General features: G+C 43.9%; 1 long non-coding RNA gene across 1 annotated transcript; it reads right to left on the bottom strand.

The window, feature by feature from the left end:
• Window positions 1-4168: 4168 nt before the first annotated feature.
• Window positions 4169-32839, bottom strand: LOC141277416 (uncharacterized). The gene is made up of 5 exons (XR_012328794.1): window positions 32712-32839; window positions 30102-30438; window positions 17877-17944; window positions 9506-9720; window positions 4169-5911 (listed from the first exon to the last, which is right to left on the bottom strand). It is a non-coding gene; the product is annotated as an uncharacterized lncRNA (long non-coding RNA).
• Between the last annotated feature and the right edge of the window lie 39250 nt (window positions 32840-72089).

The following is a 72089-nucleotide window of genomic DNA, read 5'->3' on the forward strand; positions in this document are numbered from 1 at the left end:
ACCTTCTGGCAACACCGGAGTGCAAAGGAGCCTGACAGGTCCTTGGCTTTCCAACCTGTTCTTTCAACTGTATTGCTCATCAGAATGACGGCCAGGTTGCAAGCTCGAGGAGAGCTCCGCATCTCCCTCTAGATACCATGTTAAGAGCCTGAACAGCAGCTGTCTGTTCAAATTTGGTGATTTTATAGATGGGAACCCAGGGCGAATGCCTGCAGTACCCCTGTTCACACGGTCCTGTGGGGCTCTCGCCCCGCCCCCGTGGAAACTCCAGGTGGCTTCTTAGATTCCTTGCCGGCTTCAAAGGCTGGAGACCATGACCACTGCCCTGGGACACCGATGGCTTGTGAGAATTTCGAACACTTACTCTTTAGATGGGGTCTTTCTGTGGGCTCATCTGAAAACTGGTTTCTGCATATGAGCCCATATTGCTTTTTGTTTACTAAGGACGCATTAGGGGGAGGCTGCCTTCTCTGCCCCCTCTGCCCCCTCTGCCCTCTGCAAACCTGGGTCAGCTCCTGCTTATGGGACCTTTCTAGGCTGTGAATTCGACACAGAGATGAACAACTGAGGCATTTGGAACTCTTCCGCTGGGACAGAAAAGCATCGATTGGATTTCCACGTAGAAATGGCGCCGTTCAGTCGGAGAGCAGTGAGATGAGCCCTTGTGTTCCTTTCCTTCCTTGGAGCTGGACAGAGTGTCAGGATACTCCTCTAAACTCCTCCACACCTTTTCTCCTGCCCTCCCTGAGAGGGTATAGACAGAGTCTTATATTCTTATGAAAATGATCGAAGATGTCTTACTTTGTTCTTGGGACCGTTGAACACAAGGAACGTGAAGGGACACAGCATTTAATAAACATATGAGCTCCAATTAAGAGGACTGGTTCCAGGAAGGTGGTCCATGTACTACAGGGATTTCCCCATTTTGTTCTCTCTTTGGCCATTGGTTGGATCCTCTGCCCATTAGAAGTTGGGGCTTTTGTGCTTTTGATGAAATAAAGCCCTTTTGGAGTTTATGTGAGGAATAGCCCGTCATAGATACTCAGGAAGGATTTCCTTCTTATCTACCTTCCTACGATAATGATGGTTCCTCTTGAAGCCAGAAGGAGAAATCTCAGCGGAATGGAAGGTGAATTCCAACGGGCTTGGTCAGTCTCCTTGGTTAATTCTCAATAGTGAAACCACTTTTGCTGACAGTTGGATAAGATTTCTGTTCACTCTCCCTCCATGGGGTTATGGAGAATTGAGTTTTCGAAACATCGGGAAACTGGATTCAGGGACTCCTAGGTCAGGAAAGGTCCTAAGTGGCTCAAAACCAACCCCTTTATTATACAGATGAAAACACTAAGCCCTGGAGAAGCTGGGTGACTTGAGCGAAGAGGGAGTTGGAAGTAAAACCCTGGGTGACTGCCTAATGCCTCCCCAGTGTTTCCAGACCCTTCTCCCTCCACCCACTTCCTTAAATTAAGGGTCTTTATGTGACTTTACTCTTAGGCCCTTGATGTCTAACTCGATCTTGGAGAGGGCAAAGAGGTTAGAAATGATAAAGAATTGAGTTATAATGACACAACGATCTCTACTAAAAAAAAAAAATTGGGAGTCCCCACATGCTTGATTCTTTCAACGATGATTGCAAATTAAACCCGGTACAGTGTTTGGTTTTTAACTTCCAGCAAAAGGATGGCCAAAGGAATCACTTGTTTTTCTCTCAAGATCGTTCCCAGATGCCAACAAGAAGTTCCCACCCGTGCAAGAAGCCGTTTACTACCTTTGCTCATTATTATACTGTCCCCAGCTTCCTGTGGGCAGAATACATCCGCAGTTAGAAAGAGGCTTGGGTGTGAATATGTCCCTGTGAAACCTGGACACTACTGTTATTGTATAATTGCTTGGAGTCCACTGTTTGCAAATACTTGCTGTGAATCTGGTCTTGCTGGTGGTTTTTAGCAAAAAGAAGAAGAATACCCGAATGCTTCCTTGCTCACTTCTCTGTCTTGGGAGATCATCACCTAAGGATTATAGACCTGTGCCCTCTTGATGGTTGGACTCTGACTGTGTTCAGCCAGTGGGAGGTGCCCGAGGGATCAGAGGGCAGGAGGAGAGAGAGGTCTTGTCTTCCTTCCCAGCTCATCGCTGCCCTGGCTCTATTTCTGACAAGTGTCCTCCCATGGCCATGACTCCTGCAGGGCTGTCCCTCCTCCTGGGCTCCAGTAACACCTTCGGGCTTGGGTAGGGCTGCAGATAAAACGCAGGACACCCAGCTAAACCTAAATCTCAGGTAAGTAACCAATCATTTTAAGTATTAAGTACGTGTAATATTTGAGACACGCTTATAACTTAAAAAACTATTCAGTGTTTTCTGAAATCCAAATTTAACTGCACATCCCACCTTTTTATCTGAATCTGGTGACCCTAGGTCTGTTGCTAGTCTCTGGGTACCTCGCCACCCCCCCTTGGTTCCCTGAAACGTGTCCACACCCCCAGGAGCATTCCCGCCATGAAGGCAATTACAGCCTGGGCTAGATTCTCTTTCCTGCTGGGACCCTGACTGACACACTGTCCTGCATAACAGGCCTGGCTTAGCTCTGGGCAAGAGGTTCCTTCCGGGTCCCCAGACAAACAGAAACTTCCAGGTGGCCTCTGAGTAAGCATGTGTACCTTTTGCAATCAGGATGAGGCTGGAGGAGGGAAGGACTGGGTGGAGGGAAAACACAGAGGGCTGCCCACACGCAGGGACTGAATCCCTTCACTTTGTCAGTGTTTCAGCTTTACAGTCCTTTTCTATTATAAAGTAGCCATGGGAGCTAAAGTTTGTATTCTCTTCATTCATTCAACAAATATGTGTTTGTTGAATAGAGGTTCTGGCCACGATGCTATTCTCTTCAGCCTTCTAATCTGTTCCTGTTTGTCACTTTCCATAGATTTTCAGAGACAGTCCCAGAATGTTTAGTGTTGAGACAGTTTCTCCTGGCCCAGTCTGGGGAGTTACGGCATGATTTCAATGTCACGACTCCTCTCTCACTGCATCAGTGGTTTCAAAGCTACTGGATTCCGACAGCTTGTGACAAGTCCTGTTTTATTGCTCAAACATCTAGAGGGAATTCCACTCTGCCAGCAAGTCCCTGGGGGTTCTTGCTTGGTGAGGGTATAGAAATGATCCCTGTTTAAAATGATGCTCGAAAGTGAGGGCTTTTTCCCAAAAGCAGGGAATTGTGCAGGTCAGCAAACCAGACAGGAGAGGGACAAGCATGACCCATGTCAGAGATACTCCGTGGTCCTGAATTCCGCCAACGCCAGATCCCAGCGTGTAGAGTTGAAAGTAAATACATCCTTTAGCCACTAAATTCACCAAACTAGGAGCCTTTCCAAGGCAGGGAGTATATTTCCCCAATTTTTGCAAACCAGGACCCAACACAGTGGCTGGCCCTATAGATGTATCTCTCTCTGTTTTTTTTTTTCTTTCAAGGTTTACTATTTTATTAAATATGGCTTCAAACTTATCATAGGAGTTACTTCCCAAAAATGTTAATCACAGTTGGATTGAAAGAATATTTGGGAAATGTGGCAATGTTTTTCATATAAGTATACCACATTATAAGTCTACTGGAAATACAAAGGGATTTGCCTTTGTGGAATTGGAAACAAAAGAAAAAGCAGCAAAAGCTATTGAGGTCGGTCAAGAACACTTTGGAAGAAAGTTTTTCTTAACCTTCCTGGATTATAGTTTCCAAAGAGTCCATTTCTCCTCTTGAAGGTTCCATAGATGTATCTGGAATTAATGTAAGTAGCCTGTATCAGCAGGGAAGCTGGCATTGCATTTATCAGTGAATTCCCAGATGGTAGACTCTTGCCCCGTAAGTGCCAAGTTTTAACTTGAACCTTGTTTTTACTTTAGAAATCAGTTTCACTGATGAATGTGTATATAGCTGAATCACTTTGCTGTACAGCAGAAATTAACACATCATACATCAGCTACAGTTCAATAAAACATACTGATAAGAAAAAGACATCAATTTCACTGAGGTGCAATTTACTTACAATAAGATGCATCCCTTTGAGTATAGGGTTCGATGAACTGACAAACGCATACATCCATGTGACACCCCCCCATTCTAATCATGATATAGATCAGCTCCATCACCTCAACGACACCCCCCCCCCCGCCCCGTGCCCCTTTGCAGTCAGCTCTCCCTACATGATCATTTTTGATGGGAAATTGTCTGAGGCACACCCCTTCCACTTCATTGGACCAGGATACTGAATGTCAAGTGTATTTGCTATTTACCACCCAGAGGCTTCCTCATGAGTATCAGTTATTGTGGAATCTTTAGAAGTGGGTCAAGGGATTAGAATAGTTCGCCTCTTCCCCCAATGAGCCTGCACTGCTTTGTGTTGGAGGTTCTTGTTCGCTTTTTTAAAAAAATAAATTTATTTATTTTATCTATTTATTTTTGGCTGCATTGGGTCTTCGTTGCTGCGCGCCGGCTTTCTCTAGTTGTGGCGAGTGGAGGCTACTCTTCATTGCGGTGCACAGGCTTCTCATGGTGGTGGCTTCTCTTGTGGCAGAGCACGGGCTCTAGGCGTGTGGGCTTCAGTAGTTGCAGCACGCCGGCTCAGTAGTTGTGGCTCGTGGGCTCTAGAGCGCAGGCTCAGTAGTTGTGGCGCACGGGCTTAGTTGCTCCGCGGCATGTGAGATCTTCCCAGACCAGGGCTCAAACCCGTGTCCCCTGCGTCGGCAGGTGGATTCTTAACCACTGCGCCACCAGGGAAGCCCCTTGTTCACTTTTGAAAAACGTTTTAATCTCTCCTCTCACCAACACCTGTTACTTTTATCACGTGTGTCATTTTTTATTTTTAATTCAGTGTTGCTGCTTCTAACAGCATCCCTGCCTCGATTAATCTGCTATGGGTTGGAAAACTAGATAATCAGTCTTATTAGAATTGCTTAAAATAGAAGTGATAGGGCGCTCCTAGGAATGAATTGGTCTAGATTTAGTGCGTGGACTTGGTGGCGTTTTTCTGTTCAAGGGTGTCTTCCTGCCTCTCAGGTTTGGATAACTGAAGACTGACCACCCTGCATTCTCAGCTTCTCTTTGGCTCAGGAGACGAAGCAAAACTCCGCCTCGTCCGTCATCTCTGTGGAACCAGAGGGCTGGGCTGGGCAGATCTTTTCCACTTTCCAAGAGGCCGACTGATGGACGTTTTACTCAGGCCGTGGTGAGAGCTTTCAACTGCAGAATGTGGACCCTTTCAGTTAAATTCGAGCAGTGTTTTCTTTAAGAATTTTGAAACGTGTTGTACAGAAGCTGGTTAAGCTCAACCACTGGGGCTCTTTATTATACGACCATTTTTAGGGTCTCCTCTGGTGTCTCATTAAGGGAACCTCCAATAGACAGGTTTCTCTCCTTGGTTTCTGATCCTTCTTTTCTTTGTGTTTCTCTGAAGCACCGCTGAGAGCTGTCGTGTGTGCTGTGAGTTGTGTCAGGGTGTGGTTCTTGGCCACATTGGATGAGCCATGAAGGGGCCTCCTGGGACACCCTGGATCACACTGGGAAACGTCTGAGAACCCGAAAAGAAGAAGAAAGTCAATTGGACCATTTCCAAAGGAGCGGAGCAAACGTGGCTGTGGATGGTGTTCCGTGGTGAGTCAGATGCTCTGCTTCAACAGGGAAACCTTCAGCCGCGGTACCCAGGCTGCCAGGGGCAGGCGAATTTCAGAGACTCTTATTCTGCACAGTGAAAAGGGATTCTTCTGAGCCCCAGCCTCTGAAGCCCGAGCTTCAGGTGAAGAATGACTTGTGACCCACTTGACACACGGCTCTGCATTGTGGGATGGGTGGCCAGAGTCACCGTGGTGACTTGCTGCTCTGTGCGCGAGGGGCACTTGCAGGCTGGGTTGCAAAGTAGAAGCCTGGAGGGTGAGGGGGGGAAGAGGGGAAAAACAAACATTAGGAGAGATGCCAATATACAACCTGAATTTAGTGGAAAAAAACACATTTTAAAAGTTATTTTTAACAGATAAATCAGCCTAGTTATAGATAATTTCAGAAGTAATGGGGTTTTACTCTGAAATGCAAGATAAACATGAATTTCTTTCCAACAGTTGGTGTGATTTTCCTAAAACAAGTGAAGACAGTACAGTATCTCCTCTGTACCGGATGGTTTCCGGATGGCTTCTCAGGTTGGTGGCCACCCCTCCACCCGTGCCCACCAGGACCAATTTACACTCTACTTATTTGCTAATGAATTAGTAGAACGTAGGGCCATCCTGTTCTTTCATGCATTCTTGGTGCCTAGGAAGTGGCTGGCATGTAAGAAACGCTCAACAGGTATTTGTTCAACAATCCAGGGACCATTATGACAGTTCCTCTTTATTCTCTAAAAAAATTTCTAGCACGAAAAATCTGGTTACAGAAGTAATACATTCTCCTGGGAGGTGTTTAGAAAAGACAGAAACTAAAAGAACAATGAAGATCAGTCCAGATTCACCATGTGGACATAACAACATATGCGTTTTGACATCTGTCCTTCCAGGAGTTTTCAAAGCCTCCATTGACTTAGGCAGCAGGACTTGGGGGCATTGCGATGACCTACTTATCAAAAGATGCCTCCAGTCCCCCTTGGCCTGAGTAGAAGCAGACAGTGTCCTTGAAGATGCTGTGACCCCTCTCAATACCCAGTGACCCCATGTGGTTGAGCAAGTTGGTCCCAAGGCCCAGCCTGGGAATCTCGGGACAGGGAACCAGGTAGTTGAGGGCCGTGGCCAAGGGCAGGATGCTTCCTTGGGGCAGAACAAGGCTTAAGGGACCAGGTTCAGTGGCAGCAATGAGAACAATGGCAAACCCAGCCTGGGTCCTCTTAGGGGACTGGTCACACTTCCCATTTCTCTCTCTGCCTGGGGATTTGGACAATACATGAGGGTGTGTGTGTGTGTGGGGGGAAGGAGACCTCAAGGAGGTGACCCTGGACTTCCTGATAATGTGAGCAGTTGGGTCTCCATCAATTAATTGAGAAAAAAAACCTTGGTTATCAATTTGTCTCCTAAGATGATTGAATGGGTCACCTTCATATAATCAGATGCTTTAAAAAAAATAACTTTTACTTCTGTTATTTTTATTTATTTTTATAACATTTCCAAAGATTGCGCATTTGGTAGTCGTGGGAAGGAATGAGATTGTTGCTTAAATGTCCTAAAGTTTTAGTGTATTGATATAACTCTGATAATAACACTTGTTCTGCATTTCAGATAGTCCCTTGAGTGTTAGGAAAAAAACATCTAATTTATATTCTCTGTACTAATTACTTTAGACGTTGATGTAACATTAGGCTGAGCTGGGTGTTACATTACTTTGGTATGGACAGTTTCAAAACCAGATCGTTCCCTTATATATGCCCCACAAAAATACAGGAATTGAAATAAAACAAGTCCAAGGATTTTTGCCAATTGATTGGGGTCTACTTCACTGACTTACAAAACATTTGAAATAGTTCTTTGCCACCTTGATCCTGGGGGGATCCTGATTCTGCCTGGCAACATCTCCAAACGTGTTCCTGCAACAAATACTCAAATATGTTCTAAGTCTGCAACTGTCAAAAGGAACTCTTCCATTCAAGTGCTAAATATTTGGCCTGTTTCTCGGTAGCAAAACTGTCCACACTTCCATTTCCCTTGGAATCATCAATGCAAGGGTATTGCAACAGCATAGAAATGCTGACAACAAAAGTCTAACAGTTTTTTTCTGCTTCGTTCCTCAATTTTTTCAGTGGGAATACTTAGACTGTCAAAAATCATTACTATTATGTTAGTCTTCTGAAGCAGGAAGTCTGACAAATACCATTTTTCTCATTTAAATGCCATTAATTTCTGAAGTGTTCGGATAAGAAAGGAATGCCCGTTCATTCTGTTCTCGACAACGTCTCTGCTTCCTTCTCCACCAAATCTGACTCCAAGTTCACCTTCCGGGCAGCCTCTCCTGAGTAGTTCTGCCCCATTTTCATCTCTCCTCAACTTTCAACAATCTTCTCTTAATACTTACATTGTGCATTTGTGTTATACCAAGGGGAAACCATTAAAGATTTTGAGATGGGAAGATGCATGGTAAGATGTATACTTTAGAAAGATTATCCTTGCCATCGGACAGAGGATACATTGAAGGGGGATGAGACCTGTCAGTGAACTTGGGCGTTGGCAGCGGAGGTGACAAGGACACGGAAGAGAGATGCTTTAGAAATAGTAACGACGGACAAGGATTTAGTCTAAGATGCTGACAAGGTGTTGAGCCTGTGACACTGGGACGATGTGGTACCACCAACTGAGATGGGCTATAAAAGAGGAAGAGACTCCTGTAGGGAATGTCTGCATAGGGAGAAGTCACCTGCTGACTCCTGTTTTGAGATGCCTGTCCCGAGCGGGACATCTACGTAGGATGTCCTGTAGGTAGTTGGAAATTTCAGCGTAGAGCTTGGGAGGGGAGCTGGAACTGGATCCACAAGTGTGACAAATGTGTGTGTGTGGGGGTGGGGTAGACAAATCTGTGGGAGTCCATGAGATGACAAGAAAATTTAGAAAGAATGCTCTGCAGCATTGGAGGTGTCCATGTCAGAGGCGGGCCATGTCGGCCACAGGGAGAACTGTCTAGAGGTCATGGAAGAAATCCTGGAAGGATAAGATGAGGGTGGATGCAGGTGGGAGCAAGGTGAGTCAGGAGGAGAGGGGCTGATGCCACTTACGGGAAGATGGAGCTAAGAGAACCTGGGGACCACCTTGGTGAGAAGACGAGATGGGGGTAAGGATGACTCATATTTCTTGCCAGATTGATGGTGCACATGGGGATGCCCTCACCGGGGAAGCAGGGCCAGGAGGGAGGCTTTGACGTTTTGATGGCAAGATGATCCCGTTTCTGTTTGTTTTTTTCTTTTGACGTTTCCCCCCTTTGGTTGAGATGACTTTGGAATCTGAAAATGGAGACTGTCGTGGTGAGATAGATGGATGGTTTTGGAGCTAGAAGAGGCTGGAGATGCAGACTTAGGGTTGGCAGTGCAGGGGTGACTTCGTATGTGTGGTTGAGGTTTTCTTGGACAGAGCGTGCAGCCAGGAGACAGAGGGAGGGGGAGAGGATTGGATGGGGGAGGGCCCAGGAGGACATGGGGGAGGCACCCTCAGGGGTGCTGGGGAGAAGAGCGTCTGTTCTGAGCACTTGCTTTGGAGTCCCTCTTACCCGAGGAGGAGTTTGCCACGAACAAGTTCTGTGGTTTGGGGCAAACTCTTTTGACCATTGTTTCCTTAACTGTAAAACAGGGATAATAATAGTAACGGTCTCATGGCTTGTTTTGCTGATTACCTGAGGGAGAGCTTATGCAAAGCTTTTCCGGTACCTGCCGCATAGGATGCACTGGCAGGAATTCTATGTCCTGCTAAAGGTATCTTTTTCATTCAAATGGCAGAATTCAAAACAAAGACAACTATCAGCTGAGGTCAGTGAGGGCTGGCTCTTCCTGTCCTCACCGTTTATAGTGGCAAAGAGCATGGCCTGGGCTTCCCTGGTGGCGCAGTGGTTGAGAGTCCGCCTGCCGATGCAGGGGACACATGTTCATGCCCTGGTCCGGGAAGATCCCACATGCCGCGGAGCGGCTGGGCCCGTGAGCCATGGCCGCTGAGCCTGCGCGTCCGGAGCCTGTGCTCCGCAACGGGAGAGTCCACAGCAGTGAGAGGCCCGCGTACTGCAAAAAAAACAAACAAAAACAAACAAACAAACAAAAAAGAGCATGGCCTTAGGAAGCAGTCCAATGAATATGGCCAAGGTCCAGCTTTGTGACCTTGAACCTGTTTTCTCCTCTGTAAAAGGACAATCATAACATAGGGATGTTGTGATATGCCAATAAGGACGTACGTAAAATCCTCTGCAGAGTTCCAGGGGCATGAGAAACAGGTCATGTTCTCAAAGGAGCAAAACCCAGAGGGAGGGGTGTCCCAGAGCCCAGGGAAGAGAGAACAGTGTCCAGCTCTGGAACTTATGCACCTAGAATGAGGTCAGAGAGCATTTCCGGAATTGGCAACAAGAAGAGATGCTTGACCTGGGAAGATGCAGCTTGGGAGGAGGGGCAGGGTGGCGTCTGACTGCAGGTGGGCTGCAGGTACAAGAATGAGGTGGGAAGAAAGAAGCCAGCATGACTTTCAAGGATAAAGGGAAGGAGAGAGTGCGATAAGTAGAGGGTCTGTAGGGTCATGAAGTTTTCTTTGCTGGGCTGGTTGGTTTTGGTTTCCTTTTAACACAGAGATAGGACCATGTCCTGATCTCTGTGTGCGCTTCCAAGATATCCTTTTAACTCCAATCTCATCAAGAATCATAGAAAGTACAGATCATCTATTCCTGAGGAAGAAGGCCTACTCTTCATGCAGGTTTCAATAAGACAGGCTTGTTTGGACTAAAGACTGTCTTTTTAATCAAGATAAATGATTTGAAACTGTTAGAAAGACTTGGTTTTCTTTTTTCCCTCGAAATCACGGTCTGTTTAAGATCAACTTAATTAGACAGGACAGGGAAATTGCACTGTTATTTGGAAACGTGGACGGAAAGATAAAGAGAGCCTGTGTGTGTTTTCTTCTCTCAGAGGTCTTTTACCTTTGCTCTGGGTGCAAATCTTTTCTGCCTAGCAAATGCATTGATAGTTAAAACACATAAATACATCTGCACAAACACATGTATCATGACAACCCTAGAGCTCTACAGGCTACACCTAATTTCTCCAACATCATGCGTTAGTCGCTAACAGATGGGACCCCGTGCTTTAAGTCTCTTGTGTCCCAGTTCAGGTAAGTGGCATTCATCCCTGGTTCTTACCAGCTCTGTGAACCCAGATGTCAGTTTTTCCTTCTCTTCTCCATCTGACCATAGCAGGTTTTTCATAGGTCTGTTATTAGAATATATTTACTCTATATTATTAGGTTGTTATTTCTCTCGTTACAATCGGAAAGGCAAAGACTGCCTTTTAATTGTGTCACTGTTATTTTTAAATATGGATATCTCTGGTGCTCTGCACGGTACCTGGGAGAGTCTATGGAACACGTGAATAAAAGGATGGGTAAACAGTCTGGTTCCTATCGATTTTTCCTTACATAGAACCATGGCATGACATACAGGCTTTAATATCTGGCAACTTTGTGTGCACACGTGATCCAAATCGTGAAGTCTACTCCAGAGCCCTTCCCCACGAGAAGTATTTCTATCCCAGCAGCCCTGGGCCTCTCATGACAGTGTCGTGGGGGTACATGTACTTCTAATACAGATGAGCCGTTTCTCTAGGAACTGCGATTATTTTCATGGTTCTCAAAGGATCTGGGATACCTCTACAGTATATTTTGCCTTGAGTATAATTTGTGGTTTTACTTTATTTTTGCCAGAAGTTCTGATTTCAAAAGACCACTTCAAATTAGGGTGAGAGCATCTCAATTCAGCTCCTAATTCGGCACAGAAATCACAGAGAATCCACACTCTCTACAGCTCATCAACCCTACCACCCTTCTGAGCAGATTTCTGGGTGCCTTTTGTATCTACAGTGAATATCGTCTCGGACTGGCCATTCCAGAAGGGAAGGTGGTGATGACTTCAAGAGCACGAGGATTTGCCTTCTTAGACTCTGTTCATTGTTCAGATTACAGGAAGTTGGGCCTTTTTCCAAATGGGCAGAAAAAAATTTTATTGCTTTTTTTTTTTGGCTGCACGACTTGCAGGATCTTACTCTCCCAACCAGGCATTGAAACCGCACCCTCGGCAGTGAAAGCACAGAGTCCTAACCACTGGACCGCCAGGGAATTCCCAGAAAAAATGTTTAAGTATTCATTACCTTTCTGGCTGTTGACTTCCTTCCTTCCCTTTGTACACAAACATCACTGATCCCTTCTTTATTCTCAATTCTTTGTCACCCCCCCCCCCAAATCCTTCAGTGAAAACAATGGTTCAGAATTTGAGTGTAACTAAACATATTATAGTCACGAAGCCCACTGGGCTCTGGCAGGTTCCCAGAGAGCAGAGACAGCACCACAGCCGTGGACAAACATCCCCTTGGTGTCAAGGTACAGGTCTTACTAGTAATGCATGTCAGGAGTTTGCAGTTAAGACTTCTGTGCTCATGGAGTGTATCAGTCAGGATAGGATAAGTTATGCTGTGGTAACAAGCAGTCCTGAAGTTTCATCAGCATAATACAACTCCAGGTTATTTCTCACCCCCTGTATGACCATCATGAGGACAGGCTGATGGGGATTATTTCCCTCGTTACAGAGGCAGAAAAGGGTGAGGCAAATTCACACACTGGATCTTAACATGAGCCATTGCTTCTTCACTCCTTTCATTTGTCAAAGCCAGACCTGTAGTTGCATCTAACCCCAAGTGTGCAGGGTAGTACAGTCCTAGTGTGAGCCCAGAAGATGGAGTTGGCACAGAGCACTAACAACCACCACGGAAGTTGATAGAAAATTCTAATTTTTTTTTTTTTCTCTTAGACTTTGGAAGAAGGAACCAGGCTTATTTGATGTTTGAACTGAATAAGCCTCCAGAATCTTGAACAATTCAGTTAGAGGAGGGTCTAAAGGACATACTAAACCTTCTGGTTTATAGGGGAAACCCCCAGCAATTAAATGGGCTATTTCATGTAAGGTACAAAGTACTTAGAAAGAGAGGTGGCAGTTTTGGTATGGAAAATTAAGGTAAAATAAATCAAATCAGGTACATGCTGAATGAATGAATGAGACTTCATTCAAGTGGAATTAGACCTCTCTCCTATAAGCCTCCTTGGGTATTTTTCCACGGAGATCCTTTCCCTTTCATTCAGTTGCATTATTACTGCAGGTTAGAATAAGAACTTACCCTTCTCGCTTGATAAGAAGACACCGTAATCAGGTTTATCCCTCTCCCAGTAAGTTTTATAGGTGGAATTGCAAGATTTGTTCTTTTAGTAAATGGGAACCAAATGCTGAATGGGGGCCATTGAAGCACGAGATGCAAGAAAGTTAAAAAACTTAGGTTTTATCCCAGAGCACAAAAATTTACAGATTGCAAAACTCTTTTGTCCCAGTTTTGTTGAATTGTTCTTTAAAGACCCCCAAAGCAAAGGATTCTTTCTTGCAGCTTGAAAACAAAACAGAGATGTACAAGGAAAAGCTGAAAAATCTTTCTTCTACCTTGTCCAACCCCCTGAGGTAACCGATATGAATGATGATATGATGAAAGGTGTGACCCCTTCCTTTTTCTGCCTGAATACACATACCCATTACTACAGAGTCTATACTCATATACACGACGCAGCTTCCTCTCTCCCTCCCTCCCTCCTTCCCCCTTCCTTCCTTCTTTCCTTCCTCCCTCCCTCCCTCCCTCCCTTCCTTCCTTTCCTTTTTTTCTTCCATAAATGAGATTTCAGTACACACATTACTCAGAAACTTGTTACTCTAATTTACTATTTTATGAACATCTCTCTAGATCAGTGTTTTTCAAACTGTGGGCTTAAGCATTTGTGTATCATAAAATTAAGTTACTGGGTCCTGACCAGCGATTTTTAAGTAAAGTAACATAGGACAGAATAGTAATTATCAGAGAACTCAATGTGGTAAGGATAAGTATTGTTTTATGAGAATTGTGTATCGTCTTCTCATCTATACCGTGGGGATAGTAATAGAGCCAACCTCATGGGCCGCTGATAGAATCAAATGAGCTATTATATGTAAAGTGCTCAGAACAGCGGCTGGACCCTTGTAAGCACAGTAAGCTATGTCATCACCGTCCTCCTCCTTCTTCACCTCGCTAGCGTTCATTTTTTTTCTAATAAAAAAAGGTGGAGAAAGGCATCCTATTTGCCCTTTAATTTGTGTCCGCCTGTGCTGCTAGTGAGTCTGATTCTCTTTTCATCTGTTTATCGGCCCTTTGCATTTTCCCTTGAGTATATTTCCTGTTTATTATTCCACGCCCATTTGTCTGTTGGTTATTTGATTGTAAAAAATTATTTTCTCTTTCTTTGTACAACAGGAATATTAACTCTTGACTCTCAGCTCATATTTTTTCCAATCTATAGGCCCCTTGACTTTTTTTAATGGTGTCTTTTGCCATTTACACATTGTTGATTTTTTTTTTCACGGACAAGCATTTTATCTTAAACATAGCAGTGTGTACGTGTCAATCCTAAACTCCCAATCTATCCCTCCCTAGACATTGTTGATTTTTGGAATACAATGTACTTAGCCTTTTAATGGCTTGTGAGTTTCTTTTTTGCTTAGTAAGAACTTTCTCACTCAATGGCAAGATAATCTTCTCCTGAATTTTCTCCCAGTAATCACCATTCCTCTTCTTTTTTTTGTCATTAGATCTTTAATCCATGTGAAGTTTATTTTTGTCTATGGCCCGAAGTAAGGAACTAAAATTGTTTTACTCCAGATGAACAGCCAATTATTCCAGTCTCATTTATAAAATAAATGATTTTTTCATGCCTGAATTAAATACCACTTTCATCATATATTAAGTTCCTATATATACTTGGATTTCTTTCTGGACTCTTTTCCACTGCTGCCTCTGACCAGTCCCGTGCCAGTCCCAAACTATACTGATTGCACCAGTTCACATATACTCTGTGCCTCCTCTTATTTTTCTACATTTTCTTAGCAATTCTTACCCATGAATTTTTAACGTAAAATTGAAAATCATGTTGCCCGTCTCCGTTAAAGAGCCCTTATGATTTTTATGGGAAGTTAATTTAATTTGTATTGAGAAGGATTGACTTTGTTGTGATGTTGCTTTTCTATCCATTGATTTAGACCTTACGTTTTTCATCGTAGTCTTCACATAGACCTTTTTCTATTCTTCACGTAGATCCCTTAGCAAGTTAAAGTTTCTCATGTGATCATTAATGGAATTTAAAAACTCTCTTTTCATTCTAAATGACTCCTGGTAGTATAAAGGCAATTTTTGCATTTTTGTGTATTTATTAATCTTTTTTTTTTAAAAAAAATCCAACTTTGCCCTTTAATGCTAATCATTTCTAAAAAAAAAAGACTATATTTTCTTGAGTGTTCTAGGCATATGGTTATATAATCTATAAATAAAGATAGTTTACTCTTTTCATTTCCAAATTTATACCACTCATTTTCTTTTCTTTTATTATTGCATTAGCTAGAACCTCCAAAACAATGTTGCATACAAATGATGCTTGAAGGCATCTCTTTTTTTCTTTCTGGCTTTAATGAGATTGCTTACTATTTTACATTTAATATTATGTTTGATCTTAGGTGTTGATAATAGTCATTATCATGCTTGAGGCATTTCTGTTTATTTCAGCAATAGTTGTGGTTCCTGAAATTTATCAAATGCCTTTTCACTGCCTCCATATTTAATTTGTTGTTGTAATGAATTTTATAGATAAATGTTTTAACATTGCTCCATCTTGCATTCCTGGAACACATGACTACTTTGAAGGCAAAGAGGGAAAAAATAGTAAAAGAAAAGGAAGACAAAAGCTCTGTGTGAATGTGTGGGGAGAGAAAGAAAACAGACTTCAAAAAGCAAACAGCAAGTGTGGTATTATTTCTGATGTTTGGATTTATCAGGAGAAGAAAGAAAAGAAACCTCCAAGAATGCTAAACAAACAAACAAAAACAAAACTTTGTTTCCACATAGGCCTAATTACCTTTTGGGCAAGATGCCAAGGGGCATTATGCGTTCTGATTCCTGAGTAGATGAGTATTTTCCATCTGGTGGACACAAGTTTTGGCGTAATATTTCTGGAAAACTATTGGGGTGGGATGTTGGCTGTGGTCTTCCCAGTATGTGAAAAGGGCTGCAAATATTATTTCTATACTTACTACTAAATAAGTGAATTGCTTGTCTCCTCCAGCGTCCACATTTAATTGGTCATTAAGAAGAGTTATTTCTAGATCCCAAATATCTCTCAAAGCTGACCTTGTCTCTTTCCCCAGAGCCACTGCGTTAGGTCAGGCCTCCTAATTTCCCACCCGCATGCAGGGAGAGAATACCAAACTTGAAGGGCTAAGATCTAAGGGACGGAACCCGACACACGGTCACCATGGAGGTTGACATGACAAAGTAAAACTGGGACAGGAAGTAAGTGTAGAGACTGTCAATCACAGAGTCATGCATGTCAGAATCACAGAGACAGCCCAGACCCTCACCCAGATACTCTCACTATATTGGTCCAGGGTCGGGGCCAGGCATCGTACCTTTAAAAGCACCTCAGCCCTGTGCAATTTTAAAGACAAGCCTGGGTTGACACCTATTGGAGCAGTGGTTCTTGAAGAGTGGTCCCTGGACCGCCAACACCAGCATCACCTGGAAGCTTGTTCGACATGTAAATTCCAGGTCCCGCCTACATCTACTGAGTCAAAAGCTCTGGGTTTGGGGCCCAGCAATCTGCCTTTCATAGGCCCCCAGGGAATTCTGATACTGAGTGAGAAGCACTACAGCAGGGTATCTCAGTGGTTAGAGAACCACACCGCTAAGGGATCACCGAGGCAAGGGAAGACTGTTCTGAGACAACACTTCTGATTGTCACAGAATGACCAGGAGTGATGGGGACCTGAGGAAAGACGTTGAGTTCAGTTGCTGAGGGGAGCAGAGGTCCCCCAGAGCAGTTTCGGTGGAGAGGTGAGGATGTGAGTCATGATTCTCAGGGTTAAGGCTGAAGAGCTAGTAAGGAAGTGGTGGGAGTGTGTATGGCCTGTTTGTTGCAGACCCTTAGCTGTGAAAAGAGGCAGAAAACTGGAGTTGAGGCTGGAGGTGGCATTTAAGTTCACGCAAAGAGGATTTTTGTTTGTTTTCCTTTTAGGGGAAAAACAAAAACCAGAAAACAAAAAAACAAATTTGGAAACAGAGGGAGAAGTTCCTGCGCAGAGAGAAGGGTTGGTTTTGGAAATTTAAAAAAAAAAAAAAAGGTGATTACTCATTTTCTGGGTCAGGAAGAGATGTCCTTTCAACTAAAGGTTAATTTGGGTAAACCAGTAGTCTCTTTCCTCTGGTTTATACGTTGATCTTTTGCAGCAAAAGGATAAAGTTTAGAGAAAAAAGTGGTTTTCTTCCCTCCGTCTAAGTGTGGGGAAACGTTTCAGCGCGCTCTGTGTTCCCAGGTTTTAAGGCACTTTCCTGGGTGCCCGGATGGGGCCTTTGAGTTGCCGCTGAGAGGGGGCGCTTCATTCCTCCGGGGCCGCAGCTTCTCCCAGCGGCAGCATCTGCTCAAACCTTTGTCCTTGCGGGTCCAACGCCTGCCTGGAGATGCAGCACGCATGCGCATCTGCCCCTCCACCAGCCCACCACCGCCCACCTCGACTGACTGACCTCGTTTCTGATCAGCAACTGTGCAGTCTTTATTTTCTTTGCTGTTTAAAATTAGTTATGGGCTTGACTTTTTTTTAACGCATAAGTTTCCAGAAAGGATGTTTTTTTGCCGTGTGTTGCCTTCTTGCCCCGCCCCCTCGCCGCCAACACGGCCTCCCTCCCCCACCCCCAGCCCGGGACAACCCTCCCCGCTCCGCTCTCTGATTCACGAGGTTCACAATCTTAGACCTTCTGTTACTGCTTGTTCACCTCTGGTTCCAGCATATTTGCTTTCTTCCCAGATTAACCTCCCAGCTATCTCTGTCGTCACCCCCTGGGGCACACCTGAGGGGGCGTGCTATTTTTAGGACTTCTACTGTCAGTCTCTAACACAAGCTGCTTCCTGCTCTGGAAATCTCACAACAAAGAGGTCTCCTAATTAGCATAATTGCTATCATTCCCGCGGGCATAATCCCCCGGCCCCAGAACATCAATTCCCACCCCCGCTCAGGCTCTGCAGGACAATAAGACCCAGGGCCAAATGGGACCAGGGGTTGGGGTTTCTTTACCAGCGGCCTGTCCTGGTCTCTCCTGTAGTGTTCACGTCCGTCTCAGGGCAATCGAGTTAGGGCGAAGCCTGGAGGGTTCGGATAGGGGGAGGGTAGAAAGGCTGTGAGACCAGTTAGTCAACAATTCAGAACAAGAGCTGGATTACTAGCAAAACTAGACCTTGGCTTACAAGAGAGAGATTTGCGTCTCAGTGATTCATTGTGTTACTCTTTTGTTTTCACTTTCTGCTAAACAGAGCCTTGGTACCCCAGTCAGGGATCCCATATAATGTCGAGGTAAGAGTCTTTTTGTAACAACAGTGAAGTCTAGGGTCTCATATTTCTGGGAGGGCATTACCGTCTCAGGGTTCTTTCCAGGAGGTCATCTCTCTTTAGAAGCATTATGTTCTATTCAGGAATTGTGATCTTTGCTGTACTTTACAAGCGTGAAGGGATCATGCTGCCTCACATATCAGGTTGCAGGATGTCCTTTACCAAAACAAAGGAGCACTTCTAGGGTACAGGAAATGAAGTTTCACTGATGCAGACTGGTTGCTTGTACTGGTTGATTGCTATTTATAATATTTTTGTTCTTTTTAAAAATGGTCCTTTGATTCTAGCATAACTTAGATAATGTTGAAAACACCAAACTCACACACATGAGTTGTACATGTAACAGCTGTAATCCACACACGGATGAGCTGTACACTGGTATCGATCCATACGATATTGATTCCTAACACTGCAATGTATTCTGCAATGTATTCTGTATTTAGAATTTCTAAAGTTCTAGTCTGAAATATTTGTATTTCTTTACTGTGTTTGTTAAGTTTTCTTCTGTTGCAAGTAATGGGAAGATCAAATTCGCAGAAGCTGAGAGAGAGGAGAGAGAGAGAGAGAGAATTTACTGGCATACATCTCTTAGCCAGAGGTAGTTTTAGCTTGATGCATGGTTTGATCTACAGGTTCAAATGAAATGATCAGGACTTGATTTCTCTTTCTTGTTTGTTGGCATTGGCTTGGTTGATTTTTTTTCCCAGGCAGGCTCTCTCCTCCTAGTGACAAAATAGCTGCAGCAGCTCCGGCCTATGAAGCAGTGCAGAGAGGCAGCCCTGTGGGCAGGAGCATGGGTTCTGTGGTAGGGTCGACTGGATTCTAATCTTACTGATTGGCTGACTTTTACCAAGTTACCATTCATCTGCAAGCCTCAGTCTCCTGATCTGTGAAAAGGGCTCCTCATAAAATCTCTGTCTTCTGATGACTGTGAGAATTAAATCAGATAATGTATGTAAAGCACTTAAAGTTTCCTGGCACCTAGTACCTAGAGAAAGGCCAGACGAGAATTCCCTCAGCATCTTCATTTACACCCTTTTCCTCCTTAACTCCTTTTACATTGGAGGAATATTCCTCCTCTTGGCAAAGGCCAGCTTCCCTCTTCCCTCTTGTTCTCCAGTCCCTTTCTCTCTCTCATTTGCAAGGATTTTGTTCCTTTGGTTTGGCCTCCATATCCTGCACTGTGAATCCTTTGCTCTGAACTAGATGTTTTAAAAATGCAAACATTTAAGAGCAGGGCTGTGCTGGAACCAGATGTCACTGGCTTGTAAAAACCAATTCCAAGCATCTCTTTCCAACTTTATATCCAGCGATATCACATCGGTAGCTGGAAATCAACCCCTGTGAGAGTATTTACACTGCAGAGATTGGCTGATGCTATAAATCAGGGCTTTCCCCCCAGAGAGCCAGTGGTTAAACATTTACCAACACACCACTGATAAAAACAAACAGTAAGTATAACTCATTAAAAATAAACAAACCCCAAACTTTCCTTGAGTCCAAATCCTCTCTCTTCCCGTAGCAGCCAAGCATCCCCCAAAGGGTTGTCTCACACAGGCTGTCTCTATGCTATCACCCCCTACCCCACCATATTTATCCTTCAACTCTCCACATTAGAGATTTTGCCCCTAACATACATCTGAAACACCTTGCCAAGTGCCCCAGGGACCTCACGCTTCCTGAACCAGTGGATATCACTTTGTCCTTATCAAACAAATCAAATCAAAAAATGTTCTTAGATGCATTTGGCATTGATGATGGCTACATCCTTCTTGGAACATTTATATTCTTGGCTGCTGTGATTCAAAGATCTTCTCTGAGCTGGTTCTTTTTTTTTTTTTTTTTTAAGTCCCTTATGCTCGTTTCTCCTTCTTTATCAGACTTCTAAGTGTTGAGGTTCCTTGAGGCTTAGAGGTTGAACTTAGGTGAGCATCTCAATTCTTCCCTATTTAAGTACCATCTTCATATTGGTTGTTCTCAAATCTTCCTCTAAAGCCCAGGCCTTTCTTCTGAGTCCAAATCTGCTTCTACTTCCTGACTCATTCATTAGGGTGTCACAGAGAACACCTGAACTTAGCATGGTGAAAGCAATATTCCTGATTTTCCTCCTCCCGGAAAAAACCCTCCCCCTCCCAACACAACACACAGCCACGCGGCTTTCCCAAATCAATATATGTTACCGCTCAAGGATTCAATTTGAAAACATAGGAGTCATTTTTGATTTCTCTTCTTCTCTCTCAACTGATGCCCGGACTAATCTATCATCAAATCCCTTCCATTTTCTCTCCAATTCCCCTCTTGTCTTCAAATCCATTGCTGCTTGCTACCTTAGTTCTAGGCTGCCATGGTCCCACCTAGGTTTCCAGAATCCCCTTCTGCCTTCTCTTCTGGTCACACGGCCTTTTTTTTAGTCCTTACCATTTGGCATGCTTCCTCCTACCTCTGAGCCTTTGCACATGCTGTTCCTTCTTCCTGGCATGTCCAACCCTCTGCTCTTCACCTGGTTAATCTTACTCATCTTTCAGACCACTCGGCTGAATTCCTGATACCGCTGACTGAGGCAGGCCCTTCTTTTAGACCGAATTCCAGCACCAAGTTCTTTATTTCGGGGACTTTGATCACAGTTGCGTCTTTACATTTTTATGAATTAACAAATGTCTATCTTCCCCACTGATCCCAAGAGTCAGGAGGTCAGGAGCGGTTCCTTGTTTTACCTCCAATGCCTTGTAAGCACGGTAAGCCATTCAATACATAGCTGATGAGTGAATGAATAGAAAGGGTTTTAATAACACGAGGGTCGAGTTCACAGGAAGACGAGACCCTCTGTGCCAGCACGGTCAGGGGAACTGGGGAACCCACAAATTCCAAGACCTTCCTGCTCAGGGCCTCCTTTCGCAGAGGAGAGAGCTTGGTAGCAAGTGATCGTTAAGGCGTGCTCTGCCCTCCAAATCCTAGCCTCCAAGAACAGAGGGGTGTCTGCAGAGGGTTCCCCCATAAGCTCTGCATCTGGGGGTGCTATCGGCTTCCACCAGTGCATGTCGGACCTTGGTCACTTGGACAAAAAGAAAGAACACATTAGCTTCCCATCATTCTTAACAGATGGCTATCAAGCATATCTGCTCTGAGTGTAAATCTTATTTGAGACCCAGTTGTCATAGTCTTGGGCTGTTTTCCCTTTAAATTGTATTCAGGTTTGAATTGACCTTATTACACTACAGTTTCTCCCACCTCAACTGTACCCTAAATGGCATCTTATAAATGCATATAAATCGATCGTCTTCCCACCTCTTCCTGAATATCCCCAACTCCATCGCACCAGATTTCACAGAAATGGACTCCAAGGCTCCCCTCAGCGCCTCTCCTTTAAGGTTCTTCTCTTTAAATTCTATGCGGTAGCCTTACATGAATCATATTTCCACCTCCTAACCTCCTGACTGAGTTAGCGCTTTCGCTCAAAAGCACCTCCAATTTGAAACCAGTTGAGATGATTTCTGTAATACTCTCACTTCCCAGGCTCTTCTGAATTGCACTTTTTTTTCTCTTAAGATTCAGTTTTCTTATCAGAAGCAACTGATAAGAAGACACAAGAAGAAGAAGAAAATCTATCTCCCATAGGAGGAATGGTACAATGGGATTGCTAGGGGCTTGTATTAGGATTACAGGAAATCCCGGTAAGGATCGACTAAAAAGGAAAGTTTTCCATGAGACCAGAGAACGTTAAGGCCACCCTAGTGAAGCCATTGCCAGAAGTATTGGAAATAACAGTGACCTGATGCGGGTCGCCCACAGCTCCCTCTCATTTATCTGCAAATATTTAACATGCTGCTAAACAGTATTTCTTTGCCCCCACTTTTTTAATTGAACCGTTTTTTTCATGCAATTAAGTGACATTTTTTTCGGCACCAGAGTAGCCATTCATTGGTTGCGTTAGCAGAAATGAGTTACCATCGCTGAAAAGGTTGCATCACCAGTGTTTTATCCCGGTGTTTGGTACCATCTAGTCTCGCCTTGTGCTGCATTTTCATGGCCTCGTACAATCTCCACTGGTCCATTTGGGTCCCTCCCACTGGAATTCTCGGCTCTCCTGTCTGCACATCCACAATGAGGCTTCTGGGGACAGGGTCATGCCTCAGCCCTTTCTGACTTTCCGGCTGTGATGACCGGGCTCCACGGAAGTTTTTGTGTTTATCTTCTGTCTCTTCCCAAAGGGGCACTTGGGGGGTCATTTTCTAGGTCTGAATTAGAAAATAGCAACCGTTCCCAGTACGCTGAAGAAATTCATCCTCTATCTGCTGCACACATTCAAGGTGTGTTTGGAAGCAGATTGGTGTAACAGGCACGGGATTTTGATACGCACGCTGGTCACTGACTTAGTTTTTACACATAATAGACTTGTATTTACATCTGGTCCTTAAAGTTGAGGCACCCATAGATAATCTGCATTGGAACTACCTTAACAAACGGTGGTGAGTTCATTTCTTTTGTTCTGTTTGATATGAAAGTCTTTGAGAAAAAAATAAATAGGGAAAATCAATGGTATCATTTTCACAAAACGTCTTTGCCAAGCATAACACTGGAGGAAGAACGGCAGTCCGAGCTTTTCCTCCCAGGACCTCCTAGATGCTGGGTTTTGCTCTCTGCTTTGAGCACGGAAGCTGGATCGGCTAAACAGGGGACAAAGGGCAATTCTAGATCTTCCCATTTAGGGTTCCTGAGCAGCGCTGGAAGGAGCCTTAAGGATGGTCTGATCCCACGTTCTCTTCTCTTTGCATAAGGGTCTTCGGTGGAAAACAGGGGTCAAGGGACTTTCCTGAGGTCTCACGCCTCTGAATTTCAGGAGTCTTTCAGTCAAGGTTTATTACGATGAGAAATCAAGTCGTCCGCTCATAGGGGGATCACTGAGCACTTGATGAGATGCTGAACCGTTTCACACTCAGCAAACACAGGTTTTCTCTCCGCACTGGAATCTTTGGGGAGATTTTAAGCTAAACTATACACCTCCTCAAAATGATGATAGCTTTTCTGAGTAATACTACGAAAAAGACCCTGACTTGGGTGCCTATAAGTCCGTCTGCCCCCGGCAGGTGGGCCCCAGCCTCTCTTCCCTTCCTCTTCTTGCTGTTCCCTGTCATCTTCTGGTCCTTCTCCTGGGTGATTGGCTTTACCTGGAGCTTATCCTTCCTTTCTCCCTCCCTGTCCCTCTTCATGTCTCCCTGTATGAGCTGACTCTCCATCCCTTCCCTCCAGAAAGCCATGCTCCGTTCACTCCCCTTGCCCAGTTACCCCGGGGTCTTCTGTGTCCAGCCCACTTGCAGTGGCACGTGGAGCCATTGTCTTGGTGCCAGGACTGGTCCGGGCATCGGTGATGCAGCGGTGAGGGGACCCAGGTCCTGCCCTCCTGGAGCTTATGTTCTGGTGGAGAACGCGACCACCAGGGGGCACCTGCTTTCACGATGCTTTGCAATCACTCTCTTTTTGGAGTCTGTGCTTTCTCTTATCAGACGGGACTGTCTGCACGTGCGTGCTGTCTACCATTTAACACGCAGTGACCGCTTAGCACGCGATGGCCTCTGACTTCACAGTCTGCGTGGAAATGTGAGGCCCCCTCCTTGTCTTTGATGTGGTAGCAGGCATGTCCTTATTTCAGAGGTGGCTCCCCCTCTGCGTTGCCCTAATTCCTGCCCAGTGGGGTGACCACTTTGAGTCATCCAGGCTTGACATTTCAGGGTTTCCTCACATCCTTTGCTTCCTCCTTATACTGTTAATCAGGACTCTTACTATATTCTAAATTGTCACCAAATGGAGATGCTCGCTCCCTTCATGTGTTTTGGATTTTTTTCCCTTCCTGATTGCAATTCACCCCTTAAAATGTATTTATTTTTTATTGGAGGCTAATTGATTTACAGTGTTGTGTTAGTTTCACGTGTACAGCAAAATGATTCATATAGACATTTTTTTTCAGATTCTTTTCCCATCCAGGTTATTACAAAATATTCAGTATCGTTCCCTATGGTACACAATAGGTCCTTGTTGTTTATCTATTTTATATATAGTAGTGTGTGTGTGTGTTACTCCCAAATTCCTAATTTATCCCTCCCCTCCTTCCCCTTTGGTAACCGTAAATTTGTTTTCTACGTCTGTGAGTCTGTTTCTGTTTTGTGAATGAGCTCATTTGTATCTTTTCTGTAGACTCCACATATAAGTGATATCATATGGTATTTGTCTTTCTCTGTCTGACTTACTTCACTTAGTATGATCATCTCTAGGCCCAAAGCAGGATCAGTAGGTCCTAACAAACATTTGTGAACTCAGTGTACTTTTCCCATGTGCACAAAACTGGGGGTTACCTGCGGCTGACCTCATTCCCTAAGGAGCAAGGGAGGCCTTGCTGCTCTCTTTTTACGTAAATCAAGACCTCTTTTCTGCTTGAGAGATACACCTGGGTTGAGCCCCACTCTTTGGATTCTAGGAACCTCCTTGTCATTTGTCACCTGAAGACTGGGGCTCTCTCAACGAGACAGAGAGGGCTGGGCCATTTTTCTTCTGTTTTCCCATGGATGAATCTGGTGCTCCAAGGGTTTTAGTAACTTGCATAAATTCACAAAGGACAGAACTTCACACGGTAACATAGAGGCCAGCCGAGCATGCAGGGACGGTGGAGCAAAGTCTATAACTCTCTTCCGCTTGTTAGAAGAGTTGACTTGCCTTTGGAATTTTACAGTCAACTTCGGTGGAAAGAATGGGACATTTCCTTTATTTTCCAGTCGCATTCATTGCACCATGTGGGTGGCGGCTGCTGGCTGGCTCCGTGGGTCTCAACTGGGTTAGACTCTCCCTTGCGTGAGATGCAGACCTTCTCACTCTGCTTGCCTCTGACCGCCCAGGGTTCCTTTTGGGAGATGCCGGGGCCGGGGCACTTCTGCCTTCACTTGGGGGAGGTGCTGCAGAGCAGAGATGATTAAGTTTGCACCAGTCTTCCGAGCCCAGTGGGGAATCAGGTCATGCCAAGCTGGAGTGCCAAGCTTTCCCCCGGGGCCAGTGTCTCATTCCAGCCCCGGTGCCCTTCCAGTCTCCTCCAATGAGACTGGCTTTTGGTTTCCCCATTTAGTTATGTTGCACTCAACGAATGGATGAACAGGAAATTGGTCCAGATATTTGGTGGCTCCGAGGACATTTATGGGGAGGAGGGTTATAAGCAGTTGGAGGATTATAGAACCCCAGGTGCTCAGGAATTCTTTGCCAAAATGGATGAAAGAATTTTCCTTCCCAGTTGAGGTCGGTGTACACAGTGGGCCCCGTCTTCACATCACTGAATAGGTCAGAAAGTCCGACGACTATTCCCGTTTCTTTGAGGCAACATTTATTAAGCACCTACTGCATCAGAAGCAGCAGGGTTACAGGAATGCACAGATGGATGGCCCTGGCAGCCGCTTGAGCTGGAGGAAATCACAGTACCATCCCCCGCTGAAGCCTCTCTTTGCATTGCAGAAAATGAACGGAGGCCCCCTGTCTCCTGTTTTGTGGTCTAAGCGTTTGACAAGGATCTGCTTCTGCTTCCGAGAGGCCCCTGTCCAGCCTCAATGCTCCTTCCCCCCGACCCAGCCCAGCCAAATCCACTGCCGAGGGAGAGAAGGGCAGATACCAAGGCTTCAAGTCCAACATCCCGCTGAGGGCTGCCAGGCTTGCTCTGCTTTTGTTTGCTTCAAAAGCATTTCTTTAAAGGAGACACGTGTTCTCTGAATACAATTCAAACTGTCTACGTGTCCCAGAGGATGTATGTGGTCGGCTCCGGAGAGGTCATTCTTGTCTCCAAAGCCGACGTCCGTGGACTGTTTATTTTCCTCACTGTGCTATTACCAATGTGTATTTATTGAATTTATTTCTTTGTTTATATGTTTACGAATTAGGCTTTCCCCCTAGAAGGTAAGCTCCCTGAGAGCAGGTGCCCCTGCATTCTCTCCCAGCACGTGGCAAGGGGCTTTGGAAAGATCTAGGAACGAATTGGAACAAAAATGCACAGAGTAAAAGGTGCATTTATTCCTCTTTTCACACCACTCTCTCCCAGCGCCACTCCCCAGTGTTCACTGCTGGTCATAGTTTGATTTATATCCTACCCTTCCAGATGTTCCCCTCTGCATCGACAAGACCACCTCCATATACCACTCTCTTCAGCCCAGTGGGGAGCACACAGTTTTGACACTGGATGAGAACCCAGCATTAAAACCCTAAAATGCAAGCAGAGATCTACTGGGACCAGGGCTAAGAGATTCCATTCTGAGCTGTGGGCGGGCATATTTGGAACCTCAAACTGTAAATGTTGGGTTAAAAAAAATCAAGGGTTAAAAAGAAAAGCGAGAGCCCTTATCTGAGAAGAAATTTGAAATCTAGACTTGGTAGGAGAAAGAATTCTTTTATGTGACCCAAGTAATCTCAAAATACAGCGTAGCAGTGCTCTTTGTAGGCAACACTGTTTTCATAATTACCGGTTGGCTTTTTCCCATTTATGTGGATCGAGATTCTAATGCAATCCAACAATCAGAGCTAGAAACGCACACTTAAAAAAATCAGTGATAACCTGTAAGTGAAGGGATATAGCTTCTGGAATGTTAGTGGGAGTGGGGGCCGGGGGGTGGGATGGTGGGAACTGCCCAAGCAATGCGGTCCCTGTGCCACCTTTATTGAAATAACGGTGATAGGGAACTTGTAGAGATTTGGAGGAAATCATCATCTGACGATTATATTTGTGAAATAGATTTGTGAAACCTCTGTCACCAACATGGTACCTATATTTTTTTCATCTGGAAAAACTGATCAATCCAAGGACTACTGGATAAATGAAATGGCCAGGCAGCACAACCATACTTCAAGAGACAGATCTAGTAGGTAATAGTAAACACATGTGCCCTGAGATAGCAAGGGTGTGGAGACCGGAGCACTGACGAGTGATAAATGCATTTGCCTTTGTCTGAAGCGGAGATTTCTCAGTCGTAGTCAAATATCATCTCAGCATGACTAACTCTGTGGGTTACTGATTGCCCGTGAGCTTAGTTTATCGATGGGACATGCTTCCCTCTTTGTTAGAAGGATCAGTGGCACTCAGTTAATTACTGAAGGACCACATTCGTCTTTTTCATCCAATACAAAATTATGTTTTCAACTCAATGTGATGCGTGGTACAAAGAAGTCAAGATAGGTGAATCCAGGAACCTGTGGGCACACAGGTGAAGGAGTATTAATTTTAAAACCGGCAAGAGTATACATTAGCATGACAGAGTTCCTACCGATCGCTAACTTTCAGCATTCACTTTCACGACCACAGACATAATAAAAGATGAATCTTGTATTCTCAAGGCTTCAGAACCTAGACACAGCCCCGTGGGTCGATGGTGAATTATGACTTTGTCTCAGGAGTTGCACTGTAAATCATTCCTGAGGCTTAAAACTCACAAAAATATATCTCCATGTGTTTCTAACCAGACCTTCTGGTGTTCTCAATGTCATCTCCAAAATAAAGCAATCACTGTTGAGATTTTTCTAGTGTTGTGTGACGCCTGCCCAGTAACTTTCTGGGGAGAATGATTTAATATTTGCAGCGAAAGGCAGATACTCGGCTCTCATCCACAGAGACCAGGGATGCTCAACAAGTCCACTAATAGATGCCATTTCTCATCCTGATTTGTTGCTGGGGGACCTGTCACTAAACACACCTAGCAAGTGGTTGAAGACTATGTTGTGACACATTGTCCTTGAACATCCACTTGGACCCATCTGCCCTTCTGTTATCTTTCATTCAGAAAGGAAATGTCCAAATACGACTTGCGTTTTCAAAAGTATAAAATGGCTATCTGTTAAAAAACGGTCCATGAGTGATGGTAATTCCTTTCCTTCACTTATACTAACCTCTGTTGGAAAGTCCTGCCTGTATTGACATGGAGGCTGTAGGCAAACATAGCCACCTTTTTTTTTTTGTTGTTGTTGTTGTTGTTGTACGCGGGCCTCTCCCTGTTGTGGCCTCTCCCGTTGCGGAGCACAGGCTCCGGACGCGCAGGCTCAGCGGCCATGGCGCACGGGCCCAGCCGCTCTGCGGCATGTGGGATCTTCCCGGACCGGGGCACGAACCCGCGTCCCCTGCATCGGCAGGCGGACTCTCAACCACTGCGCCACCAGGGAAGCCCACAGCCATCTTTTATAACCTCGTTCTCATCCCCATCACGGCATCAGTTGCTCTTGGTGCACCTGTTCTAACCAACCATCCATTCCTAGGGTGATTGCTGCACCTGGACACTCCCCCAAAGCCTTCTCAAAGGAACGGACTTTTTTTTCAGTGTCTAAGAAATTCTTTTAAAAAGCTCTGGCCCCCTGGCAAGGGATGTTGGTGATATTTGATTCCTACAAGTTCATTGTCGATTTGAGGTCAGGTTTGATCTGGCTGGAGACAGGAATAGCAAAATAATTGAGGTGTGAATGTTTTATTTTTCTAAGCCAGTATTACTAGGGAAAGAATCACAAATCATTCCCAGGTGGAAGGAGGAGGTTGAATGAGGATTTTATTTTGTTTTGTTTTGTATTTTATTTTTTCCTTTTTTTATTTATTGAAGTATAGTTGACTGACGAGGATTTTTAAAAAGAATTTTTTTCTGATTACACTAGTAATAAATGTTTATTGCAGAACATTTGGATAATAATAATAATACTCCATAGTATGACAACCCAGAGATACACATGGTTAACATTGTAGCATTTGGCCTTTCTTTCCCTTTGTAAATGCGTTTCATCTTTCCTTTATCTATACACAATGTGTCTTGCTCTATATAAGCTGAGCTGTTACATAAGTTATCCTTGGCATTTTCCCACTCCTTAAAAATTCATAAAAATTCTTCAGATATGTTTTTTTAATGCCTGTACATACTCAATTGTGTTTAACCAAGCTTCTGAGGAACATGTAGATTCTTTCTTATTTTTTGTATCATAAATTATACCAAGAACCATACACATCTTGGTGTGCAGCTCTGGTGATTTCTTCACTACAAAAATACAAAATTATTATTACTGGGTTGAAGCATATAAACATTTTTCAGGCTTTCAAAGCACACTTTGCCAAACTAAACATCAGAAAAATCACGTTACTGACCGTTGTACAGGCAGCCTACGAGCAAAAGAATTCTCTCTTCCTCTCATCAAGGAATCATGTGAACACAACAACAAGAGCAAAAGACAAAAAATCTTTGCCATGTGAAAATTAGAAAAAGGAAATTTGTTTTACAATTTTGCATTCCTTCTTTACTCTCGGGGTTTTCTTTTTTTTTTTTTCTTTTTCTGGCATCTGTTTAGCGGTCTTTTCTAATTCTTATGTAATTTTGTTTACATCCATGGCCTATATTTATACTAGAATAAATGTCTTTTTAGTGTCCTATAAGGTGTATTTATATATTGTGACTCAATCTCTTAACTAAAAGCACCTTTTCATTTCTTGAGGCAGAAACGTTTACATTTTAATGTAATCAGGTATATTGATTTTTAAATGACTTTTTGTGAACGCACCTCTTTTTCCTCAACAGATTTTACATACATTTAAGCTTCACAATTTATGTATTTTAAAATTTATTTTTTGATATATTTATTTTTTTAATTGAAGTATAGTTGATTTACAATGTTGTGTTAGTTTCCAGTGTACAGCAGTGATTCAGTTGTGTGAGTGTGTACATATACATATAATATAAATATTTTTTTCAGACTCTTTTCCCTTATAGGTTATTGCAAAATATTGAGTGTAATTCCCTGTGCTATATAGTAGGTCTTTGTTGGTTATCTATTTTATATATAGTAGTGTGCATATGTTACTCCCAAACTCCTAATTTATCCCTCCCTGCCACCCTGCTTTCCCCTTCGGTAACCGAAAGTTTAGCAACTTACGTTTTTCAATGCCCATCTCTCTTGCTCAGAGATGATTTTCTTCTCAGAACTGCTTAATGGGATTAATAAACGCAATACCCCCTTGAAATTTAAGTCCATGGATCACCCGTTTTCTAAAAACTTGTTATTTCTTGTGGCAAATGCATTTCATAGAGAGGTGTTTTCTCTAGTTTTTCAGAAGGGGTGCTTTCTTTGCATAGCAGTATCATTTTAGATGCTGGGACTTATTTCTCCTTTAGGCCAATTCTTTTAGAGGAAGTTCTGTGCTTGTTTAAACCATAAAAATGATAATATTCTGTCCAAAATAGATGGGGGTTCCTGGTCAAATTCTGCAGTTCTGTATGAGGGGAGAACAGAAAATGGACATGAGTATGCATTTTTATTAGGAAGTCAGTAGCTTGGGGGTGTGAGTGGTTGTTGAGAGATGGGGTTTAGGGAGTCACAGCTGGGAAACTCGCCCTCGTGCAAAAGGACATCTCGCTGTCTGTGCTGGCTGAAACTAATGCGCGTGCCCGGGGTGAGTTAGGCTGCGTGGGGTTGGGGGACCGGCCTGCACCCTGCGTGTTGAGGTCCCACTGTCTGCCCTTCCCCCTCCAAGGAAGGAAGGGTTAGCAAAGTTTGTCAGGGTCTTCTCCACTTCCAAGGCCACTCTAGTTTTTGATGGGAAGTGGGGATGGTGACTCAATGAAATGTGCTTCCTTAAACCAGACCCACTCTACACTAAATCTGACAGTAACTTCTCTTAGTTTTATCCATTTTTCAATGAAGGTGTTTGCATGTGTCATTTCCAATATCCAGGTCAGCTGGGAGGCTAGATTTATTGATTAGTGCTTTGTCCCCATTTTGCAGAGATGTACCGAGACCTCTATTTCTGATTTTTAAAGACTGTCCTCTCTCATACAACCTGGCAAACTAGTTTGCAGGAGTATTTATGGGAGGTTGGAGCCTTGAGCCAGGTGAAGATACAAATCCCTCAGGCAGGTAACCCCTCTCAGCATGGAATTCCCAGACTGGGAAAGAGAAGCGACAGCCTTGACAGTGGTTTGATTTGTGCTGGGTGGACCTGACTACAACTAAAATTGCAAAATGGTTTGTAGGATCATGACAGTTTTGTACACAATCTTAGAGTCGGTTGAGGTATTTAAACAGTCATGAAACTCAAGGAGGCTTGCTGGAAGCTTGGGATCGATCACCACTGGAGTGAATTCCCTTGATCACAAGACTTGCCATCCTTGAACTTCAATTTCTTCATTTGCAAAGAGAAGGGGTGGAATCTTCCAATTCCTAAATCTTATACACACACACACACATTCCACAAAACCCAAACAAACAGACAAAAACCTAATATCTATCTATCTATCTATCTCTATCTTTCATCTATCTATATTTTATAGATGTCTGTATAGATAGCTCTATCTCTCTAGAAATATCAGGAATCCATACAGAATTATAAAGACATATCTAATAAAGAAAGAACAAGCCTTTTCTTAATTCTCTTTATCAAAAGGGCTTTAAGATGAATGACATAAAAAACAACTACACGGTATTACAGATTCCCAATCTTTCCCAGTTTCATTCTTCTTCGCTATCTGTCTTTTCTCCAAATACCTTGGTGATTCTGAGAAAACAGGAATGAACAGACTATTACAGGATAAAATATGTAGTTACTACCGAAACCCTTTTACTACGTGATTTCACCCTGGGCTAATATATTAGACGAAGCCCAGATTCCTCAGCCCGGGGTCTGTGCGGGGATCCAAGGTGGCTCTTTCGCTGTAACAGTTTGTAGGTGCTGGTAGACGATAGTGCGTGTCACCTCTCTAACCCCCAATCCAAATCTCAATTGAAAAGGAGCTTTGTTCGCTTGGTTTTCCTGGTGTGGATTTAAAATATTTCCATTTTCCACGGATAGATTAACACTTGACCATCCGTGCGATGCGCCAGTTCCTACCTTTTCCTTCGAAGTTTGAAACCACAGCCACCCTTAGAATTCCCCTCACAAAGCACAAGGAAATCCCTCCTAAGGCACAGCGAACCAGCTATAGACTCCATAATTAGCTTCTGTAATAAAGTACTTAACGTGAATAGAAGCCCTTACTAATTACAGCAGGAAGTTGTAAGGGCAGGGGCAGGCGGCTTACCCACAGCTGGGGTGAGGCTCTGCAGAGGTGTCTGGGAACGCACACCCACAAGGGTCCCAGTCCGCACAAGAGCCCCAGGCCTTAATTAGCCCCAGCAATTAAAAATGAAAACAATCCTCCATTTTCTCATTAAAGGATGGAAGCCCCTCCCCCACTGCATTCTTTGAAATGATAATTTTGCTTGTGCAAAAACCCTGCTGATGGCGGAAGACAATGGTTAGTTCCTGCCCCGCAAGACGTCGGCACCCCTTGGCTTGCTAAATTCCAGACACCTCTGCGTAATGGGAGATTGATTAGGGTTAATAGACATTGTCACAGGTCAGGACACAAAACACTTGGGGTTATGGGTGCCCTTGCACATAAGATCACAAGCTATAAATCAAAGTGCTTAAAAGAAGGGCAGAGCTTTCCACCCTCAACGGTTGGTAACAATCGACTTCTGTTTCACCCCAGCTACTGTCTCCGTTACCTTCCTCTGCATCTTGTTAATGCAGCCACGATGTCAGCCAGACAGATGTGGGGAGGGCTTGCGATTCCTTTACCCCTCAAATTTTCAGAAGCTTAGAGGTGAGGGGTGTCCGCATGGCTGCTTGGAATTCCTATGTTTGTTTTCTCTCCATTGCTAAGGTAACCGGTGCCCAGCAGCAGCTGTAACAACGGTCAGCAGCTGTCAATCTCACTTTGACTTGATGGCTAAAAGGAATACAGATGGATGAAGAGATTGAAAAAATTAAAAATGAAAGAAAACTTACCCCCAGAGGAGAATTTGAGTATTTAGTCTATGGGATACAGGGACACAGGGCAGACCGGGGAGGGGCGGGGCGGGGGGGGGGGTCAGTGATGTCTTTTGGGATGCAGCTGCCAGGGGCATAGCATCCCGGGAAACAAAGCCACAGGCAGCGGGACCCTCATGGAGACAGTTTCTTAAAGTTACTGTATAAGAATAACTAAAAGAAAACTGCCTCAACAGGAGGAAACATCAAAAAAATTGAGAAAGCATTAAGAAAAAGGACCTGGCTGTGAAAGTTAAGAATATTTGGAGCCCTTGCACCTAACCATTAGTGCTTTCTGCTTCTTTCCTCTTAATAAGGGCTGACCTTAGGTTTAATGTATTTTTTTTTCCTTCTAATCAAAAGAAAATAAAGCTGATTTGGAGATGTACATTGGTTTCCTCGTCATTTTCACCGGATCGCTTCCAAAGATGACGTTTTCTTAATTTCTGAAATGTTTTGGGCACATGTAGCTGAGGACACACCAAAATTATGTTTGACAAGATCAACATATTTCCCTGAAGCACTGTTATTTCTCATCCTCTTTTTGCTGGAATTTGTTTTCACTCAGAGCTACATGACACAGGCACGTGGGGTCGGTAAGTGGCAAGTATTTTTTTTTCTCAAAATGTTTTAAATTGATAGCAATGAAAACTCTGTGTGTGTGAGAGAGAGGAGAGAGAGAGACAGATAGACAGACAGACCAGTGGATCAGAATTACAGAATTGAGGGGTGAGAATCAACTGATACAGGACAGAGACAGGCAGAAGGGAATTTCTGCAAATATGTGTGGAAAGGACAGACCATTCACTAAAGGATGCCGCGCTGATGGACTTGGCTGGTGGGAAAAAGTAAAGCTAGATTCTACCTGGCAAAGTCTGGGTTAGGAAGGGGTAGGATTTGGGGCTGGGGTGTAGGGTTTTCAAGTATATTTGCCATATTGTATTTCTTTCAAATAGTATCCAAAATTACAGAAATAAATAGGACAAAATGGTAATGTTGGTTAAATCTAAGTCATCGTACACTGGTGTCTGTTTTGTATTTTCTTTGTGCTTAGCTGTATGTGGGAATATTCTGTACACACACACAGATGCGTGTGTATGTGTACACATGATATGTGCGGACTATACATTGTATATATACACACTCATGTATATATTATACTTGTATGTGGAATATAGTATATAAATAAATATGTGTGTGGGATGTATTTTTTTTTTAAAGCTACAGTAGTAAATAGGAGGCAAAAATGGAAGGTCTTTTTATGTGCTGCTGAGGAGTTGGAACTTCATCCTGAGGGCAGTGGGGAGCTAAGCAAAGGCTTTTTAAAAATTAAAAAAATTTTTTTTCTTTATTTTTTCTTTCTTGGCTGTGCCGAGAGGCAGGTGGGATCTGGTTCCCAGACCGGGGCTCGAACCCGCACCCCCTGCATTGGGAGTGCGGAGTCTTAACCCCTGGACTGCCAGGGACGTCCCTGGAAAAGCTTCTAGGCAGGAAAGTAACATGATTGGATTTTCTGGTTGCGACGATCACTCCAGCTGCAGAGTGGCAAATGGGCCCGGCTGGAGGTAGAGCCAGAGCGGGCGTGGGGGTTGGAGTCTCTCCGGGGAGACATCACGGTGGCCGGAACGAGGAGGTGCCGCGGTGATGGGGAAAGGTGGCAGACCGCAGACAGCGAAGAGGCTGACTCTCCGGGTCGTGTGGGTTGTCGGGTGTGACACCTGCAGCGAGGGGCAGGGGAGTGTCTGGGTTGCTCCTGGGTGGCAGGCTCAGGCCGCTGAATCACCCCCTGAGAGTGGCCGTGGGGCGGGGGGAGTTACTGGGGGCAGACTGGGGACTTCCAGTTTGCACACGATGAGGTCAAAAGCGCCATTAGGTGGAAATGCTCCCTCCTGTGCCACCGTGTTAATCAAGCTTTTCTCAGAATTCTAGGAACATAGCATGTTCTGTAAGTTAGAGATTCTTTACTTGTAACCTACATCTGTCAAGTAATCAAATCTCTTTTTAGCCTGCTAAGAACTGTTGAAAAAAATATAATAAATCAGAAATGAACTTAAAAAAAATTGAAGTGTAGTTGATTTACAATGTTTTATTTACATTGTAAACGTAAATTTACAATCATTTACAATGGAGTATGCGATGTGTAGTATAGTTGATTTACTATATATATATATATATATATATATATATACCGTTTCAGATTCTTTTCCCTTATAGGTTATTACAAGATATTCAATATGGTTCCCTGTGCTCTACAGTAGATCCTTATTGTTTATTTTATATACAGTAGTTTGTATCTATTAATCCCAAACTACTAATTTATCCCTCCCCCACCCCTTTTCCCCTTTGGTCACTGTAAGTTTGTTTTCTATGTCTGTGAGTCTGTTTCTGTTTTGTAAATAAGTTCATTTGTATCACATTTTAGATTCCACATAGAAGTGGTAGCCTATGGTATTTGTCTTTCTCTGACTCCCTTCACTTAGTATGATAATCTCTAGGTCCATCCATGTTGCTGCAAATGGCATTATTTCATTCTTTTTTATGGCTGAGTAGTATTCCGTGGTGTGTGTGTGTGTGTGTGTGTGTGTGTGTGTGTACCACATCTTCTTTATCCAGGCATCTGTCGATGGACATTTAGGTTGCTTCCTTGTCTTGGTTATTGTAAATAGTCACAACCATGGATTTGAAGCTTGAGGCACCAGAGGGAGTTGTGGACTCGGTGAGGTGTTGAAATAGAAGCGCTATTTCTTTTCTCTTTACTTTCCCCAATGCTTTTCTAATATTTTTTTCTGTTTCCATTTAACTGAGGCCATCGGTTGCCGAACAGCTGGAGGTGACAGTATCTTTTCTTCACACTAGACGCTCATTAGAAACAAAACAACTGGGGCCTCAGACTGAGACTATCTTTTATCTTCACTGGTAGAACTCTCTAGGATGGTGGGTGGTCCAAGTAGGAAGTGGGGCTGCTTTTCCTCTGCCGGATGTACGGGAAGGGTTTTGTTTCTTCAATCTCTCTCTTTTGGCTTCTATCCATGTCTCTCCCTGGCTCAGGCTATGGACAGCTGCATAGAACTGACCCCCAAAAGCCCACTTCTCTGTCGGTAGGACCAGGATGGGTGTTCTGGTCCAGTCCCTTCACATAAAGGCAGCATGAAGAGGCTTTGCACGTCCTGACACCGTGGATTTGAGGATGGAGGGAGGGGACCAGCTGAGGAAGCAGGTAGTCCCCAAAAGCTGGAAGAGGTAAGGAGAGCTTCCAGGAAGTAATGGACCCTGCTGCCACCTTGATCTCGGCCTGGTGGGATCCTCGTGAGACTTCCTTCTACTGAACTGTAAGGTTAGGTTTGGTCACAGAGAATCCTGGGTGATATTGAGGCTGGACATGAAGCAGCAGCCGTGACATGAGGCATAGTATCTGAGCAAGGTGGTGATGTAGAAAGATGCTGAACTCACCCCCTTCCAGGGACACACTGAGTCTACAGCCACCTAGGGAACAATTTCCACTTCAGAAAACCTAAGAGCTGGCTGAGTGACGACGACAAATCAGGCAAACAAGAAGAAGACCTCATCAGAGTGGGTGGGAGAGGCTGGAACAACCTCACCCTAAACCCCACCCACAGCACAGCGTCCCCCAACTGAGAGGGAATTCAAAACCCAGAGCTTCTCCCTGAACAGCGAAGGCTTCCAACCCCATGTCAGACATCCTGACTTTTAAGACGTACACTCGAGAGACAAGCCTCCCAAACATCTAACTTTGAAAACGAATGGAGCTCACATCCTGAGACCCATCAGAATGTAAGGATCTGAGAAATGGCTCCTGAAGTCTCCTCAACTCAGACGCACCCGCCCCAGGGCTCAACTCAGTGGCAGCTGATAGCACCCAGACTGAAAGTGATGGAGGGTCCCCTGCTTATAGAAAAGCAGCAGCTTGAGGGCTGGCATCTGTTTTCACACACACATCTAGGATCATGCGGGAAGAGTCTCTAGGGGTGGAGCCCGGCAGGAGCTTACCCTTTGCCAGCTCAGGAGCCCCAGCATCTCCCAGAAGGGAGCTTTTCCACGGATCTGGTACCCAGGGCCCCTGTTCTGGGTCTATTCACCCGAGGGTGGCCCACACCACAGGACTCCCCTCGAGGCCCATGGGCGTCCACAGGGCTGCTGCTAATGAGAGAGTTGGAGAAGGCGTGTGGGCAGGACTTGGTTGTGTGCGTTGAGGTGCTGACTCACACACGTGGGGTGGGGACCCCCATTTGTATCCTTCTCCAGGTCACACAAACATTAGGGACAGACATGCTTGGAGCATAATTGCTTTAATCAGGTGGGGACGGCAGAGAAGTAACAGAGATGCTTAGTGACTTGGTTAAAGTCATCGGAAGTGGCCGATCTGGAATTTGCCCACATGGCTAACTTCAGATTTTTTTTTTTTTCTCAATTTTTTCCCAGTAGGATCTGTGCAAAGATGACTTATGTGTGTATATCCATCCATCTGTTCTTCCACTCAGCAATTACTCGCATTCTCTCTCCCTCTCTCTCTCCATTCTTCCTTTCTCACTCCCCGCCCCCTCTCTGCTTTGAAGTCACCAACAGATATGCAGACTCATGCCTTGTGTGATGCACAGTGGTGACTGCACCGCGTGCTCCCAGATCCCACGTCAATAAAGGACTCCTGGCTACAGCTGCTGGGCATGTTGTCAGCACACAGCCCCCAGCTGTTGGCCCCTCCAGGATGTCTCAGCTGCAGAAAGCCCTCCTTGCGCAAATACATGCCCCTTCCTGGGGAGCCTCACAGCCCATGGCTCATGGATGCGGGGTCCAGAGGCCTGGTTATCTCAGCGTCACTAGGACAACACTCAGGTTACACGATAGCTCCCCAGAAGCCTGTAGCATACACCGAGTTGTCACTTGGTCTTCCTGGCAGCTCATTGCTGCCCTCTGCCCAATCCTGCTTCCTTCTTCTCCCTTCCATGGGTCTTGACACCAAGGGCATTCTTTTTTTATTTATTTATTTTTTTTGTGGTACGCGGGCCTCTCACTGCTGTGGCCTCTCCCGTTGCGGAGCACAGGCTCTGGACGCGCAGGCTCAGCGGCCATGGCTCACGGGCCCAGCCGCTCTGCGGCATGTGGGATCTTCCCGGACCGGGGCACGAACCCGTGTCCCCTGCATCGGCAGGCGGACCCTCAACCACTGCGCCACCAGGGAAGCCCAGCATTCGTGCTTTTTTGCCTCTTCTTCAAGGAGCCAGGCAGCCAAGGGGGACTCTCTTCTAGAAGCACGTGTGTGCCCACGTGAAAACGCTAAGGCTTCCAGAACCACGTCTGTGACTCGCTGTCAGCCTTCTGAAAACTCTGTATTCACATTGTAAGTACTTGATGAAGAGACCTCACAGTAAATTCCTGGCCAGAGATGGATGGCCTGAGTTTATTCAAAGGCCAAATAATTTCCAGACATTGATTTTGGATGGAAACACATGTCTTTTCCCCTGGAAATGATTTCCTTGTGAGATAGATAGGCAACCCCCGACTTGCAAATAGACGATTCAGAAATTTCATTCGTAAGTCAGTCATTTGGAACGCACCAGGCCTTTTTTTCCCCATAGAAATAATATTACAAATGGCGGTTCAGGACCCAGGCTAGCCCCAGCTTATGGACTGACTCTTACTTAACCCATGCCTCGGTTGGGTGCTTCAGTGGAGAGCAGTGGAAAACCAGAACCACACAATACTCTTTGCTATAGAAATGGTATCAAATGGTGGCTTTGGGTATAGTGTCTGGGACAGACTAACTGCACTTGACAAGCACTAGCTGTGTGACTTTGGGTCAGTTACCTAATTTCTCAGTTTCCTTGTCCACAGAAGGGAGAATGATATTAAGATTTAGTTCATAGAGCTGTTGTATGAGAATTACACACACACACACACACACACACACACACACACACACCCCTTCGAACCCAGTAAAGACCCTTGTGATCCTTTGCTATCATCATTGTTGGTTCTTGTAACTGGCATGGTCCTGAGTCTATTTCAATCACTGATTGAACAAAAAACAGTCATCGTGGAATATTAACAACAAAACCAAAAAAATGGTATTTTTTTCCCCCTCATAGTTATTGCTGTTCGGTTAAAATAAGGTGAAATTAGAGGAAACGAGGAAACAGATGGGTATGGATGTTGAATTATAGGATATTTTCAATGAAATATTGATCTTAAAAGGGTTAAGTTTGGGAGGGATAAATTAGGAGTGTGGGATTAGCAGATACAAACTACTATATGTAAAACAGATAAACAACAAGGGCCTACTGTTTAGCACAGGGAACTATACTCAATATTTTGTAATAACCTACAAGGGAAAAGAATATGTAAAGAATATATATATGTGGAAGTGAATCACTCTGCTGTACACCCGAAACTAACACAACATTGGAAAACAAATATACTTCAATAAAATAATAAATATATAAGAAGAAACACACAAAAATAAAGTACAAAAAAGAGTTAGGTTTACTTATTATAAGTAATTTGGAAAACATAGAAAACCATATAAGAGAAAATGAATTCTCTCCAAATCTGATCACCCAGAAATCCCCACTTTTTATTTTGTTACCTTTCGGTATTCTGTCTTAGGCATGTGTACAATTGTCTAAAAGTGGTTAAAAATAATTATAATTAACCATCCATATTATTTTCATACTTGATTTATTCACTTAGCAACGTACCGTAAAGATGGGATTTCTAATGGCATCCGGCTTCCATCACGTGGACGTGTTAAAACTGAAATAGCCAATCCCGAGTTGATAGATATTTTGTCTGTTTCCCTTTTTATACTATTCTAAATAATGTTGGTATAACAATACAGATGGATAAAAATTTACTCACGTTACTATTTATTTCCTTTAACAAAGAAATTAAGTTTTTAGAAAATTTTGCATAGATTTGACTCATAATTTAAGAGTTTTGGTACATTTGTTGAGCTGGCATCTAGAGAGAGTTTTTCTCACTGTTGTGGCCTCTCCCGTTGCGGACCACAGGCTCCGGACGCGCAGGCTCAGCGGCCATGGCTCACGGGCCCAGCCGCTCCGCGGCATATGGGATCCTCCCGGACCGGGACACGAACCCGTGTCCCCAGCATCGGCAGGCGGACTCTCAACCACTGTGCCACCAGGGAAGCCCTAGAGAGACTGTTTTAATTCACCTTTTTTTCTAGCAAGGAGAATGCAATTTCCTAGAAAGTTTCCTTAATTCTGAGATTGAGAATGTATTTAATTTTGCCAATCTAATAGATGCAAGGGGCATCTTGTGATTTTAATTTTCATTTTTGAACCTGAGAATGAACATTTTTCATATGTTTATGGTCCACTGGAATTTTTTAAATCAATGATCTCTTCCCAGTCTTTGATGATTTTTCTATTGCCGTTCATCTTTTCAACTTGTTTTCTTTCCTGTTTCCCTTAAGGAAAACGACGTTTTCTTTGTAGTCATACAATACAAAGATGTATTTAGAATTTAAAAACTCGCACTGTGTGCTTCAGAACAGACACTGTTATTGGAAAGTGAACTGAAACTCCTTAGGGATGATTGACAGCGGCCACCGCGGGATGGAACGGTGAGGCTGAGTAGGGTAGTGGGGCAGAGAGACAAGGAACGTGGTCTCCAGTCACCGGATGGAGTACGTACAGTAACAGGAAACTCAGGAGCAGGCAGCATCTGATATGCAGAAAGGTTTTACTTTTCATATGTGTGCAAATAAGTGGAAAATTAAAATGAGAGAGGGGAGAATGAATACGTGGAGGATTTTGAAAGTATCAGACAAATTGAGTCAAGAAATTCTGCTGCCTTTCCGGATGTCAGTTAGGTGGTCTCCCTGGTGAAGACTACTTCTAATAGCTTATGAAATAACAAGGATTTGGTAGTGGAGAGTTAGTTCACATTCCTACCACCGGAGTTAGGGCAGCTATAAATGATAAATGCATAACTACTTGGTATTTTATTAGATTATGTCTTGATTAGAAAGAAAAGGGCAAGCTCTTCAGTGCATTTTTAAATTCTCAGAAAATTTAAATGATATCAACCTAAAAGGAAATGCTGAAGGGTAGGAGTCCTCCTTTGCCTAGGAGGTGGAATTATGAAATGAACGATGTGGTGAGAATGGAAGAATGCTGAAAAATCAGAACATTTAAAAGGGGGAGAAAAGGAAAGTTATATACAGAGAGATTACACAAAAAACACAAGTACAGGGTAGACTTTATAAAAAGATCTTAAGAGGTGATGACATAGGGGTTGATAGATATAATGCAATACGAATTACAAGTTATTGGAAAAATCCATAAAAAGTTTAGAAGAATTAGGGGAAAAAAACCCTTGAAGATTCACATGCCAAAGTGTATGAGAATCATATACTCAGGAAATTATACTATTAAAAAAGGGTAGATAATACCCAATATAAATGGAGACAAGAAGCTGGGTATAGATTAGAAATACCTGTCTTGGGATCGGGGGATGGTACATAGTGGCACAGTTCTGAAAAACTCGGAGGATGGGGTCGAGAGGACAAAATACATAAAGCCAGGGGAATATTAGCTGCTGCAGGGGGAACCTGCAGTGTGGACCGAGATGGGTTAGACAGGAGTTAGCAGAGTGGAGAGGGGGCAGGTCGTAGGGAAAGACACTTGGCAGGCGGGAGTAGGGGTCTCACAGCATAGTGGGAGAGGGTGCGTGATGAGCAGGTTCCAGCAAGTTTGTCTAGGGTGGTCTGGCAGGTGGAGAGGAAACCATCAAGGAAGGTGATCAGTGGAGAGCCATGGAGTTGGCTGGTGAACTGGAATTTGCCAGAGGGACTCCTTCCCCGCGGCAAACTGTCAAGAGCATGGCGCAGCCTCCATCCTAGGAGGATGGAGCGTCGGTTAGAATCGCGACTCACAGGAGGGCCTGTTAACTCACGAATCTGCCTCTCCCGTTCCTAATACAAGCTGGGATCTTGGCTCCAGGGAAAGTACAGGACAGAAACTGCTAGAAAGTAGAGTCCCTGCATTTTGAACCTAAGCGCCTTCTGTAAAACCCTCCTTTCTGGGGACAGGGATACAGCCTAGCACTGAAGCTAGGGCAAGTGGGGCACAGATAGCCCAAACAATGACACCAAAAAGGAATCAAACAAGAAGACAAAACCTGAAAGGAAAGAAGGGAAACCTACGTTCATCCAAGCATTTGCCTGTGGAATAGAAGCTGATATCTGCTGGAGAAAATAATTTCACAGTGTGGGAAGAAATTGTAAATTGGATCTGGTCGACCCTTTTCAAAATACTTTATCTGGAATTCAGCCTGTGGTTCTTAATAACCACGTTCAGTCCTTCAAACAACTGAGCTTAAAAAAATCTCCATTTGGATTTAAATATTTCTGAGATAGATTATTCTTGACTTAAACAGTCTAAGGAACATAAAATGTTTGGCCAAGACTCAGGATGGGTGTTGTAAACACCCAGGACTGCCCTGTCGAGTACACACTGTGTGTCTGCCCTTCAGCTCTCCTGTTCTCTCCCTCGGCGTCAGACCGTAAATTGTTACTCTTAGGATTATGTTGTCTCATCATATACAGATGTTGCTTTCCACTTGCTCTTTAATTTATTTCTTTGTTATTCCACAAAAGGTTGGATCTAGTTTGGATCAAGAGCCGTTTAAAGAGGGAGGAGAGGGCTTCCCCGGTGGCGCAGCGGTTGAGAGTCCGCCTGCCGATGCAGGGGACACGGGTTCGTGCCCCGGTCCGGGAAGATCCCACGTGCCGCGGAGCGGCTGGGCCCGTGAGCCATGGCCGCTGAGCCTGGGCGTCCGGAGCCTGTGCTCCGCAACGGGCGAGGCTACAACAGTGAGAGGCCTGCGTGCCGCAAAAAAAAATTAAAAAAAATAAAGAGGGAAGAGAAATTTAGTGGCTCAAGTGAACAAACGCAGAAGAGAGGTAGTAACCACTCTGAGCAAGGACTTGGGACCATCTGGAACCTGTCAGTTTCACTTCTCTGCTTCCCTCTGCTGTGGCTACTTTGTCAGAATGCCACACAACTGCGTGGTGGGTAAGGTGGCCCCCAGCAGATCCGGATGCATATCCTAACACTTCCATGCCTGGAGAAGGGAAAAAGCTTTTTTTCTTCTAGTTTAGTTAGGAAAAAAAAGTCCTAAGAAGAACACTAATTGGCCAGGCTTGAATCACCCATTCAGTCTTTGAACTGGGGCAGGGGACCAGGTTTGGGTCACGGGTTTATTACCTTTTACAAGAATGTGGGAGGAAGAGTCATTCGCCACAGGGGTGGGGGAATCCCTGTAAGCCAGGAAGCCATCTCACGTTGTCTTGATTACCTCAGATAAGAAAACTTGCAAAGAATTTGAGATCATTAAGTAAACAAGACAGTGAGTGAGGGCAGCTGGGTTGCGGTGGGGATTTGCAGGGACTTGTAACGGCCGGAGCTTGGAGCTGGGTTGGTTTGTTTCCAGGTGGTATGAGGTAACAGGAATGTTTCTGTAAATTCAAAATGAGAATATGTTCCTGTAATGCAAAACACGCAACCTCTCTTTTTCTAGAGATCTGACAGAGTTGATCCCTCCTAGTCAGTAATAGATGAGAAAAAGCAAAGCTGCAGGGGGCAGGGATAGACGTCCCAAGATGCACTTTAATCGTCCACGTTTACACAAACAAGGATTTGTGCAAACAAGTATCCGCTGAAGACCTTTATAGGGTTTTACAAGGACATCGATAAGGTCCCAGTCAAAAACCCAGCACCAGCCTGAGTCTACTGAAAGAGCTTCTAGAAACTCAAGGACCCCAAGTTACATCGGCCACAGGTGATATCCTGCCGTCCCTGCAACCTGCCCACAAAACACTGAGAATGTAGCATAACTTATAAACAGGTACAATAGATTCATGGGTAGAAGAAGGCACACCTGCAACCCCAGGCAAAAGGGGCTCCCAAACAAAGCCCTGTGTCATTAAAACCCCAAATTCACACTGGGTGGCCATTGACCAGGTAATGGATTCTGTGATACAAATTACTGGGCCCAAGAGAACATCAACAAGCATTGGGTAATGAGTTGGGACAGAGAATTTACATAGAGGTTCTCAAGTGTATGCTGAGGTTTATTTAGAGCTCAGTCTTTGAGATTAGCTATAGCTGGATTCGAATACTACCTCCATCACCTCATGCCAGAGGTGACCTGGGGCTAACACATCCTCTCTGAGCCACAGGGATAATAAAAAGAGCTGCTTCATAGAGATGTGGTGAGGATTGTGTGAAGTAAGCATAGAGAAAGCATAGTTTCTACTGTAGTCAGTAAATATGATCCCATTCTCTTGCTGGCAACCAAAGTGATCTCCTAAAATTCAAATCGGAGCCTATTGTCCTCCTACTTAAAATCCTCCCAGGGCAGCCCATTGCAAGTAGGATGACATCAAAACTCCTCACCGTGGCTTACAAGTCCTTCAAGCATCTGGTTCTCGGTTTACTTTGCGAGCTCTTGTTTACCAATTTCTCCCTCATTCATTTTTCTTGCTACGTCGATTCTATTTTAGATTTCACCAACCTCCAAGAAGTTTCTGAAGCCATGTAAACGTCCCCAAGACTTTCCCATGGGATCTCATCCTCCACCTTCCTCCATCACGTGCCATCTTGGAGGTGGTTCAAGACATCACTGTTCCCATGGGTTTCTGTTCGCTGGTGCTCCACCCAGCCCCAGCCATTCACTTACTGTTAGACCATGTTTTTTTTTTTTTCCTTTCTTTCTGAAGGTCTCCACAGAATTTCCTCTGAAACTATTGACCTCGATTCGTGTCCTGATCCTGAGTCTTCTAGGCACTCATCTTGTCCAGCTACCCACGGCTGGTTTTATTCAGACCGAGAAGCAAACCAGAAGTAGGATGAGAAGCTCTGGCTCCTGAATCCGGGCTCACAGAGATCACTGCTCAGAGCTCCACCAGCCACACCCCCCCTTCTGAATACTTGACAGTTTTCATTCTTGAATGCACTCCACACTTCCCCATGTAGGACCCTTCGCAGATCCCACAGTCAAAACACTTACCTGGCATAAATGATGTCTTCCTGGCCAGCCATCTTGGTCACTTGCCACACCTTGGCTGACTTCCACGACTAATGTCATTTAGGTTTTTCCTAAAGGACAGAGAGATCTGCTTTCCGTCTGATTCCCTGGATGGGTCATGGCTCAGAAAACTGGTCTTGGGATTCCACAGAATAGAACTTAGTTCCTGCAGAACTTCATATGTTTCACGGCATCTGTCCTGACAAGTTTGGGCCGTAAAGATAGGGTCTTTGGCAGTGGGGCAACTTTAGTTTCTTGTGATGAATCTAGAATTTCTGATGTTTACCTTTTCTCTATCAGCATGGGCACCTGTCTTTGGCTGGGTTTCTGGGGATACAGGGTTCAAGTACAAAAGTTTATTCGGGAGGTGATCCCAAGAAAACTCAGTGAAAGGTAGAGACATGAGCAAGGAAGAACAAGAATCAGGTCCTTACTAACTCCAATTACTTATTGTTTGGGGGTTCCTGGAAGTGATGGTAACTCCCCGTAACCATCAGCTTTCCGGGAAGGTTCAGATACCTAGAGAGAGCCTTCGGTCAAACAGTCATAGTTGTTTATAGCTGGAGGCCGTCAGCCTGGTGCGTGCAGAGATAGTAACAGCTAAGGGAATATGGGCAGAAGTTCACTGAGACCATCTGCTACAGCAACCAGCAAATCATTGCCCTCTTTCTGGCTGTTATCACCATCTGTATCCATAATCAAGAGGAAATGTGGTATAAACTCTGACAGAAAAGAGACGTCCTCTGCCCTCGAACCAGAGCTCACCTCTGATGTTCTTTGCTCTTCCTGGATGACCTATCTGACTTCCTATGACACCGTTATCCTTAACGATGGTGAGATTAAAACTCTGACGCCTGGAATTTGACGTCTTACTCCGTGTTATGCCACGCTTACTGTTCTTTTGGGGGTCATACCGATGGCTGCCCTGCGGAGCTCAGGTCATACCCCTGGCCAGAGTGATTGCACGAATTGTGAAAAGCAGTCCTTTCAGAAAGGATCAACTCCCTTGAATGGTTAAACGAACAACTCTTCCAATGAGTATGAACAGAACTGCATTTCTCAAGCTTTCTTTCTCTAATTATAAATCTGCCTTAACAAACAAATCAAAGTTATTCCTGCAAGAGTTAGAGGTCTGATTTAGCAAAGTGTTTCTGAGCTAGAAGACGCAGATTTCGCTTGCAGTGTGTGTGCGTGAGAGAGAGAGAGGAGGGAGAGAGGTATCAAAGGGCCAGTGGGGAAGCCAACACGGCACATGATTTTTACTACGGCAGTTGAGGGTTAAAAGGAAAGAATGAAGCCTATCCCCATTCCTGTTCTGATTGAAACTTTAATTTTAAAATAGTCTTTGGCTTGAAAGATAGAACTGCAACATCTTTCCACATAAATGGCAAAGCAAGACACGTTTTTATGTATCGTTTTATGGGGTTTTCTCCGCACCTTAATGTCTAACCGTTTTATAGTGCTTGGCTTTGCAGGACCCTAGAGGTGACCTGCGAGCGATACTGGTTCTTTTATTTGTAACACAGGAATAGGTAAGAAAGTGTCTGCACACCAATGACAAGTTATTGCAATCTTAACAAGAAATAAAGCAGTAAAAATGGCTCAGATTTAAAACTTAAAAGAGGGTGGAATATATATATATATATATATATATATATATATATAGAGAGAGAGAGAGAGAGAGAGAGAGAGAGAGAGAGAGAAATCTTCCAAATAGAATAATGAAGTTAATTGGTATAACTGAGTTTTACAAATCACACTTGAAGATTAACTGCATTTTCCCAACTGGAAAGTTCTCTCTCTCTCTCTCTCTTTTTTTTTTTTATCAATTTGGTGGCCCAGAAATAAACAACGCTGAAGAGCCTCTGCAGTCCCTTGGTTTGGAGAGTTTGGAGTGCATCTTTAAAAATGTATTTTTGAGGAGTTGTAGCCTCCATGGTCTGTGAGCTTTTATCTATAGAGCTATCTATTTATTTGCTGTAAGATCTATTATCAGTGAGATGTGATTATTTGCAGATTATGAAAACTCTAGATCGTTTTCATCTGTTCTTGTGTGTCAACTGCATGTTTTGGTGTTAGGGGAATCCATCCCTTTCCAGTTTTTAATCATGCGTTACTTTACAAGCATTTTGAGGTTCTTTTTTTTTTTTTATAAGAAATGATCTTAAACATTCACTTTTTCTTCTTCCTCAGTCTTATTCCAATAGTTATGGAAGGTAACTTGAGGTGTTGGAGAAGAACAGAGGCTTTGGTTTTAGAAGGTTTTGGCTCCAATCTTGGCTCTGCTGGTAACTAATTGTGTGACCAAGGTTAATTAGCTAACTCCATTCAGATTTGGTTTTCTCACCTAGAAAAGGGGAATATTGACAATGTTTACTTCATCAGTATATCACTAGTGTGACTATCAAATGATGTAATTAAATCATACAATACGTGGTAATATATAATCAATGTAACATATAATACATTGGGAACGTAAAACATTTACAGTGTTAGAACACAGCATCCCTCGTAGCCAAAACATTGAATGCTGATGGATTTGGTCGTATGTCAAAGCAAATCATGTATCGTAGCATAAGAAGCAAGACAGAGACATGAGTGGAAGAGGCTACACCATTTCCGGTTCTGGGCTTACTGTTTGAGGATCCACTTACAATATTTAATGGCTGGTGTTCTTTAGGAAAAAGGGATTTCCACCAAGATGCCTTGGCCTCTTCAAAGGATCTCTAGACAAAGCAGACCTCTTTTGGCAAGAATATTCGAACCCAAATATTTTATATGTAAAGTAGTGAAGGAAAATGTCTACAATATGCCTATAAAAGTTGAAACTTAGTATTTTAGAGTCCTCTCTTGGTTTTCCTTTTGCACCAGAATCGCTTTCTTACTCCAGAGAGGTGATGCGTAGGAAGCCGCAGGAACATTCAAAGGCTTCGGAGAAATTTGCTTCTTAGGTCATAGGTGCATGGATGGCTCAAACCTCACTTCTTTTTTTTTTTTTTTTTTTTTGGCAGTATGCGGGCCTCTCACTGTTGTGGCCTCTCCCGTGGCGGAGCACGGGCTCCGGACGCACAGGCTCAGCGGCCATGGCTCACGGGTCCAGCCGCTCCGCGGCATGTGGGATCTTCCCGGACCGGAGCACGAACCCGTGTCCCCTGCATCGGCAGGCGGACTCTCAACCACTGCGCCACCAGGGAAGCCCAAACCTCACTTCTGAGTCTTGTCGGTTAGTTAAGACTCATTCCCACACAGTAGAGACCTGAGACTTGGAAGGGAGAATTTATATGAGAAGAGACTAGACATTTTCTAACTATCGTTTCCCAAAGCCATTCCTCAGGAATGTCCCAAGAGAAGCTCCCCTACATTTTCCCTACGATCTAATACGTTTCCTATGGTCCCATAAAACCTGTTCTTGAAAATTCACCATGCATATAGTATATTGAGTTCTCAGAAGTCCTGGTATAAAGAAGTTGATATGAATGACTTTCTTTAACTCAGTGTTTCCCCAAATTGTGCGTCCATGACTACTTCGTGGAATTAGTGTCCCATGCAGTAGATTTCAGGGTACACCAGGCTAGCTCATCACGCCTACTGGTGTCAGTTTAAGTGGTGGTAGGGACCTGTCCTCTGTGGTCCCATGTCCCTTATCTCTGCTCTGGGCAGCCTAGGCATGTCTGCATATGTTGCAGGGATCAGAATATCCAGGGAATCAGGGATGCCATTTGCAAGACACAACTTTGAGACTCAAACCCCTCTGGTCCCACAGCTTCAGCGTGGATGCAGGACACACACAGACAGAAGACTTTGGTCCTCGCCTGGACTGAGGTATCGGAGTGCCTCAGCCGAGCCTTCACAAAGAGGTGACGTTAAAAGAATCCATCAGAGTTCAGATCTTTGTGCCAGCTGTTACGTTTTCTTTCCTCTGAGGCTGGAGAAACTTGGCAACACTGAGTTTTCCATTTCCAAAATATGTTTCAACCTAAAAAAGAAAAGACAATAATTAAAAATGAATGATGAGATGTTTGTGTTTGTGAGAAAAGAAGAAAAAAACGGACTCCTCAGATATTAATAAAAGTGCTTGAAACCTCTCTGGAGACCCCACTTACGTCTCAAGGGAGAATTTCTTTGCAAATATTGAAAATTGGAAATATAGAAAAAAATCTGTTTATTCCCAAGAGAGCAGTACAAGCATGGGTAGAGAGAAGCCAAATTATTCCTCTCGTTTTCTTTTCAATTTGATTTTGGGGATGAACTGAGACTACAGCCATAGACTTGGCAAGTTCTCTTTTCACACGTCTCCTGGGTTTTCTCCACGACTGGAAACCATTTGTGATCATAGAAGGAAATGCTCTTGCTGACAAATGGGCGTTCCTTGCTGCAGAGGTTCCAAGGTTTGTCATGACAGCAGCTAAAACCTGCGTTCCCAATGAGGGTAAGTTGCAAGCACCTGGTGGGGAATAAGTAACATTTTGCTGCCTTTTCTGGCTTGGGATGATTGATGTTTCCCTGTGTGTGGTCACAGAGTGGGAAGGCTCCCCGTGGGACTGTAAAGAAACCACTCTATCGCATAAAACAAGGGAGACTAAGAGATGAATGGAGAGGAACTTTCTCTAGAGCAACGCTTCTCCAAGTGCAGTCCCTGGACCAACGGCATTAGCATCATCTGGTAAAAATGTGTCAGAAATGCAAATTCTAGGGCCCCACCAAACCTCCGGAATCAGAAACTCCTGGGGTTGGGACCAATATTCTGTGTTTTAACGAGCTCTAGACTCCAATGATTTTGACGCTGCTAGAGTTTGAGGACCACTGCTCAAAACAAACAAACAAACAAACAAAAAAACCCAACCCAACGATCTGGCCAGTTGGATAGAGCATCACCAGATGTTCTTCAGATATTACTTTTGTATCTCCTCTGTGGTACAGCCTCAGTCTGATCCCTTTGCCACTATGTCCTGCTCCAGGGTTAATGGTAGTATCTGTTCTCATTCACGTGTACTCAAACATGGCTAAGAAACCCTGAATTCCCCAAGTCCAAAGAATTCTGGCTGACATTTTCTAAAGCAGCGATGGTCAACTTTGGCTGTGTATTGGAATCGTCTGGGGAAAGATTTGAACACTCCAGATGCCCAAAGCTACATTTCTAGACAAATGAAATTAAAAATTGGGGATAGGAGGGATAAGACCCAGGTGTCGGCATTTTAAAATCTGAGATGATTCCAATGTGCAGCAAAATCCTGTATCCTCATTCTGATACGTCTCTGCAGGCACTTTTCCTCGCCCCTTCTTATTCTATTCTTTGCAGACCATGGCTTCTGATTTCCTGAACTCCAACAGCAAGTCTACCTGGACACTGCATTGTATACTAAGTCATTGTCTTCACCCTTTCGTCTGCTCCAAGACTCCGAGATGCCATTCTAAGACCCTTAGAGGCAACAGTGCTAGAGCCCCTTCCTCTGGCCACTGACCTCATTTTAATCGATCTCTAGCTCCTGCCTCACCTTCCTCCCTGCTTGTCCCAACACTGCACTTTTCATGCTCCCTGGCACAGCAGTGTCTGCTGCCTTGGGTCCTTTGGGTCTTGAGACCTTTAGGCTTGGTCTTTTCGGCAAAGGATGGAGCATGGAGCATCTTGGGTGGGTCCTCAGAAATACCTAAAGTAAAGTTTGGGAAGATTAGGAGTAGACAGAGCCTTTGCTCTTTGATGTTAGTGGGGTTTTGGGGAGCAGAAGAGGTGGGCAGAGCCCCAGAATCAGCTCTCAATGAGAAATGTGCAGGTATGTTCACATGTGCTCACAGGTGTGCTGGGAATGGAACCACGTGTGGTGGAGAAAAACCATCTTTGATAACCTTGACTAAAGATACAGAAGAGATACATTCATGACTTGTTTTGATAGTAGGGAAAGTACCATTGATAACTCTTTGACTTCTTACACCTTAGCATGTATCGCAAATGATTACGTGTCATTAACTGTGTTCACGTGGGGGTCCAAACGTCCAGAAAGAGTTTAATGAAGGGTCTGTGTGAGCACAGTGAACCAACCAAGGAGAGCAATGTGTCAGGGACTCTGATGGGCAGAAAGCCATTAACACCCCCAGGCTCAAAGGGGAAAAGTTGGGGAGCTGTTGCAGTGGGAAGGGGGCCAGTCCATAGGATACCTGGCCATAAGTAGAGGCACACGGCCATTGCCAAACCACAGCCTGACAAGGAGGATCTAGAGGAATAAGTACCCTGACCTTGAGTGTCTTTGCTGCATTCGGTCATCAGACATGACTCCATCTGGACCTTAGGTTCCCAGTGCCTTTTTCGGAGCAGCCAAAGTTGGCTTAGCAACTACCAACACTTCCAACGACCAACATGGAGGAGAAAGAAAACACTTAGTACACAATTGAATGAACCCTCTTTTTCTTCCCCAAACCAAAGGCTCCCAAGTCGATGTATTGCATTCGTACAGCAGTTTCCTCTCTGACCCTCAACTCTACCTCCTTCGGGGCTTAAAGCAGAGACTTGGCAAATGTCATCATCTCTGATTTATAGGTGGAAAAAAGTGAGTGCACACGGATGGCTCGTCTACAGGCTCCACGAGTTCCTCCTCTGAGCGTGTGGAGGGGAACTGAGCACAGCCTGATTGCTATCAAAACAAAAGCCAGGCTCTGTCCCTCTGGATGTCTGATTACAAGGGATTTGATGTCAGGGCATCTTCGTTTCACAAATTACATATGAACCTATTAGGGTAACTGAATTAATTTGGAGACTTTTAGCTGCAACTAATCCAGTAACACTTCCAGGATTCTAGGGTTTGAGACAGTCGTTGGAGAAACATGCAGACGTTAATCCTTTGAGAACCGTGGGCAGACAAGGTATCTTTTTGCTATGAACACACAAGCCAAGTGAGAGGCAGCCAGGAAAGTTCCCTAGAACTACTGTATTTGCAGAGAATTCTTGTCCCAACTTGTCTCCAAGACACATGAAGGACAGGCTGAGATGGAAGCCTAGGTTCTGAGAGAGAAGATCTAGACGTAGGTGTAGAGGAAGGAAGTCCAGTAAATGTCTCCAAATATACTCCTCTTGCTTTTTTTTTTTTTTTTTTTTTTTTTGCAGTACACGAGCCTCTCACTGCTGTGGCCTCTCCTGTTGTGGAGCACAGGCTCCGGACGCACAGGCTCAGCGGCCATGGCTCACAGGCCCAGCCGCTCCGCGGCACGCGGGACCCTCCCGGACCGGGGCACGAACCCACGTCCCCTGCATCGGCAGGCGGACTCTCAACCACTGCGCCACCAGGGAAGCCCCTCCTCTTGCTTTTTGACAATATGACTAATTTCCAGTGATGGGTTTCATTGTAATCGTACTTGTCTTTCTCCTATTGACCATCAGGAAACAGAATTAATCATAGATAAAAAGTGATGCCTGCTAACACTTATGAGGTCAAATTTTTTATTCCTTCTTCTGTAGGTGAAGACATTCAGAGTGGCTAATAGAATCAGGCAGTTAGACGTAAAGAAGAGATTATATTTGCATGAATTTAAAGATGGTGTTAGGTTATAAAATCATCGAGTTCGTAATAAGATAATGGGGTTATAAAATCATCGAGTTCGTAATAAGATAACGGGGTTGACGTACTGAGAATCGACCTTGGTCCACCCTCTGATTTGATAAATGAGAAAACCTGATGCATTCAAAATATAATTTTCCAAGTGTGCCACAGATGTCAAAAAGCCAGGTTTCCGTCCTAGATTCCCCAACTTCTTTCTACAACCCATGGATGTGCTGTTTTTAACGAGTTACCATGACATTTTTGTCTGGTGAAGTCTGCATCTTATGTTCACAACCGATGCCGTATGCAAAGAAGGGAATACATGGGCTCATGTAAATTAAATCAGGGCTGAATCTTCAGGCATGGCAAGGACCAGGAACTCAAACTGAGCTTTCAGGATTGGGCTGCTGTCAGCTCTACTGTGCTTGGTGTTGCCTTTGACCTCAGGTTGCCCTTCGTCACCTGGTACCCAAAAAGGCCCAGGTAAATAGAGCTTCCCTTCCAAGTGGCTCACCACCCTGATAAGAAGAGCACACCTTCTCTGGGGACTCTGTAGACGACTCGGGGATTCTGGTTGGGTAGCAGGTACATGTCCAAGCCTGGAGCTGCAATGTAGGCTCCGCCCCATAAGCCCCACAGACTGAGACTGGGAGAGAGCTGGTGAGTCAGCCACAGGCCAGGCGGACAGAGCCACATGCGTGCCGTGGCTCTCTTGGGTGGCACACCCATTCCGTTGAGCTTTTCCATCCTTTCCCGCATTCACCTCTGAACTCTAGAGAAGGCAAGACCAGCAAAAGCATGTATTTTAGGAATTTCTTCTTTGAAGTCTAAAGAACCCTCCCGATTTCCATACAATTCTCAGACTTCGGACTTTGCCTGCACTGAAATTCATGACAGTTTTCTGAAGCAACTTTTCCAATCACGTGGCGATCATTTTCAGACTTCGCAGTTCCCTTCAGGAGAACATTTGTGTTGATTTGACACCATCTGACGTCCTTGTGCCCCAGATAGCAGCAGAGCCAGGACTGAAAGACTCCTTTGGAAACACCTGTTAGAAGCCACACACCTGCTTCCTGATGACCTCACTTGTAGCCACGCAGGCATCCAAGGACGACGGCTCACAGTTCGTAAATCCAACCCTCTCGCCGGTCCTCCATCACGTGTTGGATCAGAAGGCTCCTTTTCGCGTTTCATTCCACCCAGTTTCTGGCAACGGAAAACTCTGATGTTTGCTGAGAGCTTGAAAAATCGACATCGCACACTATTAGCAGCTCTAATTTACCGATGTCATGGCCGTAGACGACTTATTTCTAAGTGTTGAGAAACGTATTGTCATCCGAATGTTAAATGAGGGCTGCTGAGAGATGCTGGGAGTTAAAACGTACAGGGCGAGCCACAGGAAAATGTAATATTTGCATACCTTACTTACAGGAATTATTCGGAGCCAAAAAACCCAAAAAAGACAAAGTCTATAGTTCTTCCAGAATATATTAAATTCCTCCATACCTAAGGTCAGTCTTTCACTGAAGGGAGAGACGTGAATCATACTATCAAGAGGTACTGGTGGCTGGTTAGAGACCATCCTTCTGGAATCCACGTAGCTGACCACGGGGTGTGGACACAGCTCCATCCTGGGGGCATATTCAGTTCCCCGATGGGGCAAAGCTGACTCTTGGGTCTCACCCCAGCATTCCTGAGTCACATCTCCCGGGAAGGGGTCTTCAACATTCCCAGGTCTTAGGCAGGAGTTCAGGCCGCCTAATTCACGGGATGAGCAAAGCACTGCAATCAGCCCCCAACAACCGAGTTTACTGTCTGGAGAGCTTCATAAAGCAGAACCTCCTTGAGACACGGGCTGTCCTGCTGACTTGTGTCCACTTGCTTCAGCTCTGCAGAGCACGTTGGACGGAAAACTCAGGTACCCACCTCCCTGAGGGTCAGGGTCAGAGAACTTCCTGGGGCTGACAGCGTGGTCCGTCTTGATCCTCTGACATCCCTTTTCAGCGGCACCTCTCTTTCGTCTGGATCTTATATAATAGGCATGAGTGTGGGTTGTCCCCAAACTCTTTCCTCCGTGGATTACCACTCTATACTGATGCTCTGCAGAACTCCCTTTGAGAAATGCTGATTCAGATCCAACACATTCTCCATTAAGACGACAAGCAAAACAAAATAATGAATGGATACTCAAATGATTTTCCACGTAACTTTCCTTTGCCCAAATGTCTCTTTATTTTAACTGGGAGAGAACTAGAGGTCACAGAAGTGCATGGTGCATGTGGCTTTGCTCTGAGAATTTGTCTCCACATAGGAGATTTCCTTGCTGCAAAATCCATATCCCTTGTCTTCATGTCCCGGTCTTGGAAATTAGCGTTGCAAAATTCCTTACAATGATTCTATAACTCATCTACCCATCTTCTAGTCTAACCACGTTCTTTAAATTGTTTACACATTTTTTTCTTTTATGGGCAACCTTAAACTGGGTACAATTAGGTATATGAAGAGTTCTAGGTCATGGTTTCCTCAGAGAGCCCCATTCAAATGTGGTCATTGAATACCACTTAGGAGGCCTAATGATTTCTGAACACTAGTTAAAAAGCTGATTAAAGCTACTCTGGTTTTCCGGGAATTCTAAATCTCATGTTCAACTATGAGAATTACAATCGCAAAGAGAGAAACATGCTCACATAACCCATCTAGAACTGAATATTTTGCTTCCAACTCCATACGAGTGCTTAATTAAAGACGGTACCGACGAGATAGAATTTGTTTTCAAAATTCCAAGGCAACTGAATTTTTTAGTTCACGTCTCTCAGCTCCTTTGGGTTTTTATCTCTGGAATTCAGAAACAAAACATAGGCCTTTTGGTTAATGAGATTTTCCTTTAATGGATGATAAGGCCAGGTGATTCCTAACCACTAGGCTCTGATTGTCTTCATCAGAATAATAACATATGGACACGTCGTCCAACCACTTCACAGAGCCCTGAAATGGGATCGTAAAAGGAGAGATGGGAAACTCTGGTTTAGATTAAACCAAATGGCTTGAAGAATTGGCTCTGATGAGCTACACTTTGCTGTTATAAAAGTTCACAGAGGGCTTCCCTGGTGGCGCAGTGGTTGGGAGTCCGCCTGCCGAGGCAGGGGACGCGGGTTTGCGCCCCCGGGCCGGGAAGATCCCACATGCCGCGGAGCGGCTGGGCCCGTGAGCCATGGCCGCTGAGCCTGCGCGTCCGGAAGAGTTCACAGAGGTGGGCCTTCCACAATTTTCTTCTCTTGTGATTGAGATTCGTTGGAGAGGATAGAGCAGGAGCATGGTGTTTGTTTTCAGCAGTCTCGATCCTAGTGACGTCAGTTATACATGAGATGGGTGTGTGACCTCCATCAAATTCCCAACAAGCATTTAACCTTAGCCCCAAATCCAACACACATTCATCATTATTCAAGCCCCACTGGTTCAGCAATGCCCGAAGGGATATCGGTGGGATGGGGGCCGGGGGGAGGGGTGGGTTGGAGGAGAGAAGCAGGGGGAATACAGATGTAGAGGGGGAGTGAGTCCTTTCAGATATGGAAGGGACCCGGGGCAGAGGGATGGAACTTTAACTGCACTATGCCAAAGAACTTGGGTGAGGGAGGGAGAGGCAGGACCATAACTTCAAATCCTGGCTTTGAGACGTGGTCAGCAGCCATGGAGGGCAGGTGGCTGCAGGTCTGGGGGAAGACTGTGAATATTTGTTGATCGCCTCTGAGCGCCAGACCCGGGATTAGGCTCTCAGACACGCTGCCTCATTTATGGTTTACAACTACGGGAAGTAGACATCATCATTAACCAGATAGATCTGGTTTCAAACCCCGAAGATAATGAGAGTAATATGTACTTTATGGGGTTGTTGTGAGAAACGAAGATGATATATATTCAAAAAACTGTGCAGAGTGACTGATGCATAGTAAACACTCAATAAATGTCAGTCTCCCTCATCCCCATCCACCCCCAAACCACCCACAAAACCAATAACAGCAATAAATCTAAAACCCTACTAGAAAGAGGTCATCATCATTTGGCCCATTTCACAGATAGGAAAGGTAAGTGTTTTCCAGGGTTCTGCCTTTGCCCATGACTCTGTACTTTCTCCATCTGGCTCTGCCCAATCAGCTCCTTTTCCTGACTTTTGATTTCTAGCAGCTAAACATCCTTTTTTCTATTCTCTGACTCAAAACTCTATAGTCACACTTGAGTCCCTCATACACTTAAGCCCCCATTCAACGGGCAAAACTAATGTCCCATTAATTCAACCACCATAGTATTTCTTGGATGTGTCTCCTCTTTCCATTGTCACTACACTAGCTCATGTCCCTGGCCTATTTTTGCTGGACCAATTGTAGGCGCAGTCTTTAATGACAGTTTGGCCCCCGTAGCCTCCACCATATTGCCTCCCCTGAGGCTACTCTCCAACTCTATCACCTACACACATCTTATGCTTTGGTGGCAAACCCACCTCTGCAACATTACTCTTGCTGTTCTCTGCCTGGACCTCTGGGTTCTATCTCCTCTCACTGCTTTTCACTCCCGAGTGTTGAGATAGTGAATATCGATTTTTTGGTTACAGTCTTATTGAGATGTAAATCACATACAATATGATTCACTCATCTAAAGTATAAAATTCAGTGTTTTTAGGTATATTCAGAGTTGTGCAACCATCTCTATAATCAATTATAGAACATTTTCAATCACCTTGAAAAGAAACCCTGTACTCTTTAGTTATCACCCAACTTCCCATTCCCTTAGTTATAGGCAACCACTAATCTGTGTCTATAGAAGTGTCTATTCTGGACGTTTCATATGAAAAGAATTACATAATATGTGGTCTTTGGCTTCTTTTATTTAGCATAATGTTTTCACGGTTCATCCATATTTTAGCCTGTATCAGTACTTCATTCCTTTTGGTGACTGAATAATATTCCGTTGTATGGGTATACGATGGAATCTTATTGTATATCCGTACAATTTTGCTTATCCATACAATTTTCCATACAATATTATTGTAGATCCATACAATTTTGCTTATCCATTCATCAGTCGATGCACATTTTCCTTATTTCCACCTTTTGGCTATTGTGAATGGTGCCTCTATGAACCGTCATGTACAAGTATCTATTTGAATAGGTTTTCAATTTTGGGGGGTATATCCCTAAGAGTGAGATTGTTGAGTCATATGGTAACTCTGTTTAACCATTTGAGAACCTGACAGTCTCTCTTCCAAAATGTCTGCAACATTGTACATGCCTACCAGCAGTCTGAGGGTTCTAATTTCTTTACATCCTCAGCAAAACTTGCTATTATATGACATTTTGATTACAGTTGTCCTGGTGTGGCTGAAGCAGTATCGCACTGTGGTTTTGATTTACATTTCCCTGAAGACTAATGACGTTGATTATCTTTTCACATGCTTGTTGATTATTTGTATATCTCCTTTGGAGGGTTGCCTATTCAGATTCTTTGCCTATTTTTAATTGGTTTATTTATCTTTTTATTATTGAGTAGTAAGAATTTTTTTTAAATATATTCTAGATACAAGTCCATTATCATAGGTGTGATTTGCAAATATTTTCTCCCATTATTTGGGTTTTTATTTCCACTTTCTTTATAGTGTCTTTTGAAGCACAAAAGTTTTGAATTTTGAAGAAATTCAATATATGTGTCTATTTTTTCTCTTATTGCTTGTGCTTTTGGTGTCATATCTAAGAATTCATTGCCAAGTCCAAAGTCATAAATATTTACACCTATGCTTTCTTCTAAAGGAGTTATAGTTTTAGCCTTATGTTTAGGCTTTTGATCCCTTTTAAGTTAATTTTTGTCCATGGTGTTGGGTAAGAACATGATTTTCTTAAGTCCCAGCTCAAATGCTGTTATCTCCAGTAAGTCTTTTCTGATCCTACTAATTAAATGATGAATGACAGTGATGATGATGAAAATGACACTAGCTACCATCAATAAACCAGTAGTTTCTTTTCCTCATTTTATTCAGTTCTCATAATCTTGTAAAGTAGTTGCTAAACACTACTTATTAACAGAAGTATTGGTTAATGAAGTGTGTTTATCCTTATATTATAAAGGCAGAAGTTTAGGTAACTTGTCCGTGTTAGTGGCAGATCCAGCACTCAAAGTAGCTCTGCCTCTGCTTTCTCCTGCCCTACACTGTCTCCTGAATGATACCTTCTTCTGAGCCCGAGTGTATCTTTATTTGTGATTATTGTGGGGGGAAACATCACATTCTTCCTTGAGTTATGATGTCTTTATATTTTAGCTAGCTCTTCAACTAAAGGATTCTTGACGGCAGAAACCCATGTATTCTGTCACCCCCACGGTCTTTATCACAATACATAAAAGGGAGTTGATAAATATCTGTTGAGTTGAATAAACTTAGCAGATTATTAAGTTCAAAGTCTGGAGATTTACCGTAATTACCATTAGGTGATTAATGGGGACAAAAATGAGGTGTCTCAATAAGAAGCTGGAAATGTCATTGCTCTTTGACCAAGAAATAACATAATAATGGATCAAAGGTATACTTGCTTCTGGTAAGCATGGTTTGACTTTAACCTGGAAAAGGAATCTGAATATAGTAAAGTAGGCATGCAATCCTCAGAAGGGCATATATTTGGGTCATTGAAACATAGAAGATTATTCTAGTTATCTATTGCTGTTTAAAAAACCTCTCCAAAACTTTGTGGTGCATAACAGTGTGTTATTATTTCTCATGGTTCTTGTGGGTTTGGGGACTCAGATAACTACAGACAGATATCAGAGGAGGCTGCAGTCAACTAAAGGTCCAGTTGCATTGAGTGGCTAAAAAGTCTCACTCAAAAGCTGACAGTTGAAGCCAGCTGGGAACTCAGCTGAGACACACCTACACGTGGCTTTTCCGTGTCGCACCGGAGGCTTACAGCACTGTGGATGGATTCTGAGAATGAGCAATCCAAGAGACCAAAAGTGGACCAAAAAAGAGATTTCCTCCCCCCACCCCAAAAAGAGAAAACATAGTGGAAACTGCAAGGCTTCTTATGACTTAGCCTGGGGAGTCATAGAAGTAGCGTCACTTCTGCTGTATTCTATTCATTAAGCAAGTCACTAAGGCCAACCGAGGTTCAAGGAGAATGGAATTGGAATCCACCTCTTGATTGAAGAAGCAGCATGCGTGTACAGGAATGGGATGGGTGGATGGAGGCATCTTGAAGACAGCTACCACAGAGGTGCAAAGTAAAAGATGTTCCATCCAAGGGACAGTGTGCTCTGGCTCAGGGACATGGATACCTATTCCATTACCTGGTCGCTACCTTGTTCTTTTGAGAAACTTTTACTTTTATAGATTCCAGGTTCATCCATTATGCAAGGGAAGCATAATAAAGCCTAAGGCTTCCAAGTGATAATAAAAATATGAGAAAACACATCGAAAAACAAACATATTTAATTGGACACATCATGTCATCCCAATCCTTTTAATAGTTTCAGACTTTTAATGGGCCTCTCACAATGTGAAATTCTGTCCTTAGGGTCATTCTGCCTTGCTGGACTCCCATGCCTTTTGCTCCTTCAGTCTCATTTTCTGAAGCTGTTCTGACCATTACCCTTAACTCTCATGTGCTTTAATTTCTTCCCCCTGTTCTGTGTCTCCACCCAGGTCTTGTGTTTGCACTGTAGACTGGTTTCCTTTCCAAGAAATCCATCTGATTTTTATTATTCACCTTTTCAACATCTTGCACTATAGCTATTACTTCTCTAATGTCACTTCATTCTTAGAATATTGACTATTGAAACCTAAAAAAAAAGTACCTATTTTAACCATGGGTTTCAGCACATTTTAAGAGCAACTGATGAGAAAAAAGATGTGTTTCTGGGTATCATTCTACAGGGGATGCTTTACCTCTGAGCTGGGAAGATGAGGGTAGGATGATTCCTAACCAATACCTTGTGAAGTGGACACTGAGATGTGAGCTGCATGATGTGACGTAGGTGAAGGAAAGAAGAAGAAAGGTATTGTCTCCTTCACTCTCAAGGCAGACAAGCTAAGGGCCTTATATGATATTTTAAGTCTGTATCAAAAGTGTGGGGATTACAAATCAAGAAATAAATCAGTCATAAAATTGATATCTTCCACCATTAAAAAAAACAACCCCACAAAAGAAACAGCAAGCACTTTTGGACTTTAAGAGGCTATTAAATACATTGTATATCAAAACGTGTGTGTGGTCAAGGCTGTAATCAGAAGAAAATGCAGAGTTTAAACGAATTATTTAGATAAGGAGAATGAATGTAAGTAAATATTCAACTCAAGGAGGTAGAAAATAACTTAAAATAAATGAGAAAATTAGAGGAAGGTAAACAGAAATTACTACACTCAAGACAAAAAAAAAAAAAACCCACAGTTGATAATTATAAGAACTGATTTCTTTGAAAACACTAATGAGAAGGACATTTCTCTGAAGAAAATAACAAAATAAGGGTGGGTGAAGAAATTTACATATGTAGAGGAGACTGAGAAATGAGAGAAGTTTACATTCCAGTCCATGTTAATAGTCTTTAAAACCTGGATGAAATGGGCAACTTACAAAGAATACAAAACTTCCCTAAGAAAAATTAGATAAATAATGAAGAGAAAAATTTGAAAAGTTGTCAAAGAACCATTTCTCCACAAAGTATCTAGGCCTAGGAAGTTTTATGGATAAGCTCTTTCCAAGACTACAAAACATCTTTACTCTTTAAATCACTTCTGGGCAGAGAGAAAAAAGGAAAGTTACCTAATCCGCTTTCAAATAGTTAAGATAACCTTAAATGTGAAACTGGAGAGAGAGTATCTTTCAAAAGAAAACTGTATCAGCTTTTCTTATTAATATGAATAGAAAAAAAATGCTCTCATATCTGTAAATAAAATATACCGCTTGACCAGGTAGGTTTTTCTCTAGATTTACAAGAAATAGATTTTAACATGTAAATCACTGAAAGAGAAAAATTTCATTTCAGTAAATTCCAAAAGACATTTTATAGAATTAATTTACATTCTTGACTTTAAATCAAAGCGCTCTGGGGACTTCCCTGGTGGTCCAGTGGGTAAGACTCCATGCTTCCAATGCAGGGGGTGAGGGTTTGATCCCTGGTGAGGGAGCTAAGAAGATCCCATATGCTGCGTGGGTGCAGCCAGAAAAACAAAAAACAAAAAAGCCCAAAACAAAACAAAAAACAAAGGGCTCTGAGGGATCTAGTAACATGCGTCCTGCATTCATAGAATTAGCAGAATTATCTGAAACAGCCAACCACCATGACACTTGGTTTTGTCACACTAGGTGTTTCCATTAAAGTCAGGAATAAAGATCTCAGCCTTGACGTAGCCTTGTAACTGGTCTACCTGCTTCTACTGTCACCCAACTTCTTCCCACTCTCGGCAGTAGGGTCAGAGTGTTCCTTTAATCTTCACATCTAGCCATTTTACTGTTAACATTTATAACTTTAATGACTTCCTTTTATTCTTGGGATGAGAACAAAAGTCCTTAATGTGGCTTCAATGTCCTGCAGGATGTATCCTCTCAGCTCTTCTTCCTCAGCTGAAGGAGTTGGTACCCGTAAGGTACTTGGAACATGTAGGGCACAGACACAAGGTTAGTGGTGAGGAAGGGGTGGGGGGAGGGAGAAGGGCAGGGGGAGAATAGTCTCAGAATACAAGGCCACAAGATGAAATATCTAGGAGAAAAGTACAAGTAAAAAAAAAAAAAAAAAAAAGGATGGATTCAGAAAGTCCAATGTCAATCTAACAGGAGTTTCAGAAGGAAGAAATAGTGAAAATGCAGGGGATGAAATTCTTAAGCAATAATAGGGTATAATTTTCCCAAATGAAAGAAAGGCAGGTCTTCAAATTTAAAGAAGGGGTTAGCATGAATAAGGACTCTCACCTGTCCCTGGGGAATTTCAGAATGCCGAGGACAAAGAGAAAAATCTCTAAACCTGAGAAAGAGAGACAAACACGCAAAACACGCCATTGTGTATGGGTGGGGGAGGAGAGAAGCGTCCTATTATAATGGAACTTGAATCAGATTATGAGAGTCATTGGCTGCACCAGATGTAGAGAGACACTTGAGCCATACATCTAATCACCTGAGGAAAATAACTTGAAAATATATGCTGTATCCAGAAAAACTGTAACGTAAGTGTGTAGACGATATAGATTTTTTTATGACATGCAAGAAGTTAGAAAGTTTATCCCCACTGTCTTTGAAAGAATTATGAAAGAACATATTCTGGCATGAAAAAAATAAAACAAAGGACCTAAATGGGATGGCAGAAGCAACTGAACATATAAATGACAAAGACACATACGGTGAGATATCAGTTGTATAAAATTTAAATCTATGCTATATAATACAATGTATCATTTCCGGACACGTGCAGATACAGTAAAATATAAAGCCATAGAGGGAACGATACATATCAGATTCAGAATAGAGGTCACCTCTGGGGAATGAGGAATAATAGGCTTGGGGTGGAGTCCAACGGGGGATTCAATTATATAGGTAATGTTTTCTTTCTTAAAGAAAAGATGCAGATCTTGAGCAAATACAGTTAAGTGTTAACATGTGTCCTATCTGGGTATTGAAAACATGGTTTATTATATTCTGATGTATCATTTTCTTTACATTTGAATTTTTTCACAATTATTTTAAAGGGTGGATTAGAAGTGAGGGTTTAGAGAAAGTTTGGGTAGAGAACCACTTACAGTATCTTGTTTGTGGTGCAAGAACATAGGGGTGGAGCACAAATTGGAGTGGGTTGTGGCGTCTGGGGAGAGCAGTGTTTGTATATGGAGGGATCTGATAGAGGGGAGAGATTCAGCTGCCATGCAAGGAGGTCTAACTGGAGGAGGAAGCATTTGCCTCTCTCAGCAACAGGAAGTCACTTCTTCCCCTTGAACACAAGGAGGAAAGACAGAGATGAAATTAGTGATGCAGGTGGGTTTATACAACATGATGGTGAGCCCTGAAAGCACTTCTCCCAAGGTGTGTTCTGTTTTATCAGTGATATACAAGTTAAAACCATCATCTCAAAGAATGAAATAATGCCCTTTGCAGCAACATGGATGGACCTAGAGATTGTCATACTGAGCGAAGTAAGTCAGACACAGGAAGACAAGTATTATATGACATGGCTTATATGTGGAATCTAAAAAAAGGGTACAAATGAATTTATTTACAAAACAGAAGTAGAGTCACAGATGTAGAAAACAAACTTACAGTTACCAGGGGATAAGGGGTGGGGAGGGATAAACTGGGAGATTGGGATTGACACATACATACTACTGTATATAAAACAGATAACTAATAAGGACCTCCTGTATAGCACAGGGAACTCTACTCAATACTCTGTAATGGCCTATATGGGAAAAGAACCTGAAAAAAGAGTGGATATATGTATATGTATAACTGAATCACTTTGTTGTACACCTGAAACTAACACAACATTGTACATCAACTGTACTCCAATAAAACTTAAAAAAAAAGAGTGAGGTGGCATGACTAGTTGTCGTCAGGTTTATTGAGATATTACTTACATATGGTAAGAGTCACCCCTTTCAGCATAGAGTTCTGAAAGTTCTGACAAACATATACTGTCACCACCACAATCGATATATAGCACAGTTCCAGCACCCCCCAAATTCCTTTGTGCCCCTTTGTAGTCAGCCCCTCTCCCCACCCCAGACCCTGCCAATCCCCAATCTGATTTCTGTCCTTAGAGTTCTGTCTTTTCCAGAATGTCAAAAAAACGGAATCATACAAGTGTATAGCTTTTTGAGTCCGGCTTTTTTTCCACTGAACACAGTGCATTTGAAATTCATCTGTATTTTACATGTATCAGCAGCTCATTCCTTTTTATTGCTCATGGAATGCCATTGTTTGGATTTGGGTAATTACCAGTTTGGCAGGATTCTGAAGAAAGTCACTCTAAATGGTCACATGCAGGTTTTGCGTGAACATATGTTGCCATCTTTCTTTTTTTTTTTTTTTTTTTTTGTGGTACGCGGGCCTCTCACTGTTGTGTCCTCTCCCGTTGCGGAGCACAGGCTCCGGACGCGCAGGCTCAGCGGCCATGGCTCACGGGTGCAGCCGCTCCGCGGCATGTGGGATCTTCCCGGACCGGGGCACGAACCCGTGCCCCTGCATCGGCAGGCGGACTCTGAACCACTGCGCCACCAGGGAAGCCCTGCCACCTTTCTTGAGTAAATATTTGGCCAACCCAATACTTGGGACTAGGACCAGTGGGTCACGTGGGAAATTTGTGTTTACATTTATAGGAAACCGAACTGATTTCCAAAGTGACGGTCCCATTCATGTGGCGCTTCGAGGTGAAGCGGGCAGGCGTGAAAACCTTGTCTAGGGGCGTGGTGTATTCCTGATTCTCTGTTTGCTCCCTCAGTGCTAATCTCCATCCTTTGCCCTGTTCTGCACCCTGGAGCTTTCCCCTCACTGGCTGTATCATCTTAATTTCCTTGGGCGGCCCTTGGGTGGGTTTGCCAGTGGAGGGCCCTGGCAGAAGATTGGGGGGTTGCCCTCTCGGTCTTCCACCTACCTGCCTCTCTCAGCCCCTACTCCTTGGCTACATGTATTTCCCCACGTCCCAGCCCAGAGCCTGGTGCACGCCGGGTGGTGCACCAGTTTGGTGAACAAATATTGGATGTCTTCTCAAGACCTATCACAACACAACCCTGTCCAGAGTATGCCACTTTCCCCAGTAGGACCCATCTCCATCGGGTGGCCATCCCCCTGCCTTCCATCTGTGCCAGGCCCAATTCACCGCTCTGCACAGCAGAATACGACATCAGCAACCTCCGCGGCTAAAATGTACTTATTCTTTAAGATCCTTCTCAGTTCCAGGGAGGAATCTTTGTCATTGCTGGAGGAGGTCACTGAGAGGATGTGACTGCTGGTAGGCCTTGGGCTGGACCCCGGCCATCGGAGTCTCCTCACCCCTCCCCCATCCTCGGAATGTGCGTTCAGCCCATGGTTCCCACGGTGGGAGCTGTTTTCAAGGACGCAGCCTTGAGAGAGCAGGGTGTGCTTAAAACCATCTGCACTGTGTACGTGACTGAACCCAGCTAAGGCCTCTGTATAAACTTTCAGATTTAAACACAAGCCTGGTATCTAAGTTCCCTTGCTTATTAATCCTGCCACCTACCATCCTGGAGTGTGCTTTGCCTTTCTTCTCTCTCCTTGTCCTTTGTGTACAGGGACCAGTCTCGGATTTCACCCAGGAAGCTCTCGAGGTTTCAAGCCAACAGTCGTATCATCTGCCTTTCTTCGAAATGTTTAGCACCTACGTTTCACTGGCACCAGATAAAAAAAGCACTGTGCTCTCTTTTGCATCACTTACTGTTGTTTTGGGAGTGTTGGTCATGACTGAAATCCCAACTGAATCACGACTTTCATGAGACCGGTGACCAGGCTGGGCCTGAGCACAGCGTGAAAGCCCAGTGTTTACTGGTAACTGATTAATGTGTGACATCTTTATTCTTTGCAGGGTGGCCTTTGACACCAGAAAACCATGCGCAAAGCTGAAATCCTTGATTTGAAAACTACAGAAAAGGCTCTGGTGCCTGAAGATGTGGGGCTGCATCGGCCCTCATGCCTCCCCTTGGAGAATCTGTACCTTAGGGTCACATGGTGGTTGTCAGTTCCCATGGGCAGAATCTGCCTGAATACGAGACATTCTTTAAATGAGACAACCCAGAAAGAGTTATACTTTGCTATAAACTTGTTTATTGGTTTTCTGAGAGGTGGCCAGATGGGGTAATTTACCAGCTTAAATAGATGAGAGCTTGATGGAATACCATCTTCCCGCCTTCCCGGGGCACCCTTTGAGCATGCCCTGACCCCCTCTTTGCTTTGTCTCTCTCCCTAGCACTTATCATTATATGACAAACTGTATATTTCATTTGTTCATTTCTTTGTCTTCTTCCATGACAACAGGGATTTGTGTTTCATTCACAGCTGTGTCCTTAGTGCCTGGAACAGTGCCAGGCACTGAATGAATGGATGCATGAGCGAATGGATGCGTGAGTGAATGGATGCATGGATGAATGAAAGGATGCATGAATGAATGAATGGATGCATGAGTGAATGGATGCATGGATGAATGAAAGGATGCATGAGCGAATGGATGCATGAGCGAATGGATGCATGAGTGAATGGATGAATGGATGAATGAAAGGATGCATGAACGAATGAATGGATGCATGAGCGAATGGATGCATGAGTGAATGGATGCATGAGCGAATGGATGCATGAGTGAATGGATGCATGAGCGAATGGATGCATGAGTGAATGGATGGATGCATGAGTGAATGGATGCATGGATGAATGAAAGGATGCATGAGCGAATGGATGCATGAGTGAATGGATGCATGGATGAATGAAAGGATGCATGAATGAATGAATGGATGCATGAGTGAATGGATGCATGAGCGAATGGATGCATGAATGAATGAGTGCCTCTGTCAAGAACCAGCAAAGACTTGGTGATGAGTGGCTGGCACACAGTGGGTGAGCCCAGCTAGTCTGTTCATGGTTGTCTCCAGCACCATGTGGAAGTGGGTGATATAGCAAGCACGTCTGGTGCCCCCAGCACAACTCCTGGGCTCAGCTCTGATTTCAGCCCAGCTGCGGCGCCCGGAATTCTGGGCAGGCTCAGGTTGACCTCTCTCATGTGCGATGGGAAGGGCCTTTCCCTCTCTTCCCTGGAGGCTTCTCTGATGCATAGGAACCTGGTGGGTCTGGTCAGGGACAGCCACAATGCACCTAAGCAAACAACCCTTGAGGCAACCCTCCACCTATGGGGGCAGGAGCTGGTGGATAAAGGCTCCAGAATTGCATTGTTGGTGGGCCATTCTAGAAGCGCCCTGTAGGCATCTCAGAAGGTCTTTCTGGCGCTATATAGTTTTTTTCCTCCTTCTTTGAGTCACTCTTCTTCCTCCTTTCTTCTTGCTTCCTGGATCACGTCCCATACAAACTACCTTGTCTCAGGGTTTGCTTTTAGGGAAACTCTAACTGAAACAGTAGGGTGTTTAGATTTGCCAAAGGAAGAGTTACAGACTCAAACTCCAGGCAGCCTACCTCTCGAAAATTATTGTGTTAGCATTAGATTGGGAGTCAGAACTGAGACGCTCCTCCTGGTTGTATGAAAGCTTGTGACTCACTGGGCAGTGCCAATGCTATCAAGTGCACTTAAGGCCCCATCCTGAAAGTCAGACCTTTTGGAAAAGCCACCTCAATTCTCGATGCACGTTTCCCTGTGCATCTGACCTAAGACTTCTCATTTTCCTGTGAATGGGAACACTTCGGAGTTGGCAAGTCCAGGGTGTTTCTCCTCCCTCCTGTTTCCGGTGAACTTGGATTTGCTCTCATTCACAGGTGCACAGCTCAGACAGAGCACACAGGTGGGAGGTACGTAAAGCAGCCACTCAGAGGCCAGACAGGGTCTCCATTCCCTGGCTGACAGCACCTGAGGTGAGCCTGGCCTTGGCGTGTCAACTCTACCGCCAAAACCCTCCTACCGGAGGGTCCTTCCCACTGGGCTTTAGGGCACCTGTGTAAGTGTATGACTTGAGTTTCATTTTTCAATGATTGAACTCTTTCAAATTAATTGGAAAAAAGCCATTCACCAGCTCAAAACTATCTTATGTCAAATCCAACAACATGGAGATCAGTGCATTATTTTTGTCTCTCGTGACTCTGCCTGAGGCCCCTCCTACCATTGTTCTGCTTACTTGTGAACACGCTATAGATATGTCTTTGATAAGATACGTCATGTCTTTGATAAAATACCTCGAGTCTTGGAACTGGAAACGAGTCAAACCCACACGTGCCCACTCAGGCGAGATTGCAAAAGACAATGCATGTCTGCACCACGCCTGGGACACCTGCGTGTTTTAATCACGTTGCTCTGATGAACTGTGAGATAACAGGTGCTATGATGATAAAACTGTACGATTGGTTTTCTGGGGGTAGGTTTTGGGTGCTTGTCATCCAACTTTCTGAGTTAAAAAAATTTTAGATATTGTTAGTGATTCAACTTTCTGCTGCCCCTCATGCAGCCTTGGGGACAGTTTCCCTGAACACTGTCTTGAGATTGTTGACCCAAGATGTCAAAAGCAAACAACAAACAAATCTATCATTTACAGCGATTTACTCGTGGAATTTTGGGTTTTCTGCACAACCAACCAAATCATGGAGAACAAATCGATTGCTAAAGCGGACACCTGACTGCAACTCTTGACCCTCAGCTCTGATTTGAGGTATTTCTATTTATCAAAATTGCCTCCTTTATCATTAGTTTGTGGTGTACTTTTGAACTTACAAATAGCTGATGGTAAATACTGCCTTTCTCTATTTAATATACTGAGGATCTGTGTAAAGTTTAATTTTATAGGGGCTCTTGCTGCTGAAAGAAAAATTCTGAAAACCACTCGTAGGCACATCCTGGGGGATGGACTGAACTCCTATTCATGAGATGAAAAAGCATGGTCTCCCCAAAGTCTGATTAGCTATTACCTGTCACCTGGGCTCGCTCCCAATCACCCCAGCTCTTTTACTTCTCTTTACAATCACTGGCCTCTTAGTCTTTTTCTACTGGAGGTGGAGAGGAAAATAAACGTGACATATCAGAAATTAAAGGACATTATTAAGGGTGCACTGTTTGGTTGGTAAACACTTTCTGCAGGCCAGATCGCTGCCCATATTGGGTTTGGCTGGTTAACTTGCAAGGCTAGGGATGCTAAACAGAGGAAGTAAGACATCGTTACCTATAGCTGCTCCTGCGTCCTCTACATTTTATCCGAAATCCTCTGAGTTACCCTGCACGTTTTTATTTGGAAGCCTGTCATTTATCCTGTCTGTTTACCCTGAAGCCCATGTTTTTGCAATAACTAAAAGATCAAGTCTAGTACTTCACAGCATCCTCATCATAAAGAAGAACCTAAACTGACATTCTTCATGATGCAAAAGGTACACACAGAGATGTGCAGTTGTTATCTTTTTTTTTTTTTTTTTTTTTTTTGCATTTAAGCCACGGAGGGGAAAGAAACAAATGAGAAGTTCTTTCAAACTAAAGAAGAAAGTTCAATGCAAATATGACTAATGACTTTCGGGTGAATATTGTCTGTTCAGCACAAGTTAGTAAGGGATTTTTTTTTTTTTTTTTCCTGAAGGGATCATACAGAAGAATCTTACACAGATGTCTGGGTCCGAGGCTAAGTCTAGACAATTTGGAGATGTGGAAAGAGACGAACCAGTTGGAATGGATGAAGATGATACCCTGGGAGCCAGACCCATGATGTAGTGGGCACTCGGGCTTAACTGGATTTCCATATATGGAGATGATTCCTTATCCACCAATTTAATGCCAACAGTTTATTTAAAGCCAGTGATTTGGAACTTGGAATTTAGAGTCATGATATAAATGATGCCTAGACTCCTTTTGCTTGTGCTACATATTACAGTTGCCCTGCACAGAGTAACCCCAAAGAAAGTTGGAAATAGTGGTTGTGGTACAGAGAGGACCATTACTCTGAAACGTCAGTCTACTCTCTGGGTAAGAAAATCGGGTAGGATTAAAGCAGTAAAAGAAATGAAACAAAAATGGAAGGAGTACGTGGACAGCATTGCTATGGCTTTTAACTATTTATGCAAAGCATAACCTAATAGGAATTAGAAAACCCAGGTTCTGCTGCTAACCACATGCGGGACTTGGATAAGCCTGTTAACCTCTCCCCTTGGTTATGACGTGATGTCAAGCCTGTCCCTGTGCAGACCTGCAAGGATGGTGACAAGTGGGGAGTAATGCTGACTCTTTTCATCTTAATGTGTAAGTGTCAAGTGGGTAGACGGCCCTATGTGCCCTTAGCCTGTTCTAGCTCCCAACCTCCAACATGACTGTTTCACGTTTCCTTCCTCAGGCATCAGTGTCTCCTCTGATGCTACATCTCCTATCTTATAAAAGCTTCCCTGGACCACGTAGCTTTCTTTCAGTTACTGTCCCGTGTCTCTACAAGCCCCTACAGCAGAACTACTCCGGGGGAGTTTTCCGTAGTCGCTGTATCCACAGCCTCTCTTCAGACCCACTCCAATCAGACCACTTCACTGACAATTTCTTTTGTCAAGTCACCAGTGACCTTCATGTCGCCAAATTCAGCAGTCATTTTTCTGTCTTCATCTTACTAAATGTATCAGCAGCATTTGGTGTAGTTACCCACTCCGTCCTGTGAGATCGTTCCTTCCTTCACTTTGCTCCCAGGACACACACCGGAGGCTCCTGGAACCCTTCCTTTTGGTCTCTTCCTATGGTACCACCTCCTCTTCCCTATCTACATGGGGTAGTTCTCCAGGGCTTTGCCCTTGGACCTCTTCTCTTATCTCACCCATCCCTGGGCGCCTTTACCCATTCCCATGGTTTTCTGTCTATAGGCTGATAACTCCTAAATTTATATCTCAATCTTAACTTCTTCTCTCAACTTGAACTTGGCATATCCAGTGGTCTCTTGGACATTTCTGTTTGGATGAATCATAGACATCTCAAACTTTACATGCCTAAAACTTTGCTTTTGATTTCTGCCTACCTCTCTTCCTCCTCAAATGAAACCAAAAGCAAGAGAATACACGCCACCTATTACTTTCCTGGTCTTCAGAATCTTAAAAATGGCGGCATGAGTCTTTCAGCGGCTCAGACCCCGAAGCTTAGAGGCATCCTTGACATCTTTCTTTTTATAGACTCAGCATCCCACCCACTGGCAAATTCTGTCAGCTTTGTCTTAAGAGTATATCACACATCTGGCGACCTCTCACCACCTCCACTGCTGGCCCATGAGTCTCTCCTGAACTATGTCAATCATCTCCACAATGTCCCATTCCCTGCACAGAAGCCAGAGAGTTAATACTCCCTAGATCTTATCACTCCTCCGCTTGACAAAAAGCTTCCAAACACAACGAACTTATATTTTTGTATCAGTGTCAAGAATAAGTAACATTCTATTGTCTCCAGGATGGAAGATGTGATGTATAATGAGATGAGATAAGATGGACTCTTACTTCTCTTTCAGAGATATAATTTCTCCTGAAATCCTATTGGGAGTTTACTTTTTTTTTTTTAATTGTCAAGTTTTACTGGATTTCTTTTTTTTTTTTGGCTGCGTTGGGTCTCTGTTGCTGCGTGCGGGCTCTCTCTTGTTGTGGTGAGCGGGGGCTACTCTTCGTAGCAGTGCGCAGGCTTCTCATTGCGGTGGCTTCTCTTGTTGTGGAGCACAGGCTCTAGGTGTGTGGGCTTCAGTAGTTGTGGCTCACGGGCTCAGTAGTTGTGGCTCATGGGCTCTAGAGCGCAGGCTCAGTAGTTGTAGCACACGGGCTTCGTTGCTCCGTGGCATGTGGGATCTTCCTGGACCAGGGCTCG

This window comes from Tursiops truncatus, chromosome 20, assembly GCF_011762595.2.
Source record: "Tursiops truncatus isolate mTurTru1 chromosome 20, mTurTru1.mat.Y, whole genome shotgun sequence".
NCBI lineage: Eukaryota > Metazoa > Chordata > Mammalia > Artiodactyla > Delphinidae > Tursiops > Tursiops truncatus.